Source organism: Ochotona curzoniae, unplaced genomic scaffold (assembly GCF_017591425.1).
Source record: "Ochotona curzoniae isolate NIBS_2020 unplaced genomic scaffold, NIBS_Ocur_1.0 scaffold_3835, whole genome shotgun sequence".
Lineage (NCBI taxonomy): Eukaryota > Metazoa > Chordata > Mammalia > Lagomorpha > Ochotonidae > Ochotona > Ochotona curzoniae.
In genome coordinates, this window is record NW_024467114.1 from 36,915,261 (window position 1) to 36,987,349 (window position 72,089).

Genomic DNA, 72,089 nt, shown 5'->3' on the forward strand with positions numbered 1-72,089 from the left:
CAATTTCCCAAAAGTAGCTACATTAGATGAGCGTATTGTTATCCTACCATAAGGATCCTAGTGTCAGGAAGGAGATAGGTGAGGCACAAGCATCCAGAATCACTCCTATCACCCTGTTGTAGATCCTGTTTCTGCATGTGAAAATGTCTCTACAGTGCAGTGTGAATGTGTCCATGGAGCCCGTATGGGAGGTACCATCATGGAAAACTAAAATCTGGTAGCAGATGGACATAAAAAATTTATACAGAGAAGTGTGGGACATGGTGTGCTCAGGGTGGTGGCAATGCTGGGCAGCTCCTCAGCTTTGGTTTCCCCAGCCTCGGCTGAACTCTGCCAGAATGCTCAAGACCTTTCTGGAGGCCTCCAAGCTGCTGCTCACCTATGCTGATAACATGCTCACTGCAGCACAACCCCAGGGGGGATCTGACACTGTTGCACTCATGCTCAAACCCTCACCTGTGCCCTCACTCTTACCCATACCTGTGCCCAAAACCCTCATCCTTACCCACACCCTAACCCTCACCCACATCATGGGCATCCAGACCCAAACCCACTCACCCTAAACCCAAGGCAGTCAGCTTCCCAGTTGCTCAAGTTGCTGCAACTGGACACAGAGACATGCTATGTGAAATTAGTGCCATTGGCAATGTGCAGCAGCTACAGAGGGTACCTGGGGACATTCATCTCCTGGGACTTGTTGAAAATGGAGAAGGAGAAGGAGGAGGAGCCCTGAGAAAGAAAAAGTGATACTTCAAAATAATTTTTTGGAGTTCTGATTTCTTAAAGAATCACCAAGATCTGCATGCTCTGTGGGCTCCAAGAATCCTTCCTAAGTGTCTTGAGGACTCTCTGGAGGATTGTCCAGGCAGTGCTGCTCTGTGGGTGGACCTGGTTTGTGAGAGAGCTCCTTAAGCAGTGGAGGAGCCTTTTGGGGCTATGAGGTAGACTCTGTCCAGGTCCTGATGTAGTTGGGTAGAGCTGTGTGATTTGGGCTTTGTGACTGATCAGTCCACTACCACATACCACTGTTGAGGGTTTTCATGGTGTGTGAAATAGTTGCACATTTCAACTACAACTTCCTTATATTAAAACTGGATCTACCTGCTTAGGGCAGACACCATTGAATGGGGAGTCTTAATAGGAGGCAGGTTGTATCATGAACTGCTCCAATCAGCAGTCAGAAGCTGATGGGGACTCAGCAGCTTCATCTGCTGATTCATCAAAGCCACATGAAAACACCCACGTCTCCTCAGTTGTCCCTCTCAACTGCTCAGTACAGGGTCGGCGAGTTCAAAAGACCACACACATTCATTGTATGCCATGTTTTGAGGTGATATGGAGAGGCTACATGGGCGGCAGTTGTCCACCTGCCACCTGTCGTCTCAACTGGGATAAATGAGAATGTGAAGATTCAGGATAGGGCTGGGGGATGGACGACAGATGTCTCTGGTCTTGCAACAAAACTTCTTTTCAGAGACCTGCAACAAAACTTCTTTTCCGAAACCTGCAACCAATTACTTCAGACTGGAGGCTGTGCCAGAGATGCACACTTCTCTTAGTTTAGCCATAATCTACCTGTAGGACATCTCTATCCCTGCTACAACTTTGGAGTAGAAATATTTCTGAAATGGACTGAGGGAAGCTCTTAGATCAGGAGTCTGGGGCATGATCCAGAGGACTCAGGTGTTCAGAGATCTCTGTTCACAGTGCACAACCACATCACCCAATTGGGATCCATCACCCCTTAGTGTATGACTGAGCAAATACCTAACCCTTCACATTTCAGTGCCCTTGACTCAAGGCTGTCAACCTGCTCTGCTCAGTTCCCATGGAAATGTGGAAATCCTAAGAGGGGCAAACAGATGAGGATTCATGCAAAGACAGAAAGTCCCTTCCCATCCTGTGTGATTCCCCAAGTGCCCTCTGGAGCAGCCAGCACACTTGTCTGGCTTACTCTTACACTATGTATATAGTCAGTGCAGTGACTTCAGGAAGCTCCAGTTACTTTCCTTCAAGGTCTGTGTCCTTGTTTGTATGGAAGCTGCCTAACACATATTGATATTTTCCCCTTATCCCACAGGAGGGATAAAGACAGAAGAGAAAGAAGAGGAACTTAGTTCACTTTCACAAATCAAATTGTTTCCATGTCAGACTGAGAGATTCCTCAGCCCTGTTATCTAGCTGCCTTTCTGTGTGGGCAGTCTGAATAGAGCAATCAACCTGTCAGCAACATGTGTTAGGATTCCCTCTGTACAACCCACCACCCAGCTGGGTCCCCTCTGTGCACCCCACCACCCAGCCAGCTGCCCTCTGTGCACCCCACCACCCAGCTGGATCCCCTCTGTATACCCCACCGCCCAGCTAACAGTGACTCAAGAACAGAAGAAGCAGGACCTGAGATAACATTACAGACACCTCTAGTTGTTCTTCTGACAACAACATGCCAAGAGTTGCTTTTGTTTTAAAAACAATGTATTTTCCAGGATCATGATTCACGGATAGGAAAAGAAATAGGCACAAGGAAAGTGATCAGCTCAAGGAAACTTAGTGCCAGTGTTTAGTAGGGCACTTCCATCAGTAGACCCCAGGAAGAGCCACAGATAGCACCCTGCTTGCACTGCCACACAAGACTCTGTGATCATAGAAACTGCAGATTTTTTAGCAGGAGATGCAGTTGGCATACAAGGGCCCGGGAGTTGGGGGTAGAAGGCATGAGCAGAAAGGCGCACACTTCTAGTTGAGGTAGCCACATCCATTTTTTAGTCAAGATGTCATTTAGTTGTTCAAATTCCTAATCAGTGAGACTCTGAGGGCTTATGGACACCACTGAACCATGCAAGCACCGGCTCCATAGGCCACTGTCATCCAGCTCTGATCAGTTGAAGCTGAAGCCTCTTCTGAGCTCAACTGTCACAGAGGCAGTTGGTTTGGAATGTCCTGGGTTGTGACCGTTGGGAGTTGAGCCATAAACTAGTCCCTTGTAATGGTCTCCTGATCACAATTAAGTCAGTGGATTGTGCCCTGGGGAGATGGACACTGATGTGGCCCTACAACATTTCTGGTGGGGATAGAGAGTGCATTTTACATCAGAGATTGAAAAGTACATGCGAGAACTTAGTCAGCATTTGGAGCCAGGTACCCCTTCAAAGTACATTAGTGGTGTCTGTAAGGCCACTTTATCTTTGGGGAGGAGGTTATTGTATGTTGGAAATTTGTAGAAGAGTCCTCCATTCCTTCATACAATCTAGTGGTCTTGGTTGTTCTGGAGTCTGCATGGCCGGGGATCCAACCATAGTCCAACTCTGACATTCATTACTCATCAGTGATGTGACTGGCAAACCAGTGATCTCAGTGTCTTGAAATCATAACACAGAGACATTGCTCCTACTGTTTTTACCGTGAATCTCTGGAATCTTTGACTGCTCTGAGCATTCAAGTATAGCTCCCATGCCATTAAGGAAGAGGAGGCCCTTAGATCCATTACCTTCTGAGGACCCTCTGTTCAACTAAGCAGTGTTTATGAAATTTTTTTTTCTCCAGGCTTTGATTCCTGAGTTTTAATTAGCAGGTCCTGTTGCCATGTCCACAGCACAGGGCAGGGCATTCCCAAGTACACATGACTTTGATGTCAGTGTGTCAGCAAGCAGCAGCAATGACCTCATTCAGTGTGCTATGCTAGCTTCATGTAGCGGTCATCTTCAGGCAATCAGATAGCTGGGGTGCAACACACGTGCACTCAATGGACAGAGATTTCCAGTTCCTACAACTCACTTGGGTCTACCTGGCAGCTGGCAGCAAAGAGACCAAAATTTGACCATGGTTTAGTCATTATTTTTGCCAAGGAGATGCCAATAGCCATCTTCAGTGAACAAATTTCTCAGAACCTGCCACAGGGATACCAACATTTAGCTGTCCCTCTGTACGCTGAGGGCCTTGGCCCAGGACCCAGCTGATATGGTCTAACAGGTACAAGTCTGGAAGCTGCACTCCCAGTCTCCCTCACCTCCCCACAGCCTTGTAGAATTTTTCATCCACCCATGTGTCGGTTAGTGCATACCCATCATTACCTGGGACTTGGCGGGGGTGGGGCTGTGCTGTTACTGGCCACTCCCGTCTCAGGCCCTAGAAAAGCTGAGGAGCAGGAGCTAAGCTTTTGGCGCTTTGGGGCATTGCTTTGATACTTGCTCTTAGTCTCTTCATTTCCCCAATCCCCAAACTCTCTGGCTTCCTTCAGGAAGACTCTAAGAACACAAGGTAGCGATCTCTCTCCCTTAAGAACAAAAGGTAGCAATTTCTCTCTCCCTTACCCCTTTTCTTTCTGACTCACTCACCAATTTAGTTTGAATTCCTCACCCTCTGAATACACTTTATTACTTGTTTAAGCTGTGTTGGTGCCTGTGCTTAAAATGCTTTTTAATTAAAAGGCAAGAACCTAGGCAGTAAGTATTTGGCTCAAAACATAGACCATAGCACAATCCTTTGCCATAGATAATAAAGCTCTACATCTGCTCAATTCTCTTATATAAGTAAAACCGGCTTCTTTACAAACCTCCTCTATATACCTTACATTATCTCTGCACTATGATGATTCTTAATGTAGCATATGTGCAACGAAAAACCTGCTGGACTATATTGTATAGGAAACAGTGGCCAGAAAAAAAAAAAATCTGCACGGGTTCACTATTTTTTTCTGAATATTCTCCATCTCAGATTGTTACTATCAGATGGAGAACTCCTAGAAGTGGTTGATTCAACCAAATAAACCTGCTCAGGCAAGGATCTTAAGAAAGGAAAGTGAGTTCCCTGACCCACAGTCACTCGTACAGAGTGGGCTCTGGCTAAAGACCAAGGTTAACCCTCCAACATCCTCCCACACAATCTACTCCATGGACGTGACTGTGGGAACTGAGTTATTAGAGTAATTGGGGAATGATTGTGATTTATTCAGAGCTCCATAGCAAAAGGCAAGTTATAAATGTATCTTCTTATCCCTCCACTTTATTTTTGCTGACATGCAGTTCTTATCTTATGGATTCAAGTTTTACAGTGTACAACTCAAACATTTTTAGTGTTTTCAGGTTGTCCAATGTGATCTCAGTATACTTTTCATCAGCTCAGCATGAAATCCCGTATTTCTTACCGTGAACCTTCTCTCCACCTGCCATGCCTTGGTACCCTGAGGTCTGGTCTGCTTTCAGTCTCCGTGAACTGTTTCGTTTTTCTGGACATTTTATAGAAATAGAGCCACAAGCTATTTCATTTTTTGTGTTGGACTTCTTTCAGGAAACTATATGTGGAGCTCATCCATATTGTAGCATGTATCCACTCTGTATCTTGATTTAGATTTATTTTTATTCTGAAGGCAGAATTATAGAGAAACAGAGAGGAGCCTTCCCTCTGCGAGTTCACTCACCAAATGACCTCACTAGCTGGAGCTGAAATCTATCCAAAGCCAGGAGCTAGCAGCTTCTTCCGGGTCTCCTGGTCTCCCATGTCAGTGCCGGGGCCAGAGGACTTGAGCCATCCTCTGTTGCTTTCCCAATCCATGGGCAGGGAGATGGATGGCAAGCAAAGTGACTGGGATACAAATCAGTGCCTACATCAAATACTGTCATCACAGGAAAAGGCTTAGCCTGTTATGCCATGATTCCTATGTCGCACATTTTTTTTGTTGTTGTTTTTAGGATTTATTGTACTTGAGAGATGAAAGGAGAAGGGAGATGGATGCTTCTATGCACTGGTCCATTATCCAGTTGATGGCAATGTCCAGGGCTGAGCCAGCTTGAAGCTAGAATGAACTTTGGTCGGAGCCAGGTGCTTCATTCAGTTTTCCCACGTGGGTGTCAGGGACCCACACATTCATACCACCCTGTCCTGCTTTTCCTATGCCATCATCAGGGAGTTGGATCAGCAGAGGAACATCAGGGCCTCACAATGGCACCCATATGCGATGCCAGTAAGAAAGTTTCACTCATTACGCCACGGTACCAGCTCCAAAGCTTTGCCCATTTATGGCGGAATAATATCCAGTGAGCGTGTGAATATAACATACTATTTTTCCCACCCCTATACACACATGCTCCGGTATCTGTATGAATGAATGATTTCTATTTCTTCTAAGTATATACCAAAAAGCAAAACTGCTGCACCACACAGTATCTCTTTTTACCTTTTTGCAAAAGGAGAAAATTCTGTCTGATCAGATTTGTACAAGTGGTGTGTGACATTTTCAATTTCTCAACATAACGGTACACAGATATGTTTTTGTTATATCCAGGATCCAGGAGCCTCCTCTGGTCTCCCATCACGTGCAGGGACCCAAGGCTTTGGGCTGTCCTCGATTGCTTTCCCAGGCCACAAGCAGGGAGCTGGATGGGGAGTGGGGCTGCTGGCATTAGAACTGGGACTGATATGTGATCCAGCTTCATGCAAGGTGAGGACTTTGGCCTGTAGGCTAATGCACTTGGCCCTTTCTTGCATTTTTAAAATAAAAATGTACTCATTTTAAAGGAAGAGTTACAGAAGGAGGCAGAAACAGAGAGAAAGAACTTCTATCTGTTGGTTGAATCCCCAAATAACTGCACTGGACGAGTCTGAGATATGCCAAAATGAGGAACTTTTAACCCCATTGAGTAAGCATACTCTGCTTTTCCAGGCACCTTGTCATGAGACTGGACAGGAAGTGGAACAGTCTTGATTCAAACAAAATGCTTACATGGGTGCTGGTCTTGCAAGCAGTGGTTTAAGCAGCTGTGTCACGTGTGGGTCCAAACTTCTTACAGTTTTAAACATTGAGTGATACAAGGCAGCATGAAAGAGAGCTCCTATCTGCTGGTTTTCTTACATGCCAAGCCAGAAAAATCAATTGAGATTTCCAATTTGGGTGGCAGGATCCCAATTGCCTGAGCCACCACTGTTGCTTTCATGGGTGCAATTAGCAGGAACCAACAACAAGTAATCAGAGAAGTGAATCAGACATCCCAATTTGGGACATGGATGTCCTAGCCAGCAGGCTGATGGCTCAGCAAACACCCATCCTTGAATTTCATGTGTAACATGTTAAAAAAAAATTGGGGAGAGTTTTTGGAATTCATGTATTCTTGTCTTCCCTCTCCCTCTCTGAAAATTATGGAGATCCTTTACAAATATGTGATATGCCTCATATTGTCCCACTGGCCTCTGAGTCTGCTCTTTTACTTACTAATCATCAGATTATTAATCCTAATTGACCAGTAGGCAAGTGTTCTGTTTGTTTCTTGTCTACTCCAACCCCATACTCAGCAGCCCTCTTATGTTCTAGCCTCAGCCGTCAGTACCTGTATGTGACTTGATTTAGAAATAGGGTTTTTGGGCCCGGCGCGGTGGCGCAGTGGTTAAGATCCTCGCCTTGCACGCCCGGGATCGCATATGAGCGCCAGTTCTAATCCCGGCAGCCCCGCTTCCCTTCCAGCTCCCTGCCTGTGGCCTGGGAAAGCAGTTGAGGACGGCTCAAAGCTTTGGGACCCTGCACCCGCGTGGGAGACCCGGAAGAGGCTCCTGGCTTCGGATTGGCATAGTATCGGCCTTTGCCCTCACTTGGGGAGTGAATCATCGGACGGAAGATCTTCCTCTCTGTCTCTCTTCTCTGTATATCCGCCTTTCCAATGAAAAAATAAAATAAATCTTTAAAAAAAAAAGAAATAGGGTTTTACAGACAGTCGAAGAAGATCATCACACACCAGGATGGGCGGGTCCCATTCCACTTGCTTTCACTTTTTTACTGGTAAGTGTTCACACAAAATAAGGCTCTGGATGGACAGAGGCAGAGATTGGAGCAAAGTGGCTGCAACATGAGGAACCCGAGGACTTCCTTGAGCCGCCAGAAGCTGGCAAGTGGCTAAGTGAGTCTTTCAGATGGAGCAGGAGCAGCTGGCACTTGATGTCAGACTGTGCCTTCCAGAGCTGTGAGGAAAGCCCCCAGGTGCTTTGCTTTAGAAGCCTTTCAGACTGTGTAGTACTTACAGGATCCTTTGGAACCGACTAGTTTGTTCAGTGGGTTTCCAGTTGTTCTCTTTTTAAAAATTCCAGAAGCTGTTACTAGGTTCTATTTTTTTTTTTAAAGATTGATTTATTTTTATTGCAAAGTCAGCTATATAGAGAGGAGGAGAGACAGAAAGATTCTCATTCCGATGATTTACTCCCCAAGTGACCGCAATGGCTGGAGCTGAGCTGATCCAAAGCCAGGAGCTAGGAGCTCTTCCAGGTCTCCCACGTTTGGGAAGTGTCCCCAGGCTTTGAGCCATCCCTGAATGCCTTCCCAGGCCACAAACAAGGAGCTGGATGGGCAGTAGGGCTGCTGGGACAAGAACCGGTGCCCCCATGGGATTTGGGCATGTTCAACGTGAGGACTTTAGCTGCTAGGCCACCATGCATATAATTCGTTTCATTTCTGTTGTTTTCTATTTGGCTGAACATAATTTTTATGCTTCCAATTCTTTAAATGTAGCTTCCTAATTTGCATATATTTTTAAAACCTAAGGTCTTCACCTGGTCTGGAATTCCTCAGGGACATTTACCTGGCTGCTACTCTCTGTGTGAATCAGCCTGGGAGGGAACACCTGAAGAGCATCTTCAGGGCTAGTGATTTGGCTTTGGAGAACTCACTGGCCAGCAAGCTGTGACCACAGGTGTGAAATGTCTGCCAGAAGCTCCCTCAGTTTGATTGTCTAAGGTTTTCAGTAGGGAATGGGCATTGGGTGTTGTCTTCTAGTCCATGTGTATACACTACTATCCCATAAATAATCACGGTTGGTATGAGTAATTGTGTTTCTGAGAACAGCTTAGGCACCAGGAACCTTTCTTATCAGAAAGGTACATTTTCTAGATACCAAGAGATATGTCAGAGCTTTCCAAAGCTCCTATAGACACTTCAGGACCCGGATATCCATGCATGTTTTTGTTGCTTGACTAGGGGATGTTATCAACAACTTCAAGTGTCCACGAAGTTGAACAGTTGCCTGTGACTATTTTTGACCCTTGTACAAGGGACAGTTGTAATTTCTGCCTTGGACAAGCTCAAGGTCAGGCCAGATATAGCCAAGCAAGATACAGCCCTAAGGAGAACCAGCAGACACTTGGAAGATGATGCTCCTCTGGGAATAAGGTTTTGGGGGAGTTTGAGCTGATTTGCCTCCTTGGCTGACAAATTGCTGGTTTTCTCCATGAACTTGTGTTTCAATTGTCTGTGTTCCTGTGGAGCCACAGAGCATCAGGTTGGACAAAGCAGAGCGGAACTCACCCCACGCATTCTTTCCTGAGACTCAACTTTTCCTTCTTTCTCTCTTTTCCCTTTTCTTTTTTTCTTTTCTTTTCTTTTTTCTTCTCTTTTCTCTTTTCTTTTCTTTTCTCTTCCCTTTTTCTTTCCTTTTTTCTCTTTCTTTCTTTTGTATTCTTGGAAATATCCTAGAGCCATGATTGAATGTGTTCAGAAGTTTGTGATAGCCACAATTCAATATAAATAGCATGATTGTAAGTTGTAAGTTCTCTGTTTATATTGTGAACTCATATATGTAATTCAGCCTTAGGATGGAAGAAATTTTTTTTAACAGAATTTTCTTGTTTGCAGAAATTTATTTTTATTAGATCTCCGCACAGGAGGAGAGTCAAGAGAAAGATCTTCTGTGCACTGGTTCACTCCCTAAGTGGCTGCAATGGCTGCAGCTGAGCTGTTCTGAAGCCAAGAGCCTGATGCTTCCTCTGGGTCTCCTATGAGGGTGTAGGTCCCGAGGTCTGGGGCCATCCTACACTGCTTTTCCAGACCACAAGCAGGGAGCTAGAAGGAAAGTGGAGCAGCTGGGACACAAACTAGCACCCATATGGGATCAGGGTGCATGCCAGGTGGCGACATCAGCCTTTAACTGTCACATTGCATCTTTTATTTATTTTTAAAGATTTATTTTTATTGCAAAGTCATATATACAGAGAGGAAGATCTTTTGTCCTTTGATTCACTCCCCAAGCAGCTGCAATGGCTGCAGCTGAGCTAGTCCGAAGCCAGGAGCCCGAAGCTTCTTCCAGGTCTCCCACAAGGATGCAGGAACTCAAGGTTTTGGGGTATCCTCTACTGCTTTGCTAGGGCACAAGCAGGGAGCTGGATGGGAAGTGGGGCTATCAGCACTGGGAACTGGGAAAACAGTACACGAGGATTCAAATATTGTGTCACTGAAAAATCCACGTGGGAGAGCAAGCTAGAATTCTTAGCTCCTGGGTTAAACCTTACTCACCCTTGTCTGCTGCAGCTATTTTGGGAGTACATGACTAAACAAAAACATCCCTCCCCATCTCTCTCTAGTTTAAAAAGATAACTGAAGGGGTGGATATTGGCACAGCAGCTAATTTAGCTTGAGGCTTTGGACATGGGCACACTTCTCAGAAACCCAAATGCTAATCAGCTCCATTTCTGACCAACTTTCTAGCATACATCATGGGAAACAGCAGGTGAGAGTGTGAGGAATTGCATCCCTGTTACCTCAGGGCGGGGGAGCCAGCTTGAGTCCCTGGCTCCTGACTACCCTGACCTACTGCTGCCACCTGACACTAGCCTGGCCTACCCCTGACTTTTGATTCTAGTCTGTCCTACCCCGACTCCCGACTCCTACCTGGCCTACTCATGACTCCTGATTCCTGCCTTTTGATTTGCCCTGCCTACCCCATATTCCTGACTCTAGCCTGGCTTACACCTGGCCCCTGGCTCTTGACACTAGCCTGGCTAATCCCTACCTCCTGATTCTAGCTGGCCTATCCCTGCCTAGAGTTTCTACCCTGGCCTATCCTATATTCCTGACTCTAGGCTGACCTGCCCTTGGCTCCTGACCCTCGCCTGGCCTATACCTGGTCCCTGGTTCCTGACACTAGCCTGGCCAAACGCCACCTCCTGACTCTAGCCTGACCTACCGCTGACTCCTGGCTGCTGACTCTAGCTGGCCTACCTCTGGCTTTTGCACACATTTGTGGGTTGGATCAACAAATGGGAAATCTCTGTCTATTACACGTTAGGTACAATATATAAATTGAATTTTGTAAGATTTATTAAAGATTATTAAAAGCCATAGAGTCCTCTATGATGTTACATTATGATTTTTAATTTCTTACGCATTGTCTATGTTTGGTGAAAGGAATGGCAGAAGCAGTGCATATTGTTGGAGAAGGATTCTCTGTTAGAGATTTACAGTTATTTTCTTTGCTTAAACCTTGACTCCTATCCTTGAATGATCTCCAAGCGATCGCATTTCAGATGAGTGTTATCCTCACTGAGCATCCAGATGCCTTGAACCTCTGCTGCCATGGCCTTGCTGCCTGCCTGGGCCACTTCTGCATTGTCGAAGTCATCGTTCTGACTATACTTTCCATTAGGAAAAAAAAAATTATGATATATTTAAGAGAAAGCCTCAGTATTGCAACTTCCTTTCTTAAGACTTCATGGAAAGATCTGTCAATGCCTGTAGCTAGTTGGGGCACAACATGTTTGGCACTCAGTGAGTATAACATTTGCTTCACTGTAATTTCCAAGTCAGAATCGGGCAAGCTAAGTAGGATTCATATGTCCATGGTGTTGGCTCTTGTTTTTGTTGTAAATCTCCAGTCTTCCTCCATGACAGAATAAATACATTTTTTTCTCTCTCCCTCTTTTAAAAGGTTTATTTATTTATTTTTGGAAAGGCAGATTTACAGGGAGAACGGAGAAGTGTGACTGCTGGAATAACAAGAACATTTTGCTCTGATCATCCTGGGAAAATGACGAGGTTAGCGGAGGTGAAGTTCTTGCAAGTGTGTGGGTTACAGGAGAACGCTCTTGCTTAGGGGGCACTTGGCACAGTGGTCAATTTCTGATTGAAATGCCCACCTCCCTACCAGAGTGCCTGCTTAGAATCCCAGTTCCTCTACTTGCCATCCCACTTTCTGTTGTGACACACCTTGGTGGCTGCAGGTGCTGACTCAAGAACAAGTCCCTACTGGCCACATAGAGGATGTAAACTGAATCCTAAGCTCCACTCTTCATCTCTGGTTAAACTTTGCTGCTACAGGATCGGGGGAATGGACCAGAGGAAGGAAATTCTTCTTTTATTCTTATGTCTCTCTTCCACTGCAGTCTGTCTCTCTCTCTCTCATGTAAAATGAAAATTAAAAAATTAAAAATTGCGAGCTCATAAATAAAACAGCGGCAACAACAAAATAGGGCCTGGCACTGTGGCCTAGCAGCTAAAATCCTCACTTTGAATACTCCAGGATCCCATAAGGCCTCCGGTTCTAATCCCGGCAGTGGCTAAAGTGGCTAAAGTGGCTAAAGTGGCTAGTGGCTAAAGTCCTCACCGTGCATGCGTCGGGATCCCACGTGGGCACTTTTTCATGTCACAGCTGCTCCAGTGTCCATCCAGCTCTCTGCTTGTGGCCTGGGAAGACAGTCAAGCATGGCACAAAGCTTTGGGACCCTGCACCCTTATGGGAGACCAACAAAAAGCTCCTGGCTCTTGCCTTTGGATCGGCTCAGCTCTGGCTACTGTGGCCACTTGGGAAGTGAACCAGTGGATGGAAGATCTTTCTGTTTGTCTTTCCTTTTCTCTCTAAATCTGTCTTCCCAATGAAAATAAAGAAACCTTAAAAAAAAAGAATTATTGATGTCTTTTTGATTTTGCCTCCTCCCTTGTCATAAGTTTGGCTAACCACCATGTTTTATGTACATTGGTTCACAAACTGGAAATTAATGTCATTTATTTTTTTAAAAGATTTATTTATTTTTATTACAAAGTCAGATGTATAGAGAGGCAGAGAGACAGAGAGGAAGATCTTCTGTCCAATGATTCACTCCCCAAGTGAGCGCAACGGCTGGAGCTGAGCTGATCTGAAGCCAGGAGCCAGGATCTTTCTCCAGGTCTCCCACATGGGTGCAGGGTCCCAAAACTTTGGGCCATTCTCGACTGCTTTCCCAGGCCACAAGCAGGGAGCTGGATGGGAAGTAGAACTGCTGAGACTAGAACTGGTGCCCATATGGGATCCCAGTGTGTTCAAGAGGAGGACTTAGTCCGCTAGGCCACAGTGCTGGACCCAGTGTCATTTATTTTTATAATGGTAAATCTACCTACAAATATTACCTATAATTAATCTTACCAATAATTTTCCTGAAAAAATGGAGATGTACTCCCGAGAATATGTGAGGAAGACGTGAAATATAACCTACCAGGATCATAACTGCTAACTCATAAACAACAGACTCGAATCAGCATTAGACAATAGTTAAATTACAAAGACACACAGGGGGAATCAAGAGCGATCCTGACAACCTCTTAACAGGGGGCCATATGCACAGAGCAGGGGGGAACCCCAGAGTGGAGCAGGCAGACAGGAGGAGGCTTGTAACCTAACCCTGGAGACTCCCGGATCCCCACCAAGGACTATCAGTACGAGCACCCAGGTCTACATCCCAACTGGCAAGGAGACCACAGGGAATTGGAGTTCCTTCAGAGGCTGAGAACTCTGAGGTCACCCAGCCCCATTTGGATCTACCACATGGGATGGAAGAAGTCCAAATCCTTCCATGCAGGATCCAAGGTCATCAGAACAACAGCCAGGAGCCCTGAGCCGTCTGCAGAAACAGAAGAACAGTAAACTTCCTTTGGGATTAGGGAGAGAGCTTTCTCTGGTCCTTGCTTGGCTCCAACTTTGGGTCCCCAACCTCTCTGGCAATGACCATCAGGATCGCTCTGGAAACCCCTCAAAACAAACAAATAAAGAAGCAAGCAAACTAACAAGCAAAAATCTAGAATAGATAGAGAACAACAAGGAAAGCTTAGAATCAAACAGGAAACAGTCAGTGGGGATGCACTTATAACTCACTGGGTGGGACACAAAGATTAGTTACTCCTCATTAGGGTATTGAAGATTTCTCTGCACACCCCTCCTAAAACCGTTCACCTAAACTGTTGACATATGTCTTGTTAGAGTTAGACTACCAGAAAAACAGCCAGGTTCTGAAAAACCATGCTTCAATGCTATAAACTGCTAAATACTAAAATTAAAATAGACATGAGACAGCTGAATAATAATCTATAGCCATTTTAAGGTGTATAGAACCCAGTTGTATATAAACTACTAATTGTAATGTCAATGTAGAAGTCACAGGATGTGGTTCAGAACTTACACTCTTTTTTTTTTCTCTCTCTCTCTTTTAACATACTGGTTACACAATACCATCTTAACTAATTCCATTACGTTATAAATTGTTACTGATGTAATGTTGGGGCTTTTAATTATTGGGATGATATTCTGTCGGCTCTACCTTCAGACCAGATATGGTTTCCCCAAGAAACTGTTGAACTTATCTGGACAATAAGATGCTGGATTCTATGCTTTCTAGATGCTTGCAACGAAAGAATCTCAACTGAATTTGAATTGTGGTAATGCAACAAGAATCCACCACGGGGGGGCGGGTTTTGGGGAGGGTGGGGGGAATCCCAGTACCTATAAAACTGTGTCACATAATACAATGTAATTAATAAAAAAAATGGAGATGTATTCTGGAGGTCTGTTCCTTTTGCCAAGTAGTGCACACTGTGGTGTAAAGCTGGAACCCTGTGTTTCATGCATCCCACATGAGTGCCCTTCAAAACCCAGCTGCTCCACTCCTGATCCAGCTCCCTGTTGAAGAGCCTTGGAAAGCAGCACAAGATGGCGCAAACACTTGGGTCCCTGCACATATGTGGGGAACCCAGAAGTTCCTGTCTTCTGGCTTCAGCCTAGCCCAGCCCTGGCCATTGTGGTCATATGGGGAGTGAGGGGGCCACAGTAAATTACAATCCAAAGAAGTGAGGGCACAATCATGAATTAGTTCTGAGTGGTAGTGCAAGGTAGGAAAGCAGATAGATGAATACTCAGTGGAACTAGCCAGGCGGCCCGAGAGGAGAGGTGAAGAGGCAAGGGGGAGGATTTTTTTGGCATCACTCCTTGCACATGCATTTTGCCTGCTCCTCTCCGCTCTCTGCCTGGTTGTTGCTGCGCACTAGATTTATACCTGACACTAGGGCAGAGCCCACAGCACTCAGCAGCTTGCGGAGAAATCTACTGGTAGCTGTGGATACGAGGGGCTTGCACCCCAGAGACTAAGATGCTTTCGATACTCAGTGACCTTATGCCTGCCCAGATGTGCCCCTGGTGTCTCTGTTAGCTGCTGTAAGGGATGGTGCCAACACATTGCTGGGTTTGCTTTCTGAGCTACAGGATGTCTTCATCGGTTTGTTGTGATTGCAAGGCCTACAGGTGGATGTTAATACAGTCAGGTTGGAATGCATGACCATGCTTTGGTAGAGATTTCTCTGGTCTTGGGAAAAGTCTTGGGGTACTTCCAGGATGGCCTGCCTATAGTTTAGAATTGTGGGTAGGTGCCAAGGCTAGATACCAGAGGAACCCTGTAGGCATCTGGGCTCTTTTGACTGGTCTTCATCCCATCCCTACAGATAGGATAAGTAGTGAGGGGAAAAAGTTTGCCCAAGGAACTGGTATAAAAGCAACAGGATCAAGCGCAATGCTTCTAGAGACAGCCAAGATGGGAGCCATTAGTAAACTTTGGAAATGAGCTTGGCCAAAGGCAAGTCATACATGGAGCAGAGGGGACTGTGCTGCAAACATGCTCATGAGCGCACACTCAGGACCCGTGCTAAGATCAAGATCAAGTCAAAGGCTGCTGGAAGCAGAGGCACACGCACAAATGGAACTGAGGGAGCCTTGCTTCTTTCTGTTCTGCTGACAGTGCTTACTTTCAGCTGAGGGTGCTTAATTTTAGCATGACACGTTTCTTACCATACAATGGGTCCTTTTCTTCTTTGCCAGGGCTCAGAGCTGTCAGGGACCTATACAGGGCCTCGTTCCTGCTCAGAAACTGGGGAACTGCTGGGGAGTAGGGCTCCTGGCTGGACTTTGGGATCATCTGTGTGTCCTCCCCCCCTCACCCCTGTGCTGGAATCCCTGTGTTGAGAAGTGCCGGTAGCTCTCTGAGCCTGCTGGATCGGCCACTGAGGTGAGGCGTGCACTGAGGGCTCAGCAGCATTTGCCCTTATTCCATTCCTCCCGGGGCGATCTTACTGGCACTCCTTCTAGAACTTGTTAGGACTCTTGTGGCTGCTCTCTTTGTGTCTCCGAGGTCCTGAGGGCATCCAGTTTTTTCTTGTGGGGGGGGGGTTGTTTTTGTTTTCTAGCTTTTCTGGGATTTATTTTATAGATCTCTATCCTTGCAAGCCTATTTAGAGTTTTTTTCAGTCCGATATTTTCATTATCATAAAAGTAATCAATTAATTAAGAAGGTCTTTTTAAATTTTTATGTTTCATGACACAATTTCATAGGCTCAGGGACTTCCCCTTCCTCCCTCCCCATCATCCCTCTCCCCTACTGCTTTCCCCTATAGTATAACAATAGTACAGTCCTTCAGCTACAGTCACAAGTCCATTATTCTGTTTAAGTGTATCATGACATTGTAGGTATAGGTAACTGTAGAAAGTCCGGCATCCTATTATCAAGATATATTTAACAATTTAAGTAGGAATCCATCTTTTATTTAGGAGTAGAGAGGCATAGGGCAATGTATCTTCACTTTTCGATGTGATAGCCTCTGTGACGCAACTCCTCTAGATGAATATACGTATATAAATGTTTACATGTATATCTATTAACCTTGCATTTTGTATCAGGTCACCTTATAGCAAGAAAGAATGTATGGCATTTGTCCTTTCACTAAGTATGATGTTCATACATGGCTACATGTCCTGATATGTCACCCTGAACATCAGAGACACTTCTAATTACTATGTGTGCATTGAAAGAAAAGCATTGTATCTGAAATAAAATTTACATCTCCAGTAAAAGTAACTAAATTTGTGTTAGCACTTTTTTCAAAGTTGCATTAAAAAAATAGAAGCTCTGTATGATGAGAGCAAAATAAAAACGTAAATAAATTTAAAAAACACGTTTGGCCCCTCTGTAGCATTATACTGGAGATACTAGCCAATGGGACTACACATGAGATTCAGGGAAGAATAGGGCAGGAGGACAAGGCGAAGAGTTACTAAGTAGCCTGTCTCCCTTCCCTGGTGTTCCAGGTCCCAGTTCTCCCTGCTTCCAGCTCCCTCAGTCTTGTCGCTTTTGTAGATACCCAGCTCCAAATTAGTGCCACACTCCCTTAGCCCAGATGACCCAAGAACCAGTTCTGTTTCAGGGCTCGTTGGAGGTGCTGAAAGTTTTATAGAAAGTGTAGGTACGGATGCAAAATGAGTCAGGAGCCGGAAGCAGCAGGAACAGCAGCAGCAGCAGCATGAGCAAATGTGGGAAAGCTACCGACGTCCCCAGGCACATCCAGGACTGGTTCAGCTGCAGCATCTGGCAGGATTGGAGAACTCAGGGGCCGTGCTGTAGGGCAGGGAAAGAGAGGGCTGGGACCAGGGTAGGGAGAGTGCACAGGCAGAACAGATAGATTAGACAAGGAAGGGAGACCCAGTAAGTTTCAGAAGATGAGATAGAGTGCAAGCAGTGGGAGACAGAGGTAAATGGAGATAGGCTTAATCCCTGCAGACCTCATTGCCTGGGTAACTGGCAGCTGGGAGCAGAGACACCAATTCAGGATATGGATCTTTGGCAGAGGAACTGGGTACAAAAGTGCTTTCGGGGAACGTGTTCACAAGGAACCCAGCTCTCTACAGCTATGGAACAAGAGGAAAAAGCATGAACATGAGGTCAGGTGCCAAGTGGCAAGACCAAGTTGAACCTGGTCTTAGAACATCTCCCAGGTTCCACAGCAAGTGTGGGCTGGGAGCATGTGAGGAAGCATGCGAGGATCAGAGGCTCAGAAACAGGAACTCTGGCTCTTCCCTCCTCCTCCACACCCCCAGCCTGGCAGGAGTTCAAGTGTTGCTCGGGGTTTGTCTGCAGACCTGGCTTCTAGGAACAGGAACAAAGAATCCAGCCTTGCAGGGCTTACCTGGGGGTCGGATTCTGGAGATAAAAGCTCCCAGTTGGAAGAGCACACTTGGATGGTGGCCCAGTGTAAAGATTAATGGTCAGCAGAGGGAGGGAGGGAAGGAGGCTTCAGGTGCAACGCTAGAAGTAGTTGTGCACATATAGGGCCAAAGGCAGGGACTGTACGTGGTGTTGTCTTTCAAACCCATCTTGCTCTGAGCATGAACAGTATTCCCAGGGCTCAATGCTCCCATCTGGAAAGTGGGATCCTGGGTGAGAGCTTCAAAGGGGGAGCAGAGGTGGAGTGCATAGAATGGGGAGCACAAAATGGGGAGAAGAATAAAAAGGGGACTGCTGCTACTCTAAGGCACTTTTCATGTGCCCATTCTATACCCTATGCATAGGACTGCAGAGCAAGATCTACCGTGTGTGGGGACCTCTCCATAAAGTCCTCAGCCCTGATTCTACTGGATGAAGCACATCTATGCTGTCAGATGCTTTCTAGGAAGTTTATTGTATGCAGGGTATTCTGCAACGTGCAGGCTGTATGCTGAGTGTTCTCCTAACACGCGCCTCCTGTATACTGAGAACTATTCATAAAGTGTGCCCTCTCTATGTTACCTTCCAGGCACGTTGGATAAAGCCCATCTACTCCTGACCAAGGTAGGATTTCCTGGATACCACTGACTCCATGGACTCCCTGTGGAAATACTATGTGCCTGGGATGGATAGACAGTCTTAATCAGGAAGATTGACCTCCATCAACAGCCTTAGTTCATCTTCTGCCGCTAGTAACTCAATTGCATAGACTTGGTGAGTTATAAATAAAGGAGGCTTATTTGGGCTGGTGATAATGATCTAAGGTTGAAAGGCTCACATCTGGCGATGGTCCTCTTACTACGAGACTATAGGAGAGACAGAGAATGACATGGGAAGAAGAGAGAGTATGTGGGCAATGGTTCTGATCTCGCTTTGCTTAAAAATCATCAGGTTTCTCTGACTTGATGACCTCTTCCACTGCTACTCACTTCCCAAAGTCTGCATCTTCAAATACCATTTCATTCCTTCTAGTACCTCGTCAGAGGAAACTTTGGATAGAGACAGGCATACTATAGTTACAACATATCATTGGATCTATTTCTAGTTCTTTGTATCAAGCATTTTTTTCTTGTTTTGGATGAGCCATCAGGCCAGAAGAATCCTAAAGTAATTGTCCTAGAGTCAGAGAGCAGGTAGAGGCAGATATGAACCCAGAGAACCAGTCTCATGTTTGTGTGTTTTATCAGGCAGTCGGACTTATTCTCACCTCTAGGTTGGTTTTACAGGACCACTGCCTCTGTAATTATGAAGCGATGCATATAAGACGCAGTGTGTGGAGTGAGGGCATGGTTATGTCATTGCGGGACTTCCTCGCACATCATTATGAGCCCCCTTTTGCAGAAGAATACCTGAACCCTTGGAAGAGAGAAGCACCATGTTTCAACCTCTGATCAGCCCTGATTAGGTCAATTTGATAGAATGGATGACAGGAAACACTATCAGGAATAAAGAGAAGCTTGCAGTTATGGGCTGCAAGCCTCAGTTATTCAAAGTGCAATGCACAAACCTGCTCATTGCTATCAACAGAGACTTGAAGGACCAGAAATTCTCTATCTGGAATCCTATATGCAGGCCACAAGGAATGTGTATATATCCATCTGAGTTAGAGAACCTTGCTTTAACATTCCAAAACCCAGGCTCCCATGGATGCTAGAGAGACTTCTGGCTTTTACAGTTCTTTTCCAGTCATTAAAAAGGAGAAATCTCCACATCTCCCAGGACTGCCACACCACCACACATTTACTGAGCATGTCTTTCTGTGTGCTGGCCACTTCCCTAGGGCTAGGAATGCAGCAATAAACATGGCACTTTCACTGAGCTCACACCTCCTGGAGAGACAAGTACTGATCATCTCTCAAAAAAGTAAGTGGTATGTGATGAAATCAGCAATAGGTGATGTTCCCGAGTTAAGATGCTAACTTCCGGGAGCGATGAGGGAGGTCTCCATGAGAACATTACCCTTAAGAGGAGGCATGGATGAAGGGAGAGTGCTTTGAAGGGTTGAGATACTGAGTTGAGATACTGAGGACCCACAAAAGGACAAGTGCTTTGAAGGGTTGAGATACTGAGTTGAGATACATGAGTTGAGATACTGAGGACAAGTGCTTGGTCGTTAGTTCTCGTGCAGGACTATGCAATGGAGAGGGGTGGGGGTGCTAATGTGGGATACCAGAGCCAGAGCTGAAGATAGTTAGTGACTTGACACACAGTGTCACAATGCCAGCCCCAGAGTGACCTTGGGTTTTCATACTAAGCCACTACTTATTTAATCACTTTAAGAAAATTTTAAAAGACGATTTTTGGCACAGTGGGGACACGTGGTTGTTGCACACAACTGGCTGGAGTTTTACTTTTCAACTCCTCAGCCACTAAGAAGGAACAAGTTGTGAATTCAGCAGAACTAAGTTCAAGATGTGTTTTGTAGCTATGGGCAAGTGGCTTGCCCTCTCTGTGCTCCTCGTCTTCCTCAGGAAAGGGACAGGTGGATTTATGCCTTTCAGGTAGTTCGTCACTCTCAGCAACAATTGTTCTTGAGCACCGCTTTGCTCCAGTCATAGTGTCAAGACGAGGAACAGGCAAGGTCCCTGCTTTCATGACACTCATGTCTGATGGGGACAACAGATCAGGAAGCCAAGTCAAATGGAAGCAATCAGGAAAGAAATTATGAATGAGACATGTTGGAAAGTGACCAAGAATGTGACCAGAGAGGGGCTTCCTGAATGTGACCTCAGGCCAGAATATGTCACAGGACTTGGGGAGTGAGCTGTGCATTGGAGCCCTGTAAGTTCAGTACTGGGTAGGTGTTAAGGGAAGATAGTATTGTTCTTTTCTGCAGATGTTTGAGATCAACAATGTTGAATACATTCTGGGTCATGGCAGGGCTGCTGCAGTGAGAATGGAGTTCAGTAGAATGGAGCCCTCAAAAGGCAACATGGATGAAGGCCCAAGTGTGAGCTGGCTGTGAACTCTCCATGACCTTGAACTTCACCACCAAAGCTCCTCAATCTGCACAGCTCCCACGGAGTCTGATTTCCAAACATCATTTCATTTTTTCTAAATTTTTCTATTTCAAATACAGACTTATTTAAGAGATTATATTTTCCACTTCAGATATACTGCTTATAGAGTGCAATGTTATTTCCTTTGTACACAAGTATTGAGAATGCCCAGTGATTTACTGTAGCAGTAAGCGTTAAAACTACCAGAATTTGGTACAAATGTGGGTCCTTCCATCTTTTATTGTGTGCAACAATGCTGCCTCTACACCGGGGTTGGCTTAATTCACCTCTTCAATGGTGGGCCCTGAGGAAGCAACATGGATGGAGGCGCTACTCTACCAGTAGCATCCCTCCTGGCATGCCCCCTGCACTCAGCTGCAGCTTGGTGATGATGGGCTTGCAAACTTTATCCTGTTCCTTCTGCTTATGTTCAAATTCCTCCTTTTCTGCAGTCTGGTTCTTGTCCAGCCAACTGATGAGTTCATTGTGCTTGTCAAATGTCTTCTGTTTATCTTCATTATTGATCTTGCCCTGAAGCTTTTCATTTTTGACAGTTGCTTTCATATTAAATGCGTAAGATTCAAGTGAATTCTTGGAAGACACCTTGTCCCTCTGCTTCTCATCTTCAGCTTTCTGCTTCTCAGAATGGTGTCCTGGCCCATTCGCTCAGTATCTTCCTTGCTGAAACAGCCCTTGCCATTGGTAATGGTCATCTTGTTTCCTTTTCTGGTGCTCTTATCTGCAGCAGAGACATTAAGGATGCCACTGGCATCAATAGCAACAGTGACTTCAAATGAAAAGCCACCACGCAAAATCAACAACAGGAAGAAAAATGGAATTTTACAACACCATGAAGTTAAATAACATGCTACCAGATATGATAGTCTCTATTACACAGTTACTATACATTTAAAGGGTTAAATTAAAAGCCACAGAACAAAACAATAGGAAGAAAAAAGAAATTAACAACACCATGAAGATGTATAGCGTCTATGTAATGGAGACTATCATATCTAGATGTGAGGATATACTGCAGTATGCGCCTTTACTTCCAGACAAAGATGGACTCCCAATGAAACTGTTTCTTATAGTTTGACAATAGGATGTCGGACTCTCTGCCATTGTCCATGGCCACAGTGATGGACGTATGACCATGTATGAAGAGCTGTACAATAGTAATGATATAGGAGAACTCAGTGAGGGAGGAAAGGATTGGGGAGAGGTTAAGGGAAATCCCACGATCTATGGAACTGTATTATAAAATGATAACAATTAAAAAATAGTAAAAAAAATAATGCTAAGGGAAATGAGCGAATCCCAAAAGGTTAGATACCACATGTTTGCCTTGATTTAACCTGTAATTTTTTGTTTGGTTGTTTGTTATTTTTTGAACCTGTCATTGATACTGTCTCAACCCAGATGTTTCGAAGAATGGAACTTGCATTATTTTTAACATATTGTTTACCCAATACTATGTCAATTAATTCCATAATGTTGTATATTGATACTGAGGTTTTGTTGGGGCTTTTAACTGACCGGATCTTTACTCTGTTAGCCCTACCTTCAGACCAGAGAAGGTCTCCCCAAGAGGCCACTGAACTTATCTGGACAATAAGACGCTGAACTTTATGCTAGGCATGTGTTTGCAAGGAATGAATCTCAACTGAATTTGAACTATGGTTATGCAACAAGGTGGAGGAATCCACCATGGGGGGAGGGATATGGGAGGGGTGGGGGGAATCCCTAGCGCCTATAAAACTGTACCACATAATACAATGTAAACAACAATAAAAAAAATAGAAAATTCAAAAAAAAATGATTTCAGTCTGAGGAACACCACGGGGAGCAGGTGGTATGCGTGTGAGTATACAGGTTGTTATCCTTGGTCACAGCACGCTCACCTTCATAAACCTGAACGAGCACACCAGCTGGTTGCTGGAGTAGGTATGGAAAGTCTGCATCTGCTTGGCGGGAATGATGGTGTTGCGCCTAATGAGGACTGCCGTGACTCCACCAGCAGTCTCAATGACAAGGGTAAGAGGAGTGACATCCAACAGCAACAGATCCTGAACGTTCTGACTTGTCTCTAGACAGAATGGTTGTTGCCTGGACAGCTGCAGCACAGGCAACAGCCTCATCAGGGTTCAGTTCTTTTCCACTGAGAAGTCTTGAAGCAGCTTCTGGATCTTGGAGATTCTAGTGGAACCAACCACCAGCCCAGGATCATGAATTTGTTATTTACCTAACTTAGCATCTCCAAGGGCTTTCTTGATGGAGTCCAGGGTGCCACGGAAAATATCAGCATTCAACTCTTCAAATCTAGCGTGGGTTTAGAAGTTGATTTCTTCATACAGAGTGTTTTCCAGCTTGGGTGCTGGAAGAGCTCACAGGCAGTACGCAGGCACCTGACAGTTCTGTTGTTTTCCCTGATGTCCTACTCAACCTGTTGTGTGTATATGTTTTTTTTTTTTTTTTTTCCTGAGCAGAGCCAGGCCTCTGCACAAGCAGTCATGTCTAAGAGACCTACAGTTGGCATTAACCTTGGCACCACCTCTTCTTGCATGGGTGTCTTTCAGTACTGGAGAGTGGAAATAATTGCTAATGATCAGGGCAACCAAACCACCACAAGCTATGTTGCCTTTAGTGATGTGGAATGACTGATCAGTGATGCCACACAAGTTCAAGTTGCAATGGAGCCCACCAACATGTTTTTGATGCCAAATGACACTGATTGGACATATTGGACACAGACTCAATGATACCGACCCGAAGCACTAGCCCTCCATGGTGGCGAATGATGCTGGCAGGCCCAAGGACCAAGTAGAATACAAGGGTGAGACAAAAAGTTTCTACTCAGGGAAGGTATCCTCCATGGTTCTGACCAAGATGAAGGAAATTGCACAAGTGCAGCTTGGTAAGACTGTGGTCACAGTGCCAGCGTACTTCAATGACTCAAGCAACGAAAAAAGCTGGATCCATCGCTGGCCCAAAGAGTCCTTAGGATTGTCAATGAGCCGGCTACTGCTGCTCTTGTTTATGACCTGGACAAAAAAGGTTGGGTCAAAAAGAAATGTGCTGATATTTGACCTGGGAGGTGGCACTTTTGATGTGTCTATCCTCACAGTTGAAGATGGGCCTCTGAGGTCAAGTCCAAGGCTGGAGGCACCCATTTAGGTGGAGAAGACTTTGACAGCCAGATGGTCAACCATTTTATCACCGAGTTCAAGCGCAAGCATAAACATTATTTCTGATAGGGCAGCCAACATGCAGGCACACCAACTCCTGTGAGGAGTCAGTACAAAACACACAAACCTGTGCCGTGATTAGATACTGTACGTTTAATAAACAGCTATTCAGTAGCGGCGGCAAAACTGAGAGGAACCGTGTGAGAAAAGACACATCAAAACTGAAGTCAAGATGGTGGAAAGGCAGTGTTACAATGGGTTTAGCTCCATGACCCAGGGGCCCAAATTTACTTGCCTCTAAACTTATCCCATGGCTCTGTTGTCTGTGGAATAAGATCTGTGGTTGGGCCTCAGAATCACCCACCTTCTGTGGGGAGACCCCCTGCCCAGTCAGGCCATCAGGGTCTGTGTTAACTGACACCAGCCCTTCCTGGACTACCGATATCGCGCCGTGGGTTCCCACAGTCACCCAGCAACACCCGTTGACTCTATTCCAGGATCGGGCACAGATGGGAATCAGCAAAAGAGCTTAGCTGGGTCCCAGTCAGGCCACTGTGGGTCACTTTAGTGTTGGGCTCATGCTTAAGGGCTCCACCCGAAGCCATAGGCCACCCTCAGCGCGCAGGATCAGTTCCGGCTTTCTGCGGGGTTCGGCACCGCTGTCAGGCAGGATTCGGAAGCGCAGTAGGGTGAGAGCCAGCACCACTTTCATCTCTGCCATGGCGAAAGCTTGTCCGATGCAGTTCCTGCGGGCAGGGTGACACTGGGATTGGACTGCACCAGGTGACTGGGTCCTGGTCCCCTTTTGCCCTGGGAAGGGACCTTGTTGGGGCTCACATGTGTGCTTACACATTCCTAGAATCTGACCCAAACTTCAGATTCAGGGCAGACATGAAGATTCAGAAGTGACTCCCACCCATTTCCCTGGAATCTTGCTCATATCACCAACTGCTGTTCAGCTGCTTGCACTGCCTTCACCACCTGCGTCCCATCAGCATCTCAGATGCCCATCTCTCTTACCTGGGGCCTGCCGAGAAGGGTATAAAAGCCAGGGGTGACCTCTTCTGAGGATTTTCTGGGTCAAAGCGGAAGGGATTGTAGACCTAGGGCAGAGGAAGGCAGGACTGTTGGATGTGGTCTCCTGGCACACCCAGCCAACCCAGAAGTTTCTTGTGGGTTCAGCGGAAGGCAGAGCCTGAGTCCTTGGGCCAGACTCCCCACTGCTTCAGCAGATTCCAAAGTTGGGCAATGGGGCAAGGGCAGCACCTCGGGATCTGGCCAGACTGCGGGGTTGTGATGAATCCCGAAGATACTGATGACACAGCTGTTTCCTGTCAGGGAAGAGGGGACAGTCAGGAAGCAGTCCTTGCTGCTTCCTGCACCCCTCCCTTCCCCGACTCCCCTCCCCGTCCTGGCTTTGAGCACCTTTGGGGATGACGCGTCCGTCATGAAGTGTCACATCCTGAGCACAGCAGCGGGAGATGATCGTGACTGGAGGATACAGTCGCAGGCTTTCCTTGAGGCACATGGTGAGGAAGGTCATCTGGGCCAAGTCGTCCCTAAGGAAGCTCTTGAACCGTCATCCAAGGGGCACAAGCAAAGACTGCTACCCCACCTGCTGCAGCCCGCGGAGACCCCTGCTGACTTCCACCCGTGTAACAGAACAGTGTGGAGAAAGACCCAATAGTGAAGCACTACAAAATCCAAGTTGCAAAAAGTACTGGAAGAAAATGTGGCCTGACATTTTCAGCGGCATTCCTCAGTAAAACAAAGACAGAGGATATCTTTAAAAGTGTAACATATTTGCTTGAAACAAAGTGTGAAATTTGGGTCTGACGCAGTAGCCTAGCAGCTAAAGTCCTTACCTTGAATACTTCAGGATCCCATATGGGTACCAGTTCTATTCCCAGCAGCCCTGCTTCCCATCCAGCTCCCTGTTTGTGGCCTGGGTCAGAAGTCAAGGACAGCCCAAAGCTTTGGGACCCTGCACCCACTTTGGAGACCCAGAAGAGGTTCCGGGCTCCTGGCTTCAGATCATCTTAGCTCCAGCCATTGCAACCACTTGGGGAGTGAATCAACAGACGGCAGATCTTCCTCTCTGTCTCTCCTTCTCTCTCTATACGTCACTTCACAATTTAAAAAAATCTTTAAAAAATAAAGAACATGGCATAAGACTCGTGGTCACAACTTGGTGATAAGAATTCTTAAAACTCAAAATTGCTGACAGGAATACTGAAAAAAACCCAACAAAATAACATAAATGAGCATATAAATTAGATGCTTCTGGGTATTACCAAACACTTCGATCCAAATAATCACACGAGCTACTAAAGGGCATCTACAATGATTATGCTATGATCTAGAGGAGTATCTTGACTATACAAGGAGTTTCTGCAAATCAAGAGACAGATAACACAGGTCACAATAGCAAAGGATATTATCTAGGTTTTCACCGAGGTTCCAGCAGAAGAGATTTTTAAAAATCTGAAAATGTTATCAGAAAAATAAAGCTATCTAGCAATGCCCCTTGATATCTATCCAGGCACTCCTAACAAAGTGGGTGATGCTAAGGGTTGTGCAAGATGTGGGAGACGGAAAAGCCTAAAAGGCATCTCATGGGGATGTGTGCAAGTGAGATGCTGCAAGACAAAGGCCAGCTGCACGTGGTCCAAGAAAAATGACATCTCCCTGGAACTCCGCAAACTTACTCCCAAGTGTTGATACTGATCTGTTAGAGATTCTCAGGATTAAAAACCTAAGTGGTGTGAGTTCCATTGTGGTGGACATGAGGAAACAGCCTGATATCCAGCACTGAAGGATTCAAGAGGGCCAGACTCCATGGGCATTGCATGCAGCACATTAAGAAACTAGAACATGGGTGGATCATAAAAGCATGGTACACTTCAGGCAGTGCTAAGAGACTTCAAGCCTGTGTTGTAAACAGTGCATTCTGGAAACTAAAACTAGCAGTTCAACTCCGAATAGGCTCAGCCTGCGTAGGACAAGGTTGTGTGTGCTGCAAAGGAGATTGAGATAAATGGGCATAGATAAGCATAGCTTGGGGAGATGATGCCCAGTAGCCACGCATTTAGGAGTGTGTTTAACTCATCTTTGGCACTCAAGGTCCAGCGTTAAAGCTTCCAAGAGCACTTTTCAAACTAGCTAACCTGATCTTAGAGCTCAGATGGAATAGTAAGAATGCAAACAAAAAAGTCTGTGAAAGTAAAATAGCGAAAAGAGACCATTTTTTTTTTTTTTTCAAAAGTAAATTAGGCCCACAATCTGTGCTTTGCTTTCAGTCCCTGGTTCATGTCCTCATATTTGTCTCTGTAGCCACAGAAAAAAAATATTTCTAAAATTCAGGTCCTGAAGCACCCTTCCATAGCTCCCCATTTCCCTCCCGTGTCAGTCACTGATCTCCCTTCAAGGAGTTCATTGCTGGAGCAGACACTTGACAGGGAGAGGTGATTCGAGTAACACAGGAGTGCCTGGGCTTAACTGTAGGCTCTGCCTCCTGGCTCTAGCTTCCTGTTGACGCCGCTGGCAGGTGACTGTCTTAGTAATTTAGTCATGCAACGTGTGTGGGAGATCTGGATTGAGTTCCCACATCTGGATGTTCAGCTCTGGCTATTGAGGACATCTTTGAAGTGACCCAGTGGGTGGGAGAGGTTTCCTCAACTTCCTCAGCTCAATCTCTCTCTCTCTCTTCTCCCCTCCCCAACATGCACACCCCTCAATCCAACAAAACAAATAACTAGCTGTCAAGCCACAAGGAGTCAAGTTAGTTGTCAGTCTCCTGCTGTTAGCCACAACTGCTGCTGCGACACTCCAACATGGTTTCCAGAGCAACAGAGATGCCCTGCACTAGTTCCATCCGCGTGGAGACCCTCTGTGTCCTCCTGACACTGCATTTCACCAAGATTTGGACTCAGTTACTCTCCCTTACCATGCAATCACACCAGGCTATCTCATGCCTGCCTTCATGTTGACATTTACCCAGCTGTCTTAATCACAAACACAGATGCCCACTGGCAAGGTGGTCAGTTTGTGGGCACTGTCTCACCATTTGTCCTTGTCTCCCTTTATGGAAGCCCACATTTTACCTATGGAGGATTGAAATGGAACTGGACAGTGAGAGGGGTGGGCTCGGAAGACAATGGATGACTTCTATGCACTCAGACCTTTGTGAATCCTGGAATCAGCACAACGTGGGCATTAAAGAAAGGGGCAGTTTGGGATGTGGGGGGAGGTGGAACTCTGGACAGGACAGCAGGGTGTGTGGTACCTGTCCATTTACTGAATCTGCACTATCTGGCACCTGTTCTACACATGTTGTCCTGGATTCTCCAAGCAATTTTGCACAGTAGCAGCTTCCCCAGTTTACAGAAAGGAAATGTAACTTGGGAAGGGGATTTTATCTTATGGATATCACCCAGAAAGTCAGTGGGGACATTCAAATGTAGACTTCCAGATTTATCTGTCCCCAAACCTGCTCATCATTGCTGATCAGGCTTGGTGTCAAGCCCTGCTCCTGGAATGCACTTGTATTCCAATATGCACTTGTATTGCAATAATTGGCAGAATCAACTGAAAGAGGTCCCCTCTTCCCCACCTAGGGAGCGAGGGCAATCCCTGGAGGTCAGGAATGGGCCAGGGATACCAGCACTTACCACTCAATCTCCTCAGGATCCCGGTCCCTCAGGAGTTCTCGCACCTCCTGCCGGCAGCGTTCCTGGTATTCTGGGTGCCTGGCAAGGTTGTACAGGGCCCAGGAGAGACCACTGGCTGTGGTGTCATGACCTGAGGGACAGCCAGGCACATCTGAGGTTCTAGGCACCAGAGATTGGACTGGGTGGATGCGTTGAGACCCTTAAGAAGGATGGAGACTAGGAGAGGGAGTAGCGTGGTCCAGGCTTCACCCATCATGTTGCTGGAACACAGAGTCCTTCCCTCACTACAGTTCATACTTGTTCTCACCTGCAAACATGAAGGTGTCAGCCTCTGCCCTTATATCATCATCTGACAACTGCTTTCCATCTTCACCCTGGAGATGAAGTCAGACACCCACATCACAGAAACTGTCAGTGCCTGTCTGTACTCTGGGTCAGTCCCTTAAGATCTGTCACTTCAGCAAGATTTCTACAATATCATCTCTGCACCTTTCTCCACCCATGTTGTCCTGGTCTCCTGCCTCTTCTTTGGAAGTCCCAGGCAGCCTTCCACAGTCTGAAAACTGATCTCCAACGCATCCCCACTTGCTCAGTGCCCCAGGGGATACTGGCTCCCCAGTATCCTCTCAACCAGGACTAGTCAAGCTTTAATGATCACCAGATTCAAAGATCTACGTTGACTCTTCAGTATGAATCCGAGAGATGGCCTACCTTGCTCAGCAAAAGAATATCAATGAAGTCCAATGTCTTGGCCTTCGTCTTGGCCTTGAGGAAATTATCAACACCCTGACTAGCGAGGGTGTGACGTCGTTCTTGGATGACAGCATCTGTGAAGCTGTGCACCAGGTCGCAGGACTTGCGGAAGCGCTGCCCATCAGGAGTGAGGTAGTACAAGAAGTCCATGTGCATTAAGATCTGCTGGTCTCGCTTCATAACAAGAGCACTGAGTTCCAAGATGGTCGATATATATTCACTGGGTTTCCTATAGAGCCAGCCAGAGACAGGAAGCAAGGAGCTGATGCATGGGAACCCCCCAATGCACTTCCGAGCCAGAATCCCGGGGTCACGCTGCATCCAGAAAGGGCAGCTTCCAAGCACAGTTCTCTTCTTTCCCTCCCTCCATGAGCTGCCTCATGTCCAAGCACTTGAGGATACCACTTGGCATCAAGCCTATCTTTTGTCTGATCCTGAACATCTGGTCCTTCCCATAGTTTTTCTCAAATCTGATCTCTTTTCTGCACCAAGTTCAGCACTCCTCCTCTCCTTTGTATCCCATGTCACCAGCTCATCCCTGAGCAGGACTTTTGCCTGCCAAAAACATCTCCCACACCTTCTGAAACTATCAGGACAAAGGATCACACTCTTTCGCCTCGCTTTCCATTGTTGCTAGGGTTAAGCCACTGCATATCTCTCTAAATTCAGTTCTAGGGTGTCTCCTTGTTGTTTGTTGGCACATTGCTCACTGGATGACAGCGTCTGTGAAACTGTTCACCAGAAAGGACCACATGTCCCCTCATCTGTGTCCTATGAATTAGTGACCACATCTGACACAACTGCTTTAGGAAAGCTCTTTACTGACAGTTTGCTTCCCTCCATCTACCCCCTTGGATCCGCAGCCCAAGTTCCCAGACCCTGGGCAAGGACTCACTCCTGACAATTGCTGTCGAAGCTGAAGACACATTTCTGAATACTGTCCAAGGTCATAAGGCTGATGTGCTCAAACATGTCCAGACAGGCGCTGCCCTCTGAGGCCAGTTTCTTCCACTTAGCCTGGCCAGAGAAGAAGACAGAGCCAGGGGTGTGTTCTGGATTCCCTGGTCCCTCCTAACTACACCAAAATGGATTCCCACATGCTTAGACTGATGCATATCTTTCTAGTCATTCAAACCGAATGAGGGCTAGATTTGGGCAAAAGTAGAAGGTGCCTCTTTTGAGAAGAGAGTACCCAAGCCTGGAAACAGGAAACAAATGACCAGTTCTGCCTTCTATGCTCCTTTGGTCAGCTCATTGCCTTGCCCCTGGGTTCCAGCTGTTAAGTCGTCACTAATATGTTGACCCACTTGTGTGTTAAATATACCAGGTCACAACATCTGTTCCACCATTCCTGGCTTTGTGAATGTGGACAAGTGTCCTCATAGCTCTGGCCTTCAGTTCCACCATCTACAATGGTACAAAAATTACTTTTATCTCACAATGTTGTGAAAATTGCATGAGGCAGCATACATGGAATTGCATATAATTTCTGCTTTATACTAAGTGCTCAGTGTTAGCCGTAAGAATTCAGTTCATCATCACTAATTCTCCCGGTGTTCTCAGACTTTGCAGCTCTATGTGGAGATTGCTTCTGTCTGTTGAATGTGAACTAGACTTGCATTTTGCTTTGATCATTGTGACATGGTGAAATTGATGCTGTGCTCATTCTGAAACTAAGAATGAAGAAGTACTGGGTTGTTCTGTTCACTGCTTGGAATCCAGTGTCTGTCATGCTGACCAAACCCATATTAGCCTCCAGCAGGGTGAAGAACTGTATTGGGGGCCTCAAAGGCCATTGAGCTGAAAGTGGTGTGTGGTTTGGAAGGACTTATCAGTGTTCACCAATGTAAAGTTTAAAAGGATTCTGTAGGAGAAACTAATAGCTAACACCTGAGTGTGCTTGCGATATGACCCTATGACATCATCTTTACCACCCTTTAAGTTGGGAGTTGCTTTTCTTACTTCAAACAAAGACATCAAGGCTCAGAGAGCAAAATCCATGGCTCTGGAGCTACTTTGCAAACCCAGAAGCCCTGATCAGATCTCTGAAGGCCACTACCCTTTTCTCACACCCTGGACCATGGACCCAAGAGACTCACATGCATAATGTTTGTGCTCTTGTTGAATATTTTCATATACGGCTTCAGGATTTCAAAGTGGAAGGCAGGTGTCAGCATGCGACGGTGGCTGTTCCACTTGTCCCCTGTGCTCAGCAACAGCCCATCTCCTAGGGCAGCCAGAGGAAGTGGGAAAAGGGTAACACCTTCCCCTGGCCCACATATGTGTCTCCAGCCCCACTCACCTGCAGTTACTCACCCAGCCACAGCTTTAAGAATCCATAGAATTCCATATCCTTAGGTACAACTACAGCTGGAGTGAAAAAGGGCCAACAGGTACCATGAGAGGGGAGGAGCTCAGGGTGGAGACAGACTCAAGTCAGGGGTCTGCACTTCCCCTCGCCAAGCTGATTGCAGAAGCACCAGGCAGGGACAGAGTGATGAGAGAATAGCTGAATAGGTAACAGCAGCACAGTAGAGCAAAGGCCTATCCTGATGTAGCATAACACTCTAGACTAAAAGGGAACCTGACAGCCAGATAGAATGGAGACCATTCAGGAATCACTTTTAATCTTGGTGACAAAGCCCATGTCGGACATTGTGTGGTGTCCTGTCCAGTTTGTATAGGGGTGCAAGAGGACGGAGGTCGTGACAAAATGTCAGTCTGGCATGAAATTTTCTAGGAGAGATTTCCAAAAGAAGACAATGAATACATGATGGAAAACCATCAGAAAAAAAGCAAGAATTGTTTCACCAGAGGTGGATGTCACAAAAAGATCTGCCCAGGTCTTCCAGTAGCCACAGCTCTCCCCATTGCTCTGGGTCCAGCATAAGGCAGGGTTGATGCCATCACAAGCTATGGAAACCCACTGCACCCACCTGCACTGAAACACTTTTTTTTTTCCATTATAGCAGATATGTATCCTGCAGCATCTCTGAGAGCTTCCAATTTACCTGAAATGGACAGCACTTCTCTAAGCTGTCACAACCTACCCACCTCTGGCCCAGTCCTGCACACACCAGATCTTGGCCTTTCTCCTGATGCATCCCCAGCCACACTGGGCTTCCTCCTGAAACAAGCCTAGATTTGGGCTTTAGGAACTCCAGAAGCTAGGTCAGGATAAGGGCAGACGACAGAGGAAGTAGGAGACTGTGAGTGGGAGGTTAGTGAATGCGTGAAAGAAGCAGGCAGATGGCTCAGAGAAAAGAGGGAAATGTGGCCAGAGACTAGCACGGGATGCACAGCAGCTCGGGTGACGTTCCACCTAGTACCTGGAGCATTCAGGACAGACCGGACAACGTCAGGGTGCCACAGAAAGATGACAGGGTCGATGGGGCCCATCCAGCTCAGGAAGGCTTGGGGGAAGATGGTCACCATCCGAGTCACTTCTCTCAAGCCCTGCTCCGTGGGCGTGATCTGCAAGTTACACATTGGCTGTCACCTCCTGGGATAAGTGAGCTCAGGGATTCTAGAATCAACCAGGTCATGCTAAGTGATGGCCAGAGAGCTGGCAAGACGTAACTTTCACAGTCTGTGAGGCTGCTCCCAGAAGAGATGAACATGCCATGCCGAAGGTGGTCATTCAGGCACTGAGGAACCAAGTGGAACAGCAAGGTAGCCTAAGAGCGAATTCGCTCTCTGTTCTGGGAATGGGACGTCAGGATCCCAATTTCTTGAGCCTTCTGGATCTGTGAGATACACCAGCTTAGCTTTTGGGCACAGACTGAATTACAGAACTGGATTCACAGGTCACCAGCCTGCACAATTCATGCAACTCTCAGCCCTCACTTTTCAATATATAGATACAGAAATGGAGGTAGGTGTGTGATAGATAGTATATGGTATATGGAAGTGTATGGGTATATAAATATAAATACAGATGATGACAGAAGGATCTGTGGATGATGTTTGTTCTGTGCATCAGAGATTCAACCCATTGTTTATCAAAAGCATTTGAAAAACAAACTACAATCTGTGCTGGACTTGTACACTCTTTCTTTCTTTTCATAATTCCATTATGCCTACAGCAGAACTACTTGCATATCTCATATTCTGTATTGCATGGTGTAGTCATCTAGATATTTAGAGTTTATTTATGTACACTATTTGTAAGCATTGCACTAGTTTATTGGAGCTACTCAAGCATCCATGGATTTGGGGAAGTTTGGGGTGGATTATGGATTGATGCCTAACATATAGATATTGTGTGGGTATTCATCTGTGTATGCTATTAACTTTCTATGGAGGGCCCTAAAGCACCTGTAATAGAAGCTACAGCAGAACCCTGGCAGGCTACAGAGGCAACACATTCTCTGGACACAATAGGCACATCTTTATTGTGTGTGAATGGAGGGAGTCTGCTTCTTCTCCTTCTATGGTTATAAAGACCATCTAAAAGGCATAAGAGCACATCCCTGGGCTAGGGGATAGCCCTTCTGCGTGCCACAGTGGCCCATTTTTGCTCAGAAGTGGACTTTCTCATCCTCAGAGTGTCCAACCCTAGGGGCACCCAGAAGGGCATCTTCATAGAAAGGGTGGTGGGGAGAGCAATGTGGTCTCAGGTGTTTTCCCTATGGCTCATTTCACATGTTGTCTTTCCCACAGAAAAGACCCACACACTGGGAAGCCGAGATGACCCCTGCCTGACCATCAGGACTGCGCCTCCCACTTGTAGGCACGTTCTGCACGCTCTGTGATGATTGCATCCCACGACTCTTCCCTTTAAGCCTCTGCAAGTGTCCATCCATGAAGCCACTTGCAAAAGAAGCAACTGCATCCATATGCTCCAAAAGGGAGAGCAGGTTTAAATCAGAGCAGGGCTGGGATGTCTCTTTAGCGAGAGGAATGCGGTCTGCTTTCATGCAAGTCAAACAACAAGGGTCCCTGGTACATGTAACGGATGCAAGTAAGATCAGAGGAAGGTGTCCAGAGAGGGGACGTGGGGGGAGTCACCCATACCTCTCTCATGTTTGTGGGTATCAGGGCAGGGCTGGAGGGAGAGAGCAATCACAGACCATCTTTGTGGGAACGTAGCAGACAGCAGCAGTCACATTAAATGGGCCAGTGAGGGAGTAGGGCCTAAACGCTCCTCAGGAAGACCTCAGTCCCCCAGCGAAGAAGGCTGGGGGTCTTAGTATCTGCAATCCAGCTGGGAGTCCCCTAGAAGCACATTAAAAAGAAAAGCAGACACACAGGAGAGGGAGACAGGGAAGATGAGGGTGGGAAGGCAAAGAGGGAAGTTGTTAAGCCTCCTGTCTCACTTCTCTGCTGTCTTGCTCCCCAGCTCTCCCTGATTCAGCTCTCTGAACCCCATTCCTGGCCCCTGATGGAGCCCATTCACCCAGATGCCTCATGCTCACCTGACCCAGGTGACCCAAGAACCAGTTCCTTTTTGGGGGTTGTGGGAAACACTGGAGGCGTTGAGAGTTTTTATGGAAAGCGTAGGCCCAGATGAGAACACGGGTCAGGAGCCAGGAGATAGCCATCAGCAGCAGGAGCAGCCATGGAGAGGGTGCCCCTAGCCAGGACAGGCCCAGCTGCATCCTTCTTCAGGGCAGGTGATTTCCTGAGACCTGGAAAACAGGCAAGAAATCTCACAGTCCGTGAACAGCAATGAGCAAGGAGATTGCTAGGGGCAGGGTAAGGGAGCAGAGATCCAGGGTCATCTGAGGAAAAATGATGATGAGAGAAAGAGAGAGCCCAGACAGAACAAACAGGCAACTGACCTCCAGTAAGCTGACACCCTCCCATATCTTGGGTCAGCTGCTCCCTGGAGCTACCCCAGCTTTGGGCTACAGCCCTCCCCATGCAGGTCCATTCCCCCAACAGTCCCACCACTCCTCAATTTCACACCTCTGTTGAGAGCAGTAAGTTAACAAAAATTCCTTCTCCTCAGTTCTCAGAGTGTCTTTGTCTAGCCCCCTAAACTAGGAACGGCTGTGGGGCAGGGCTGGGCTGAGCTGGGCTGGGCTGGACTGGGCTGGACTGGGTTGGACTGAGCTGGCCTGGGGCAGCCAATCGCCACTGGTTTTGCTGCTTCCTCCCATACCGGGCATCTAGCCAAGATGTGGGGGCAGAGACAGAAATGGTTGTAGAGGAGCCAACTCAAGGGACACGCTGCCCAGCACCATATCCTCAAGGCCTGTTTGGAGTGAAGATCGTGCTGAGCCACAGTTTGACAGGCACCCTCGGCCTTCTGTAACGAAAGCACAACAGGAAAAGGCATGAAGGTAAGGGCAGCTGCCAAGTGGTAGGACCAGGAGGAGCCTGGTCTCAGAACATCTCCCAGGTTGCTCAGCAACTGGGGGCCAGGAGGACGTCAGGCAGCTTGCATCAGAACACACTTAAAAGGCTCAGAAGCCCCAGCCCTTCCTGTCCCTTTTCCCTCTCTCCCTTCTCTTCCCCATTCAGTCTGGCCAGAGTTCAAGTGTAGTTTCCAGGCAGTACAGAGCACAGCTGGAGAAATAAAACATTCAGCTCTGCAAAGCTTATCTTGGTCACGTTCTGGAGATAAGGGCTCCTGTTGGCAAAGCACAGCTGCAGGCTGACTCAGCAGAGGTCAAAGGTCAGAGGGGGAGGGCTGTGCACATGCAGGGTCCAGGCAGGGGCTGTATGCAGTGTTGTCATTCAAGCCCATCTTGCTCTGATCATGGGCAGTATTCCCAAGGCTCAGCGTTCCCATCTATAAAATGGGATGCTGGATGAGGCCTTCAAATGGAGACAGGGGTGGAATGTTTGGAGTGGAAACCACAAAAGGGGGAGAGGGAAGAGAGAGGGGCTGCCACTCTTCTTTTTTTGATTTGTTTTCATGTTAATATTAATTTTTGATGATGTTTACATAGTGGAGAGGGATGTATGCCCATGGGAATCACCTATTACAATGGGAAAGGGCAAGGAATGGAGAGAGTAGATGAGAAAACTGCTTCCAATCTTCCTTTCTGTTCTTCCTGTTTCTGGGGGAAGAGGAGGGTGAAAGGAGGAGGGCCACTGCCAGCAGCCTAACCACACTAGTACCCGAGGGTGTAGGGTGACTACTCAGTGTCATTCTACAGTTCCCCATGTAGCTCATGTTTGCAGGTACTGCTTAAGTGGTTTGGATAATTCTAAGGTGTTGTTCATTTCATTGCCCCAAGGTTGAGGAAATCCCTCTGAAGTCCACTTGGCTGACACAGTCCACTCAGACTCTGAACTCGCCCAGACACCTGCTCTCAAACCTCACCCAGGAGTGTTGTTCATTTTGTTCTGCCCTCCACAGTTTCAGATGTCCTCTGCAGGCCGCAATGATCATGTCCTCCTTGTGCATCTTGGCATGACATCCATTACACAGGTTTCAGAAACCTAGGAAACCCAGTTCTGAAAGATGCATTCCATAGTCAGACCACAGATTCTGTGAGTTTTCCAGTGGTCAGAGTTTTGAGTCCAGTGGTCTGGTTCAGGGAGTCCCAAAGAAATTTCACCTGAGGTGACCCCTAACCTGACACCTGTGTGTGCCAGCCAGTTTGGGATCCAGCTCAGTTCATCACCCGCATCAGCCTACAGACACACTGGTGGTTGCAGTCACCCAATCAGTTCTGTCCCCAGCCCCATCTCATACACAAACCAATGGATGCTGTGGCTCAGCCTGGTGCTGCCCACCACATACTCAGCTGTAATACACACCACGGGAACTGCTTCCCAGTTGAAGCGACCCCAAATAACCTCCACCAGGCTCACCCCCAGTCCTCTGCCTGCACATGCCAGTATGTACAGCAGACTGATTCAGCCCATCTCGCATCCCACTTGACTCTCGTGCACATCAATGAGTGCTGCTCAGCCAGACCAACTCCACTGTCCAGCTTATACTTACATTGGCAGCTGCTATTGCCTGTCCAGCCATGCCCACCCCAGCTCTGGCTCTCAAGCTCACCATGGGAGCTTCAGCCCATTAGAAAAGTGCCTGTAGTCTCTTTACTAGGCCAACTCCCGGCCCTTAGATCTTGCACTTTCCAGGTGGTACTGTGACCCAGCTTGACAGATCTGTGCACAGTCCTGGCACTTGCCAGCAGATGCTGCAGCAAAGCCCAACCAACTTGTACCTACTCTGGCACAAGCATACACTAGTGGATATAGTCATTTAGCCCAGCCAGGCTTTCTTCCTAACCCAGCTCACATGCAGGCCAATGGGTGTTGAAGTTCTACCCAGCCCAGATTGTCCCAGGTTCCAGACTTCATGCTCACAAAGGGAAGTAGACAGAGGTCTAGCAGCGGTACCCCAGCAGTCCCCCTCATTTTCCCCCCAAGTATAGGGCCTTGCATGTGCTGTTGGGTGCTGCAGACTGACATGGCCTTTCTCACCTTGGCATTTGTTGGAGTGTACTGCAGCCTGGCCCAGCCCAAATTGCCCCCAGTTTTAGCTCATGCTGGCAGGTGCTGCAGTCTAGTCCAGCCCAGCCCAGCCAGCCCCCAGTCCAAGCACTAATGTGAACTGGCTGGTGATGCCACCTAACCCAGCCTGTCCCACACCCCATCCTGGTTCTCAAATCTGCCACTGGGTGCTATGAACTGGCCCAGCCTGGCCCTCTCCAAGACATGACCCACATGTATGTACACCAGTGGTTACTGTAACCTGACCTGATCTGACCTGCTCTCAGCCTTGGTTTTTGTGTTCACCAGCAAGGACTACATCCTGACGGGAGTTCCTCCAAGTTCCTCTATCAGGTCAACTCCCAGTGGCAGATCTAGTATATACCAGTGGGTTCTTGGTTCAACCTGACTTGGCCCACCTCTTGTTCTGGTAGGTACAGTGGCCCACACTCATTCCGACTCTTACTGTTGGGTTGCTGCAGCACAGCCCTGACTGGTCTACTCATTGACACAGCCCTTACGTGGTTCAGCGAATTTGGGGATCTAGCCCAGCCTGTCTGATACTCTTTCTGATGCTTGTGAATACCACCTGGGGCTGGAGTCTGGCATACTCCAGATCCAGTTCACACCCATTCCAAGGAATGCTGAAGCCACGTGCAGCCCAGTTTTTGCCCCATTCAGACGCTCATGCTCACCCGTGAGAACTGCAATCCAGCTGGGGCATCCCTTTAGCTCCCCGACCAGGTCCCTTCCCAGCCATAGATCTTGTGTGTGCTGGTGGGGGTTGCTCCAAACCGGCATGCATTGCCCAATCTCTGTTTTGGCCTTTGCCATCAGATGTTGCAGCTTGGAATGGCCCAGCCCACCCCTATTTCCAACTCTTGCTATTGGATGCTACAATCTAACCCTGTCCAGCCTGTCCATACTCCTGGCTTTCATGCATATTGGTAGGTGTAATACCTAGTTTAACTTGGCATGGTCTACACCCCATCCTAGCTTCTGTGCAAGCCAGTATGTTACACTTTGGTCTAGTTCTGCTCAGTTTGGCCACCTGGAGCCAACTCACACAGCTGCTGATAAGTGGAGCAGCCTACCCAGCCTGGCTCACACCCATCTCTGGTTCATATCCTCATCAGCAGGAGCTACAACCCACCAGGGCAGTTCCTCAAGTTCCGCCCACCATGCCCATTCCTAGACCTGGATCGCATGTGTGCCAGTGGATGCTAGGCCCGTACCAGGTCTAGTCCATCTCAGTCTCGGCTTTGTGCTGGTGGATATTGCAGCATGGCTTGTACCAAACCCAATTTTTGGTTGTGCCTGTGGCTGCTGAAGCCTGAACCAGCCCAACCTGTTCCCAACTCCAGTTTGCATGAGTGTCAATGATTTCCATGGTCATGCTTAGTTTGGACTGTCACCATCCCCAGCTCTTGGGCAAACCAGCAGATATTGCAGTCCCACAGGGGTGAGCACACATATCCTCCCACAGAACCTACTCCCAGACCTGATTCTTTCATGTGCTGGTCAGTGTCATGGCCCAGCCTAACTATACCCCTCCCTGTTCCAACATTCATTAGCAGATACTGTGGTCTAAGCCCTGCCAGTTAGACTCACAGCCCCAGCTTTTATGTAGGCCAATGGGTGGTGGTCAGAAGTGGTTGATGCTAACTAGCCCAGCTCAGGTCTTTTTTGTGGATGGGTACACTGGTCTGACCCAGGAAGGTCCAGCTTCTCTCCTCCAAGCCACTTGGTCTCAGCCACCTCACCTGCAAGTACAGTGGCCTTGTCAGTGGAAGTCTCTCAGAAGTCATTCCATACCTGCAACATATTCCCTGAGTGGACCTCTCTTCCATACATTGCCATATCCCCTTTCCTGTGCAATCCACAGTCCTCATGCCTGCGAGCACATGGATTTCCCAGCCTAGTCTTCTAGAGCTATGTCTTCTGGTGGGGTGGCCTGTAGCTCTGCCCATATACCAGGGACCTAAGCTCCTATGTGCATCCCCAGACCTGACCCTCTGGCATGCTTGGCTATGATCTTACCCCTCTTCCAGCACATGTGAAAGTCCCCAGACCCAGCACACCAGCACGCCACACCAACATGGGGTCTTTCCCTCTCCTCTCTCCACCCATCCAATGGACCAAAACACATGTGTAAGTCCCCTGGCTTGAGTCCTCAGGCTCTACAGCCTGCAGAAGAGAGCAAACCCACCAGTAGCTCTGGCTTTAGCTCCATGGGTTGAAATGATGCCACCATTTTAAGTTGCTCGCTGTGTGCCAGTTCTGTAAATCGTGTGTGCAAAGGGTCTACATACATTCTGTATCCTTACTACCTGATACTCTTCATGAAGTTTACCCATTGTGTGTTGGGTGTGCTCCATAGCGTGTACATACTGTGCACCGTATGCTGAGTACTCTTCAAAAAGCATACCTACTGTGTGCTTTCTACCAAGTGTGCCTTCTGCACAACACATGCTATTCATAAATGCCAGTGTGCTTACTGGTTCCCTCCATAAACTTTATCTACTGCATTTCAGAATTCTTAAAGTGTACTTTATATGTGCTTTACATAAATTTTGTCTGCTATGTACCATGTACTCTATAGTGCCTCATACTTAACATAAAGCATGTGAATTGTGTGGTGCCTATACCTTATCATGTGTGCCCACTATGTTCAACTTGCTGTGCATGCAGATTCCTACTGTGTACCAGATGTTCTCTATTAAAGGAGCTTGACTTATGATAAATGCTCACCTGTGTCTCAGTGCCCAAAGCTTCCTGTCCCACTTTGCTCTGCTTCCTGGATGGAAGGCATATCTGGGTTTCAGGTAGACATACCCAGATGATGCCAATCAGAAGACGAAGGGTGCCATTTGACACAACAGCAACCCGAGACTCAGTCCAAATTAAGTCTCTAGCTGGGGAAATGACTTTCAGAGGAACCCAGGACTGTCAGACACTAAAGTCCAAATCTCTGTCTGCCACACTGCAGGAACATTGATATTGATGGGAGCTCAGAACACATAAGAATATAAAGACTTATTGAGGCTCTGTATCACCACTTAAATCATCCTCTCAACCCAGGATGTTTTTAAGCTTATCAAGTGTGCTTCAATTCTTCCGGTTTCTCTGTAGTGGTGTCAGGTGAGGGATGGCTTTGAGGATGGTTCCTCTGGAAGGAAAACTGCTGATAGGGTGTGTGGGAAACAGTCCTCCTACAGAGGAAGGATGTCCCAGAGACCCCAAACCTCCTTTTACCCCTCTGTTATCATGTATTTCCTGGTTAACCATGACATGTGACAGCAGGTCTAATGTCCTCACACACAATACTAACAATCTTCTTCCACACTGCGGGGACAAAGTTGAACTGCTGCAAGTCCAGGATCCCACGGCCACACTTGGAATCCAGGTGCCCTAAACAGACGGAAGAAAAAGCCTACAATGGCTGAAGTAGCTGAGCTTCCTGTGATCCTACTGTGTGCCTGGCATGGGCAGACAGCCTCAAGCAGGGAGGCTAGTCATCCCAAGCGTTGCCCAGCTGTCATCGTCCAACTCTTGTGGGCTAATAACACAACAGTAAGGACATAGTAAGTAATGTCAAGATGATGCTTATTCGGTCTGATGGTCCCAAACCCAGGCTTAGGTCCTACCCTGGTGATGTTATTCCTACTGACAAAATGCGACAGAAGCACAGGGTGCCGTGTGGTGAGAGAGGGAGCATGGGTGTTGGCTATGACTCACCTCACTCAGCTGAACATGTCACCACATTTCATACCAAAGGGCTCTGTCCTGATGACCTCACCTAATCCTAGTTAACCTAATCTAACACTTGACCACCCCAAGGTCTCCTTGTGCGTACCTCATCAGGGCATCATTCAACAGAGAACATTCAACTAGTGATTCGATTGTCAGGCAGTAAAGGAGGAAATTCAGAGTGAGACACACCACAGAGTGAACAAGGGCAATTATTCAGACACAATGATAAAGGAAGGACTGTCACTCTAAGAGTGACCTTGGAGCAAAACCTGAGATGCATGAGGGAGAGGGGTAGGTCATGTTACTTCTCACCAGGCCTGAGAGTAACAGAAAAAAAAACAGCATCAGATGGGACAAAGGACAGTCTGGGAGAAAAGCATACCTCATCCTAATCCTCTCACCAGACATGTTGAGACAAAGGCAGAGGGGCCTTCACTCAGGGTCTTAGCTTTCTGAGCTGAAGTTCCATGTGTGATGAAACTTTCCTCTCTATTCAAGTTGGAAATGGTTTCTGTATGTCAGGGGTCAGCCATGTAACCATTTGAGCAAAGTCCCACCAGTGCTATGCCTACTAACCAGGGGAAGTGGTATCTTCACAGAGGATGGAGGTAAAAAGGTTTGAGGATAAAAGCTCCAAGAAAATATCCCCCAAAATCCAGAGGAGTCTAATTACTTTTTGTCAATCCTTGCTTATGAGATTTATTTAGTGTGATCATTTTGAATGATCAACCTGCTCACCTCCTAGATCCCTGTTCCAAACGAGGACTTGGGACAGGGTCCTCTGAGCATGACCCTTTGGGAGGACAAAGCAGGTTTATCATGCAAAGTCAAGGGATTGGATTCCAGGAAAATACCATTCAAGAGGACAGGAAGGCTCTACATAGGAAGAGAGAATTTTGCTTGTTGTTCAGAGGTGTTTTAACCAGAGGGCAAGGGTTCCTCCTACAGAGAAGGGCTGAGTATCATGGGAGTCAGCTCTGATCCAGAGTGAACAATAGTCGGGTTCTTTGAGCATCATCCAACCCATGCTCCAGTAAAATATCGAGGGGTCAAGCTTTGGGCCCAGTGGTTAAGCCAATATTTGGTAAGCAGGTATCACATAGTGGAGTGCGCAGGTTTGAGTCCTGGTTCTACTTCCAATTCTAGCTTCTGGCTAAAGCGTAACCTTTTAGGTGGCAGGAGATGGCTTAAGTATTTCAGTGCTCAAATGACCTGAACCAGCCTTAATTATTTTAAAGCTTTTACATTAAACCCAGGAGTGAGGTGGTTGTGTTAGATGGCAAATCTATTTCAGATCTCTGAGAACTCTACACACTCTCTTCCACCATGGCCATGCTAGCTCACATTCCCACCAATAATCTTTAAAAACTGAAATAAAAATTAATAATGAGGTCATAGATACCAGGAGGTGGTACCTGCATCACCTGGTGCAGGGAATGCTGGGTTTGGATGTTGTTTGCTGTTTCTGAAACATGAGGTAGAGTTGACTCGCCCTTGTAAATCATGAAAGGGTAGAAATCTACCTGATTGTGGTGTCCACAGATACTTCTGGGAGGTGACTAGAGTTAGAAAAGATCTCATGATTATGTCCTCATGGTTTTGTAAGACAGGAGAGACCAGAGGACATAAGCTCACGTGTCTTCTGCGGCTTATTTTGTGCATCTGTCATCTTAGCATCACTATAATTGCTGAAGATAAGATCATTAGAAAGGAAACATAGCACCATTTTTATAACAGTCAATGAGACCAAAGCATTCCAATACAGGGGCTGAGTGAAGAGAGGATTCCATGGCTGCAAAGAAGCAGAGAGGCCTAGCCCAGCTCAGTTTTCATAACCAAAGCTTCTAGCACGAAGTATCTGTTGAAACCAGGCCCAAAACAATCCATGGACAGGTCCCTTTTCTTAAAAACCATAAGTACATCTAGCATCCACCTCATAGTACTACAAGTATGTGACTTTGGAATGTATATACCTTCATGAATCCAACTCCAAGTCTGTTCAGATCACAACATCATGTGGTGCCTTTCTTCCACTGAGGACTCTGCCAATAAGAAAGTCCTCATTAGCAGCCCGGCGTGATAGCCTAGTGGCTAAAGTCCTCACCTGTATGTGCTGGGATCCCATATGGGCTCCGGTTTGAATCCTGTCACCCCCACTTCCCATCCAGCTCCCTGCTTGTGTCCTGGGAAAGCAGTCAATGATGGCCCAAAGCCTTGGGACCCTGCACTTGCGTGGGAGACCTGGAAGAGGTTGTGGGCTCCTGGCTTTGGATCGGCCCAGCTCTGGCCATTGCGGCGGCTTGGGGAGTGAATTAAGTGACAGAAGATCCTCCTCTCTGTCTTTCCTTTTCTCTATATGTCTGAATTTCCAATAAAAAGAGAAATCTTTAAAAAAAAACAAAAAGAAACTCAACTGTAAGAGTTCAGAGTCAAATGATCCTCTTTATAACTTACCCTGTCTATGCTATTGGGCTATCAGCAACAGACAGTGAGTTAAGACAAAGGCTGGCATCTGTCCTCTGTGCTTCCTCTCTCAGGTACAGACACACCCTCTGATGTCCAGGGCCCTGTCACCTGAGGCTGGCAACCCCTCTTTGCTATTTCTGAGCTCCGACATGCTGCAATATCCCACATCAATGATAGCTTTCCTGGTCCAGATAATGCCCTTGGAAATGTCCCTTCTAAACTCCCGCATTTATCCCACCTGAGTTTCCTGCCAAGACACACAGGCCAATTTCCCACAGGGACAGGGCTTAACAAACCAGGTTTACAGTATCAATATTTGCAAAGGTACAGGGGACTCCGAGAAATTAAACTGAAAAATTGGAATGGAAAGAGAAATGAAAAAAACTCAAAAAGAACTATTCCTGTTTAAATATTTCTTTTGTTTTAAAATGTTAGTATAAAGTGAACACATTTCCCATATTTCACAATACAAATTTAGGGGGACAGTGACACACCTCACCCAACCCTTCTTTCTGCTTGAATTCCCCAGCTACATACCTATTTCTTTATTTTCCAAATTTTACAGTGGCATGCTTCATTACAGTTCTCAATCACAGGCTTAACATTCCATTAAAGATATTAAAAAAAAAAAAAAACACAAGCAGAACATTAGTTAAAAAGCATTCCACCTCCCACTAATTCCTCAGGGGTATAAACAAACCTATAAACAATAATCAAATTCCAGACTATAAATCTCACTAAGAAAGCCTTAAAATATCTGAAAATACATCTTCCTTATGACTCAGCCATCCCAGTCCTGGACATCTATTCAAACCAAAGGAAATCAGTACATGAAGTCACTTGTATCCCAGGTTGATGATAGCTCAATTCACAGTAGCTAAGACATGGAATCAATGCAGATGTTCATTAACTGATGATTGAATAAAAAATGGTATATGCACACACCATTGAATACTATTTGGTTAAGTAAAAAGAATACAATCTTGTCTTTTGCAACTAAGTGGATGCAACTGGAAATTAGTGAAATAAGCCAGTCCCCCCAAAAACAGTCTATGTTTTTCCTGATCTGACTTTTTTTTTTTTTCAATTATTTGAAAGACAAAGAGAAAGACAAATTAAGAGCCCCTCCACCCACTGGTTAAACATCCAATGCCAAATTACCCAGATTGGTTCAGGCTAAAGCCAGGTAAGTATATACCAGGTCTCTAAAGTGGATGGTAGGAACTGGTAACTTGAGCCGATATCACAGCATCTCATTTTTTTAAAGATTTATTATTATTATTATTATTATTATTATTATTATTATTATAAAGGCAGATATACAGAGAGGAAGATCTTCCATCCGATGGTTCACTTCCCAAGCAGCCACAACAGCTGGAGCTGAGCCAATCCGAAGCCAGGAACCAGGAGCTTTTCTGGGTCTCCCACGCGGGTGCAGGGTCCCAAAGCTTTGGGCCATCCTAGACGGCTTTCCCAGGCCACGAGCAGGGAGCTGGATGGGAAGCTGGGCCGCTGGGATTACAACCGGTGCCCATATGGGATCCCAGTGGCACGTTCAAGGCGAGGACTTTAACCACTACACTATTGCTCAGGGTCCCGCAGCAGCTCATCTTCAGCAGGAAGATGGAGTTGGGAACTCGAACTGAGGAAGGAACCCAGGCTTTCTCCTGTGGGATCCGAGCATCTTCAATGATGGCCTAAATGTCTTCTTGCAAGAAATTTTCTCCTAGATGTCTACCTTTACCAATTGTATCCTTTTCTTATATGAAGCTTATATGGCATTATGGCTGTGCATGTAAGTCAGATTCCACAAACGGGTATCTGACTTGTGAGAGGCGGGGAATATTGTGGCTGAAAACAAGGACGACAGATGCTGACCGCCTAACTCTCACAGGGCCTGCTTTTTTTCCTTTTTTTCTTTTTAGTGTCTCGGGCTCTGGACCTCTGCACTTTTGCTTAAAAATTTGTGTTAATACAAAAATGTGAAAACTGGAATGAACTAAAAGTCGATAAATTGTTTATACCAACAATCCGTGGTACAAGGTTAGCCCTAAACTTCTGTTCCCCATTTTTTAGGATTTATTTATTTATTGGAAAGTCAGATATACAGAGAGGGGGAGAGACAGAGAGGAAGATCTTCCGTCTGATGATTCACTCCCCAAGTGAGCGCAACGGCCAATGCTATGCCGATCCAAAGCCAGGAGCCAGGAACTTCTTCCGGGTATCCCACACAGGTGCAGGGTCCCAAGGCTTTGAGCCATCCTCGACTGCTTTCCCAGGCCACAAGCAGGGAGCTGGATGGGAAGTGGAGCTGCTGGGATTAGAACCAGCGCCCATAAGGGATCCCGGAGTGTTCAAAGCGAGGACTTTAGCCTGCTAGGCCACACCACCGGGCCCATGTTCCCATTTTTGTGCTTAATCAGGACATGAGCACCAGCCAAGAAGCTTGGATCTTCTGGCTTAGGAATCCTATCTGTTGGCTTAACACATGCCCCGCTCATTCCCATGACCATTAGTCAGCAGTAAACATCCAGCAGAGGAACAAATCCTTGCTTGTCGGATGGCTCACAGTGAAAACCAGCCTCTGCTACCCTCCAGCTTTGTGACCAGCAACAGGTGACTTGCTCTCTCTGAACTTCACATACTTTCTCAGTAAACCATTTCTGTAATAGGCCCGTGAGGGATGGAGAAGTCAGGCAACCCAGGTTTTAGTTTGGGATTCCCAGAAGTAGGACCTGCTGCAAGAATGCCAGGGCAAATACATTCTTCTGAGAGCTCTGCTTCTCTTTGGAGGTGACTCCAGGTTACGTGTGAAGGATTGTGGGGATCAGAGATGGAGAAGCGAGGGCAGCAGCTAAAAGGAAATGTGTCACTGAAGGCAATGCTGCCATGTTCTGCTGGAAACGCTGGGAGACAGCACACCACACAGCACTCTGACTCATCCCATCCAGAGAGGGACCAGGATGTACATCCACTACACTCAGCCTTGACTTAAGCCTCCTTCCAGAGACACTGTATTTTTAGAAATGCCTGCCTGCACTGCACTTTAGTGGTGAGGCCTATGGACAGGGTCAGAGACACAGGGTGGGCCGTTAGTCACTCAGAAACTACATATACACAGATAGGCACAGGCACACACACACACACCGAGACACCAACCCAGGGTCTGTGTACACAAACATGTTCACATAGAACACCGCCTGTGCACACAAAACTACATGCGCACATATATATTTCTCCCACAATCACAGAAGTCATACACAGATACATGCATGCACATGCCCTCACACATGTGGGTGTAAAGTCACACCAATGTAGACACATTTATTCTTCCATGGCCAGAAGCCCAGATGGTCCTCCCACTCTCCCTGTCTCTCTCACACACACATACACACACCACAGCTAATGAAGAATAGACTCCGTAGAGGATGTTATTCCCAAATATTCCGACACACTCGGGAAGTGGAAGAGACTCCATAGCAGCTAGGGAAAGGCCCAGAAGTGGAACTTTTGAGAATTACTCAGAAATACATCCAGCATCTTAACTACATCCAGCACCTCAACTGAGTCACTACCTGATGGAGGATGACCCCCAATGTCATCCCAGTTTTCTTGACGTGGAGCATGCGCTAATGATACTGCTCAAGTGGCAACTAGATTCAGAGAATTCTGAAATGCTGTTGATGTTGTTGCTCCAAGGAGGAGGAAACTCTTCCAAGGGCCATTGGCTGACACAGTCCACCTTGGAGTCTCCATTTGCTTGAATACTTGCTGTCAATTCTACTTTAAAAGTGGCTATTTAGTTCCCAGCGTGGTAGCCTAGCAGCTAATGTTCTCGCCTTGCATATGCACCAAGATCTCATATTGGCTCTGGTTCTATTTTTTTTTTTATGTGACACATATAAGCACTGGGATTCCCCCTTCCCCTCCCCAAACCCGCCACGCCCCCCCATGGGGGCTCTGATTCTAATCCCGGTGGCCCCACTTCCCATCCAGCTCCCTATTTATGACCTGAGAAAGTAGCTGAAGACAGTTCAAGGCCTTGTGACCCTGCCTACATGTGGGAGACCTGGAAGAGGCTCTGAGCCCCTGGCTTCAGATCAGCTTAGCTCCAGCTGTTGTGTGACTGCTTGGGGGAGTGAATCAGCAGACTGCAGATCTTCCTCGCTGTCTCTCCTCCTCTCTGTATATCTGACTTTGCAATAAAAATTAAATAAATCCTTTAAAATGGCTATTTAAAAACTACCATTTAAAAAATAGCTTGCCCTACCCACTGGTAAGAGCTGGGATTGGGGTAGACCAGGCTGGACAAGGCTGCAGCAACTATTGGTGCACGTGAGAGTCAGGTGGGATATGGCTGGGGCAGGTTAGGTTGCAGCAGTAGCTGGCATACGTCAAAACTGGGGCTGATGATCGGCTACTTGGGGTTATGGGGGTTGCCCTAACTAGGCTGCAGCACCTGCAGATGTCTGTGAGGGCTGGGCCTGTGGCAGGGTTGGGTTAGGTTATAGCACCCAAGTGTGTGTGTGAGAGACGGAGCTGGGAGTGTAACTGTCCAGGCAATTGCATGCACCTGTATGTGAGGAAGGTGGTGTGGGAGGCAGACTGAACTTGACCCTGGATTAGCTGGCATCCATGAATCAAGCTTAAGGACACTCCAGATAAGGTTTCTTGGGGGAACTACTAACTAGATTATTGGACTCAAGCCCAGCCTCAAGGAAAAATCACAGGATATACGCCCTGACCTTGGAATACAAGTGTTAGCACAGGCATCCTTAGCTGTTGATACCAGTTTAATAGAGAACATTCCCAGATGCGCACAAAAGATAAGACAGCCATCTCATCTAAACTGACAGAGGACAATGGAGTTCCTCATTCAAATATGGGGCACCTAACAGATTAAGCAATTATTCTGGCCAGGCTTTGCAGCAAACATCTAGGTCTATGGCTATACCAATGTACACCTTGTCAGTCAAGAGACCTTTAGAGATTTTCTCAGTCCTGCTCCCAGAAAACCAACAACATTCTAGAACTATCAGCACCACTGAGGCAACACCCTATAGGAACATTCTTGCCAGCATTGAGATCTGAAAGGTGACATCAAATGAGCCTGTGCATCACTGGGCACTGCTGCAGCTTGTCAGGAAGGAGTGGGTCTCCCTACCTCCCCATTGCAGACACAGGAAGCAGAAGAAAAAAAATTGAAGCATTTATCTTACCTTCTTCTACATCTCAACCCTTACCAGTCAGAAGACCATATGGGCATGCATCCCTGTTCAACTATGTAAACAATATTACAAATAAAATAAAATGAAATGCTATAAAAATAACTTGCTCTAAGTAAAACAACTTAAAGATCAGTCATCTGGGAGAAAAGACTTACAAATTAGAATATCTGACAAAGAAATCACATGGAGAATATGTAGGAATTCCTCAGAACTCAGCCAGAATAAAGCAAACGGGCCCAGGAAAGTAAATACACACATTTGAACAGATACTTTTCAAGAGATGGCAGATACACAGAACTAAGTGATTATAGAAAAATGTGCTCCATACCTTTAGTCTGTGGGAAATTCAGATTAAACCAGTGCCGGAGTCCAGCTCCTGCTGAGTTCGGAGCTCGGGAAGGGTGCGTGGAGTCGGCGATAAAGAAAGACACAGACACTTGGTGCATTCTTGCTGCCTCTCTGCTCAAGAAGAAGCTGTCTTTTTTATTTACTTAGACACATTACTAGTCTCTGCACAAACATTTGATTTTTTATCTTTAACTTTAGAACTAAGACAGCATGCACAGATGTTCAATTAATTTTTACTTCATGGTCAACCAGGTGCTCTTAAAGATAATTCTGTAAATTACTATAATCAATTTCTTTAAAGCAAGCCATTATTCATTCTTCAGAAGTAGCCATTAGGTGACAGCCAGAACTCCAAGGCCAAGGCACAGATGGTTACCTACTAATCAGTAAAACATTCCTACTACATTTTTATTTTCTCAACTTTATCTATCACTTAATGGGATAAGAGAAAAAAGAAAAGAGAAAAAACATAAGGATCTAAGACAAAAAGTTTCAAACATTAAATCCCCCTACAACTGCAGGCTCTATAACCTCATAAACAATCAAGCAATAATTAAAAGTATATCTCTATGATGTTAATAGAATCATCCCATATTTCCTCTAGTTAAAAAATTATGAAAGTGGCTAAAGCAGCTACATTTTCTATGTTCTAAAGAGTTGCAAGGACAGGCTAACCTTTAAGATCACAGTAACTATATTTTTGCCATAGCAGTTTCCACTCATACTCCCATCACTTTCATTAGTTTGTAAAATTCTTGTTAAGCCATTTCCCAGAAGGCATGCTATATGTCTGGGCAAGATTTTAGGGCAATGGTTAGACATACAATGAGGTGTACAGAAATGTCATGGGTTTAATTGTACTCCTGTGCGCAGTTAAAGGCCCACTCACCAAAGACATTATCAATAACATTAACTCTTAAGCTCACAGTAGTTGCCAAAGCCATCTCACAGGGGCAAACAAAGCCTCAATTGATTACAAGATTCTTAGTGGGGTACTAGAGTGTCCATGCAAACAGGGGTGAGACTGTGTCAAGGTGGTCAGAGAGAAATCCGCTGGGCCCTGCCAAACAGCTGGAAGCTCCCCAGGCCCTGCCAAGCAAGGAGCTGTTCTCTTCACACCTTCGTGTCATTCACACCTACTGCACGGATCCCAGCAGAACAGATCATTAAATATCTGTGGGTGAGGGAACAGGGATGCTACACATGTGGCACAGCTGGATTGCTATTACATCGTGGATAAAAATTAAAAATAAAGTGGGCACATTTTGAAAATATGTTAGTGAATTTTCTCACAAAGATAAGCACATACTTACACAATCTTACTCAAACCCACCATCCTACTCAAAGAACCATAAAATTCTAAGTAGATACAGAAGTTATCTGCAAATATTTCTAGCAGTTTTACTCAAAATATCCCCAAACTGATTGTCATCCTCATGTTTTTCAGCTGGTAAACTAAAGGTTCCCCAACCAGGTAACAAAAAACTACTCATCAATAAAGAGAAGCACAATCCTTCTAAATCTAGAACACTGACAAATCTCAAATGCAATGTGCCAAGTGAAAGAAGTCAAATTTCAAACATATTTCTACAATGCTACAAGAAACGTGTAAGAATGGAAAACAGATCAGCAGTTGCAAGAGATCAGGGATGGAAGTTTATCTCCAAGGGTGATTTTCAAAGTGGAAATTACACACACGCACGATATTTGTCAACATTCAGAACTATACAACAATTGCAGCTTCTTTCATTTAAAAATTTTGAATTGTAAGCAATGAATGATGACCTGAATGTTGGGGTCATACCACTCACAGGGGAGACCTGGATGAAGTGTCTGGCTCCTGACTTCAGCCTGCCCCAGCCCTGGCTGCAGCCATCTGGGGAGTAAATCAATGGGTGGAAAATGTCTCCCCTTCTCTCTTTTGCTCTGTAACTCTGCCTTACAAATAAATAAATAAAACCTTAAGTAAATTTAAATATACTTTGAGATAGAGGAAAATGATATATGTGTTATTTTCTTAAATATAGTAGTAAAAGTTTATGAAAAAAAGAAAAATTGATGCCCTAAATACAAAGGGATTAGACAAATGAATGGCTCATATAAACCAGGGTTTTTCATTATACTTTTCAATTTTCATGTCTGGGAGTGCATTTAATGTCCAAAAGACCAGGTGGCCTTGGATGATTTGATGTTAACGTTACTTTCTGTGCAAGTTAGGGTGTGATGGCTGAGTCCAGGTTGACTCAATTACCTGTCAGTCCAGCACTCATTAATGACGTGACCTTGAGCAAGGGCCCTTGTCTTTAGGATGCACAGGTCAACAGCAGGTGAGTGATGAATGTTTCCCTTCTCTTCTCCGTAATCTATATCTGATAATAGGACCAAAAGGCAGTGTCCCAGCACACCACAAATTTTATGAATATATGAAGATGGCTAAAGATTTAGGAAATATAGAATCATCAGATAAATTTAGGATCAGATCAGATAGGTTTAGGCGTGAGAGTTTGGCTTACTGGATAGAAGGTGGTTCCTTCATCCCAAATGGGAGTATAACGTTGTTATTTCTTTCTTCCTGCACCCTGGGGAGATAGACAGTGGATGGAGTAGTTAGGTTTCTGACACTCACATGGGAACACCTTTGTTCAGATTGCCTGGACCACATCAGGCATTTGAGGAGTGAGCCAGTAGTTGGGAACACTGTCATTGCTTGCCCTAAAATAATAAGTAAGTCAAAATAAACTAATAAAATAGATTTAAATAGTATAAGAATATAAATGTACATACATTTTAATATAATATTTACACATGTACCTTCATATGATGTATTTGTACCATTTATTTTATATTTGCATTTAATAACTGTTTTTATATTTGATATATTTATGTTACATATAACTTATATAAGTATATTTATTTACATATAAATACAAGTAATATAAATTTAAAAACAAATTTAAACAGTTTATTTTTTTCCATAAATGACAGCTTAAGCATTATTTTATTCCACAACAGCCTTCTAGTCTATGTGATGGTTATGTGGTCAGAACAAAGCTTTGGAACCTCCACTTGCAAAGAACATCTGCATGCTGTGTATTAAACAACAACACTTTCCTTGTGAATTTTTTTGATTTTTCAAAATACAGTTTCTTAGGCTCAGGGACTTTCTGTACCACCCTCATCCTTATGTGCTGTTTTTACCCAACTATATAACTATAATATATAAATATAATTAATATGTTAATATATATTATATAATATGTATTAATATATATTATATAATTAATGCATTAATTACATAATACAACTACACTATTGTCCTTCAGCAAAAGTCACTAGTCCATCAATCTTCTGTTTAAGTATGTCATGACATTGTAGGTGTAGACAATGGCGGAAAGTCCAGCATCCTATTGTCAAGATATATTTAACAAAATATATACATACCTGCATACACATATATGAAAATACATAAGAAACTCCAAAGTCCACATATAGCTTTTCATTTTACAAATTTCTATGAATTTTTGAAGATCCTTCATATGGTTAGCCCACTGCTATCAAAAATGAAATGGCAACTTCAAAACCAATTTGATGAATAGTTATCAAATTTGTGAATCATAACATATCCCAGGAAGAAAATTTTCCCAATATAAGACAAGATTTTTAAATCATTTTCTAACATACCACAACTTCATAAAATTATTATGATTACACTCTATACCACTTAACAAAGTTTTTAAAGACAGCAGAATGTTTCATAAGATGATTTGACATCACTGAAAAATGTTTATTACCTACTATAAATGTGAACGTCTAAGATTATTCTGCTGATATAAAATCCACACAACATAAAACTCATCTGGTTAACTATTTTAAAGTATCAAATTTTATAGTGCTTCATGTGAGTGGTTATCCAAAAAAATTATGCAAAATGCCCATTGTGAAAAATAATATTCATGTGTTGTGAATTTCCAGCACCAAAAGCAACATTTAATTCAATTTCTCTATGTACATTTTTAAGTACCTAGGCATGTGACATTTTACATTTCACGTTTCTGACCACTGTCTAGCTCCAAGACCTCCTTGTCAATCCATGAAGACATTCTGGGCTTTTTGCCAGTTACTTCCTTTACATTCCACGGCCTCTGAAAACCACTAACCCAATTTTGCTTTTTAAACTTGCCTGTCCTAAATAGTTCCCTGTATTTCATCAAATGCAAATAAGCTTATCATGAAAACGTGAGAAACTTTTGTTCAAACTTGTGTCTCAATCCCTTTGAGTTTGCATCTAGAGGTTTGATAAGTTTGGTAAGTCCTTGATACACTGTCCTTCCCAGGACTGCTGCTTGCCTCTGAGACCAAGGTTCACGCTCATACCTCACCTGGCTGTATATACCCCATTGGAATATCACCCCCTTCCTTCTGAGAACAGATGGAAGATGGCAGAGAGGTCTTTTTGCACGATGGGCTGATTCTGATGTACTGCCTTTGTTCTCTATGGGACAGACCAATCTCAGATGAGCTTCATGCATTTAGATGCAATATTATCTTTCTTTTTTCTCTTATGTATGGGTAATTATTTGACCCAATCATGTTGAATATTTCTTTGTGTGTGGTGGCCCAAAAGATGTGAATATGTGTCTATTACCTCCCTATTAAATGTTGCTCCTTTTTGTACACAATGTTAGTCTGTTTAGTTTTCACTTGAAGAGCGCTAGGGCGACAAGAACCTGGATTGGAAGTTCACATATACATTTTCCCATATCAATAAGGGAGTCTAAGAATCACTTTGAATAAATTGTCCAGTTGTTTAACATTTCCATCAGGAAGGCATAAGGGCTCCAATTGTCACTTGTCCTCACCAACACCTGATAATTCCTCTTTAACCTATGCTAGTGGGTGTGAAACACATTTCATCATGATTTTGATTTGCAATTTTCTCATGGCTGACACAACTGAGCATCTTGACATGTGTGCACTAACCAATATTACAGTATATTGGGGGCCCAACCCAGTGGCAAAATGGCTAAATTCATAGCTCATAAGCACCACGATTCCTTTTGGGCACCAGTTCGTGTCATGGCTGCTCTGTTTTCAACTCAGGTCCCTGCTTTTGCCCTGGGAAAGCAGTAGAGAATGGTTCAAAGCCTTATTATCCTGCACCCACAATGGAAACCCAGAAGAAGCTCCTGAATACTGACTCTGGATTGGCTCAGCTCTGGCCATTGCAGTCATTTGGGGAGTAAACCAGCAGATGTAAGATTTTTTCTCTCCTTTTCTCCATAAATTTGATCTACCTTTCCAATAAAAAATTTGAAAACTACTTTAAAAGAGAAAGAGGAGCCCAGCAGTTTGAAACAAATACTTTGATGTCATTCAATATATTTAGGTGTAAGTAAAAATTTTCAGTTGTAAAAGGATCACATATAAGATCCAAGAAGCTTGAATAGAAAAACATATCATTCTGTTTTTGACTGTGAGAAGATAACAGAAGAATAGGGAAGGTACTGAATTCCCTGGAGACATTTGGAGACAAATTTCCAATGGAAATTCTATAGAAAGAATAGAGAGACTGTGGAGCAGCTGAGATGATAGAATCACACAGTAGTGAGAGGATATTGTCAATTACTAATGGGGATACCATCTTCATGGAGTGAGGTGAGAAAAAACTGCAGCAACCAATACCGCTGATATGGCCTGATGGAGAATCTCATGGTCCCCAAGGACTTGGGGTCTGGTCCAGAGGTTGGGGGAGGAAAGGCAACCACATTCTTTTCACATCTTTGTGTCCTTGATTCCAACTGCACAGCTCACAGCAGCTGGCTTCAGAGACTCAGAGCTGTTCAAAGAGCAACAAGACCCTTTGCATGAGTGTGTGTTTCATTGTGAGTTCACCCTGGCAAGTTGGTTCACTTTGGGAGGCTAAGCTAGCACAAATATGTCATCACCACTACTGTTGAAAGAGATTTACCATACATGCTGTGGGTGTCACATTGGACTCTTGCCCCACACCTCAGCACTGAGCTTGGCTCTGCCCATCATATGCCTCTGGATATCTGCTCAAACAAACAAACCAACAAACAAACAAAAAACAAGCAAAAACCAGACATTCCACTAAGCCACAGAGGCATATTTCATGGGAAAAGCACTCAGAGGAAGAAAACCAACAAGTGTTTCTATAAATGTTTCTAATAAATAGCAAATGTACAAGAGGCATGAACAAAGGAGACCATGGAACCACTAAACAAAATACAAAAACGTTGCAATATCGGAGTGTAGAAACAGAGAGTCTGATGAAATACCCAAGAAGGAATTCAAATAAATATTATAAGATTATTCAAAAAGTACAGAGAATAAAATACAAGAGGCAAAGAAATATGTATATGACATGCATGAGTAAATCTCCAGAGAAAGAGATATTGCAGAAGAAATTAAAATATTAGAAATAAAGAATTTAAAAGTTGAAATAAAGAATTTAAAGTTGAAAACCTAAAGAACAGTCTTAGTGAGGGAGAAGAATAAAATATCTGAGTTACGAGACAAGTTTATGGAAATACCTCAGATAAAGCAAGAAGAAGAAGAAAAACCAGAAAAACTAAAAATAAGTTTTAGGGTTTCCAGAATACTATTGAATGACCAAAAATGGATATCTTAGAAGTTACTGAAGGTGTACAAAGAATGGAATCTATCCAGACAAATTATAGCTGAAATACCCCTAAGTTAGAGAAGAGTAGAAAGCCAAGTAGAGAAAATAAGTGAAACTTAAAATGATCATATGATCATGAATGAGCTTCAAGACAAGTTATAGTCAAACTTTTGAAACTGAAGCACAAAGATCCTGAAATGTGCTTGAGAGATATTCCAGTTACGTTAAAATCATATTACTTATCAGAAATTCTACAAGGTAGAAGAGAATGGAGATACATAGTTTGGTCCTAAAAGCAAACAAACAAAAAGTACAGTCACCACCAATCTAGAATACTGTTCCCAGAAAAAGTTGTCATTTATAAATGTAGATGATACAAAAACTTTTCAAAGCAAATAAAAATGCAAGTATTATTAAATTAATACCACTTTCTTTTCCAGCCTTACAAATGATACTTCAGGATGTGTTACACACAGAAGTATAAACCAAGTGGTCAACAAATTAAACAAAAATGAAATCATACCATGTATCATTTTTGATCCCAAAAGACTGAAACTTGAAATTAACAACTTAAGAAACTAATTTCTCTCTCTATATATATACATACATATATATATATCCATTCATATATATATGCATGAAAACTAGACAATATGTTAGTAAATGAACAAGGATCATAGAATAAATAAGGGGAAATAAAAAATCCCTAGAAATGAATAAACACAATAAATTGTATCAACATTTAGGGAAACAGCAAAAGCAATGAGAAACCAAAAATTACAGGAAATAGAGATACACCAAGAAATTAGAAAGGCATCAAAATGTAGTATTTGAGGATAAGTCTAACCAAGGATTTGAAAGGTCTGTGTAATGAAAATGGTAAGATATTAAGAAAAGAACAACCCAGAAAAATGGAGAAATATTCCATTGTAATGGATTGAAAGAATCAGTATCACCAAAATCTCCAACGTTCCCAAACCAATTTACAGTTTTAATGCAACATCAAAAATTACCAAAGGTACTGCTCCTGCATCTGGTGAAATGGCTCTAAAATTCATTTGGAATACTAATAGATCCCAAGTAGCAAAAGCAATACTACACAATAAAGCGGGAGCCATCACGGTCCTGATGTAAAGACATATTACAGGGCACAAGAATTAGACATATCAAGCAGGGGAACAGATACATAGCCAGGTCATCTTTGGCAAATGAGCTAAAATTACTCTTCGGTTAAAACACAATCTCTTCAACAAATGGTGTTTAAAAAATTAGATTTTTAAACAATTTTACTTCTTTTTATTATTATCATTTTATCATACAGTTCCATAGATTGTAGGATTTTCCTTATCCCCTTTCCAAATCCCTCCCTCCACACTGAGTCCCCCTATATCATTACTATAGTATAGTTCTCCATACGCAGTTATATGTCCATCATTGCGGGCATGGACAATGGCAGAAAGTCCAGCATCCTATTGTCAAGACATACTTAGCAATTTCATTGGGAGTCCATCTTTGTTGGGAAGTAGAGATGCATACTGCATTGTATCCTCACATCTGGATATGATATTCTCCATTACGCAGTCACTATGCATCCCATTAAATGAAAAGCCACAATACAAAAATCAACAACAGGAAGAAAAATAGAAATTTACAATGCCATAAAGGTAAATAACATGCTGCTAGTCATGACAGTCTCCATTACAGCTACTATTCATCCCCTTAAATGATAATCCACAAAGCAAAATCAACAACAGGAAGAAAAAAAAAAACAATTAAGAACACCATGAAGTTAAATAACATACTACTGAATGACTAATGTGTTGCTGAAGAAATGAAAACTGAAATCAAGAACCTTTTGAAGAATATGATGCTTCTGTATGATCTATGAGTCATTGGAGAATTAATGAGAAGAAAGTATTTTGAAGAGATGAAACTAACAAAAAAAAAATCCATGAGATACAGTTTCTGCTGATTTTTGTGGGTGAAATGAGTCACCTGTAGGCAACAAATAGATGGGTTTTGTTTTTTAATCCAGTCTACGAATCTATGACATTTGATTGATGAGTTTAAGTCATTTACATTCAGGGTTAATATGAATGGGTGGTAATTTGGTTCTGACATTTTAGCAATGGGTTGATTTAGTCTTCTGTTATTATTTTACTGGGATGTTCTTCACATTTGCCTTTGGTTTTGATGGGTGCCATTCCTCTTTTCTGTCAAAACAACATCTTTTTGTAGGGCAGGTTCATAAAAGGTATATTCTTTTAGCTTTTATCTTTTTTTTACTGTGAAAGAATTTTATTTGATTTTTAAAGACAAAGGAAAGCTTTGCTGGGTATGTTATCCTGGGCCAACCATTTTTGTCCTTTTAGAATCTGAAATATGTCACTCCGTTCTCTTGCCTGTAGAGTTTCCTGTGAGAGATCTCCTGTGACTTTGATTGGCATTCCTTTATATGTCAGTTGATTTTTTCATGTTCACATTTAAGGAAATTTCCTTTGTGTTTGATTGAAGAGAGCTTGACTATCATGTGTCTTGGTGAAAATTGCTTTTGATCAACCCTGTTGGGAGTTCTGTGCCCCTCCTAGATGTTGTTTCTCAATTCATTCCCTAGATTAGGGATATTTTCTTTTATTATTTCATTAAATACATTTGTAAACCCAGCTTCTCTTTCTGTATCTCTGTGACTCCCATAACTCTTATATTTGGACTTTTAATAATGTCTTTCAATTCTTGAATACTCTTTCTCCTCTGGTGACAGGAAATATCTTCTACTTTTGAGATTCTTTCTTCTGCTTGCTTCATTCCGTTTTGGAGACTCTCCACTGCACTTTTAATTTGTTCCACTGCATTCTTCATTGCTGATACATCAGCTTTCATTCGATTCATTTCCAGTGTGACATATTCCTTGAAATCCTTCAATGCCTGCTTTACATTCTTCTCATTGTTGATAAGAAGCTTTATAAGAAGTGTTTTCAATTCTGTATCCCCCATTTTCTCAATGTCTTCTTCAGTTAACTCTGAAGTTGACTAATTGTTTTGGTCCTTTGTAGGGGTCTTCAATAATAGCCATTTTGCCTTTGTATCTTCTTTTGCTTTTTGGTCATTGTGCTTCTTTCTGGTTATCAGATTCTTCTCTTTGGGGCAGGTCTCTAAGCTGTGTCACCCACAGGTATACAAATCTATTTTAGTTATTGCAGTTGATACATTGCTCTTTGTTTGCAGTCACTTTGTGCCACTTCCTGCAGTGAGTTCCAGGTCTGGCTTCTTATGCTAGAGTTTTACCATGGTCTGCATAGCCCCAGCTCCAGGCTCACCAGTCTCCACCTCTTGTGATATTGTGCTGAGACTGTACTGCTATCCGTACAATCTTTCTCCCACTTCTGGTTGGAGTAGGTCCCAGGATGTGGGAGACACCAGGTGTCCTATACAGCTAGGTTGTTGTTGGTGCTTATCTTGCAGAAATCTGTTGGCCATTACATCTTAGGGCCACGGGCCTATTTTGACCAATACAATGCCACAGTCAGTATTATTTTCCCTGTGGGACCAGTGCAATGCACTGGGCTTGGGAAGTTTGCTCCCAGTTCAGTTCATGCCCAGCTCACTGTTGCCCCTGCAGTCTTAAAGTTTTTGCCACACCATATAGAATGGCACCTGATGTGCCACTACTAGAGTTCTTGATCTGCTCGCAGTCAGGTCTGAGGACTACCCAGAACTGTCTTGAGTGGAACCTGTAGGATTCCAAGTTGTTGGCTTTCACAGAGTCAGAAATGAATTCACTCCCAGCTAAAAATCTGATTTTTGTCGTTGAGATGAATGAAATAAGAACTGTACCTTATAACCTATGCAAGAAATTTAATACCTGAAACCATCTAGTGATGAGAGGAAAATAGAAGAAACAGTGCAAGACATTGGCCTAGGAAAAGTTTTCTTGGATAAGGCTAGCACCACAGGAAAGAAAGGCAAAAATGGACAAACAGGATTGCATCAAGCTAAGAAGCTTCTATTAAGTAAAGGAAACACTCAGAAAGAGAGAGAGAGAACCAACAGAAAGAGAAAGAGAGAGAGAGAGAAAGAGAGAGAGAGAGAGAGAGAGAGAGAGAGAACCAACAGAATGGGAGAAAATATTGAAATTCACACACCTGATAAAAAATTAATATCCAGATCCCAGCATGGTGGCCTAGAAGTTAAAGTACTCCCCTTGAATGTGCTGGCATCCTATATGGGCACCAGTTCTAATCCTGGCAGCCCCACTTTATGTCTAGCTCCCTGCTTGTGGCCTCAGAAAGCAGCCAAGGATGGCTCAAAGCCTTGGGTCCTACATCAGCATGGGCAACCTGCAAGAAGCTCCTGGCTCCTGGTTTTGGATTGGCTTAGCTCTGGCTGCTGCAGATACTTGGGGAGTGAATCAGCGGGTGGAAGATCTTGCTCTTTGTCTCTCCTCTCTGTATATCTGACTTTGCAATAAAAATAAATAACTCTTTAACAAGAAAGAATTAATATCCAGAATACATAAGAAGTTCAATATTCTCAACAATAACAAAACAAGTAATGCATTTAAGTCATGTGTTAAGGATAGAGACAAACATTTAAAAAAATATATTTATTTTATCTTTATTGGAAAGTTGATATACATATAGAGAGAAGGAGACACACAAGAGGAAGATATTCCATGTGCTAATTCACTCCCCAAGTGGCTACAAGAGCCAGAGCTAAGAGGATCTAAAGCCAGGAGCCAGGAGTTTCTTCCAGTCTTCCATGTGGGTGCAGATTCCCAAGGCTTTGGGCCATACTCCACTGCTTTCCCAGGCCACAAGTAGGTAGCTAGATGGTAAGTGGAGCTGCAGGGACATGAACCAGCTCCCAAATGGGATCCCGTTGCTTGCAAGGCTACCTGCAGGTCCAGGATATGTACAAACATTTTTAATGGACAAAATGCAAATGGGAAATGTTAGAATGTGGTTAAAATGCTATTATTGGGAGTGTGAGGTTCCTTTGTGCAGAGAAAACTGCTACTTTACTAGGCCAGGAGGTGCCTGGACTTTGGGAGGATTCTGCTTTAGTGATAAATCTGTTCTTTGCTGTCCTGCAACTTTGTGAACCCAGGTGCAGGAGGGCAAGGGCACAATTCTTCTCCAGTGCCAGTAACAGGAGGAAGATAAAGGTGTGAGAATGGGATGAACCATAAAGATAAAAGGTACGGGACCAGAACAGACTGCCTGCTCCTGGAGGCCATAAAAAATTAACATGTCTAAAGTTGTTACTTTGATGTATTTCGTAGCCCAAAAGGGCCTATATAATCTTCTGTCTTGGGCTGTTCAGGGTCTGACCACCCTTCTTGGCTGGCCTGTGTGCCCCAAGCATGATCTGACCCCAGCATGCTGGCGCAATAAACTCTGTTTTCTGTTTTTATTACCAGCGAGACTCTTTGTGGCTCTCTGGGGGTTGACTAGCTCGCACCCTGACATCTGGGGTCTTTAGCCCAGACTCTAACAGAAACATAACATGAAACATGCTCAGTATCACTCACTAGTCAGAAAGAAAATGCAAACACAACCGATCATGAGGTTTCACCTCACCCTACTGGGAAAGTTAGTATCCAAAAAAGAAAAAAAAAAAAAAAAACCAAAAACACAAAAACAAACAAAAGCTCCAATATTTTGGTGTGGATATGAGGAAAAGAAACCTTAATACACTGTTGATGGGACTGTTCATTAGTATTATCATTATGAAAGATAGTCTGGAGAAGCCATAGAAACAGATCTGAAAACAGGTCTATTACATAATGTAGTATTTCTACTCATGGGAATTTACCAAAAGGCAATGAAATAGAATATGAAAGTTATCTCCCCTTGTCATATTTATAGTATCACAGTTCACAGTAGATGATATGGAAGCAACCAAGATGTTCCTCAACTGATGACTGAATAAAGAAATGAAGGGAAATATATCTATTCTATATCTGCCTCTCTCATCTCTCCCTATATCTCATATCTATATGATCTCTCTCTGTATCTGTATCTATCTATAGCTCATATCTCTATACATCTCATCTCTCCATCTCTACGTATCTTTTCCAGCCATTAAAAAAGAATGAAATACTGTATTTCCAACACAACAGTCTGCAAAACACAAATGAGAGCAAATCACATTTAAGAGACAATTGACAGTCATATTGCACATACCAACGTGACTCACTCAGTCTTTACTGCAGCCCATAAAGGGTGTCATTGGACATAAAGGTACCACAGTCTTCGGAGATACATGTTTTTTTTTCTTGCGCCACACAGCTGGTAAGTGGCAGACTGGAATTCTGATGTTGAAGTCAGGCTCCCAGTTGATGAGGTTTGTCTTAGTCCATGTGAGTTGCTGTAACAAAGTAATCTGGGCTAGATAATTTCTAATTGAAAACAGTCATTTCTCACAGATTTGGAGCCTGAAAAAAACAAGGTCAAAGAACTAGTAGACCTGGTGTCTCATGAGGGTCTGCTCTTACAGGTGGCACCTGCTACAGGGCCCCAGGTGGTCTATGGGTAAATGAGCTGCATCATGAGGCCATTATGATGTCACCAATCTCCTTAATGGGGTAAGAATGGCTAGTGTTAGAGTAAGGTTTAGGGTTAGAGTTAACCAGACTGTCGCTCACGGATTCCACATCTCCATATTACCACTTTAGGACTAGGTTTCGGTGTTTACTGCAGCTTTAAGTGGTTTTCAACAATGTGACGCTATCTCATAGTGTTCTAGTTTGTGTTGTCATTTGGAACTCAGCAATTATTCTAATTGTTTCTTTACTGGTAGTCTCTTTTCCTCTCTGAATTATGTTATTTGACATTCAAGGAGACAGCGTGAGGAGATTGCAAGAGTGATACTGAGATCAACAGAGAGAAGCACTCCCATTTGCTGGTTCAGTCCCAAGTGTCCAAACCAGGAACCCATCGGTCCAGGCCTCTCATGAAAGGGTGGAGATCCAGCTACCTGGACATCAGTTGTTGCCTCCCAGGGTGTGCATCAACAGGAAGCCGCTGCAGGACACCTGCCTCTAAATTAGATGGGTTTCAGTTGTATCTTGGCTCTGGATTTTAGCTTCCTGCTAATCCACATCCAGGGATTAGACTGTGTGACTCAAGAGTCTGAGGCAGAAGGCCGGAGCACTCATCAGTATCTGGTATGTGATCCCAAGTTCAAGACTGGAATTCTGATTTCCAAGGGCAGGACAAGGGCATGGCAGCTCCAGAGGAGCTGCTCTTTGTTTTTGAGTTTTGGTGCTAGGAGGTCTCTCAGCCTTGGGATGGTCCCTGCCCGTACTGAGGGTAAACCTTTAGTTTCCACATCTCTTCTGGAATCTCCCTGGGAAACATACCTGACAATCCCTTAGTCAAGTCAAGTTCATTTCGAACATTAATCACCACAGATCTGAACCTACTGCTGTTTGACAACTAGTCCTCAAGACTTCTAGGTAGACACTTCATAGCTTCAAGGTAGATCGTTTTCTTAAAAAAAAAAAATGACCTTTTGTCACACAGACTCAGTGAAGATGGCATTCTCTACAGATCTGAGAACTTGATCCAAGTCTCGTACTAGTGTTGACCTCGGTTTATCTTTCTCAAAAGGAAAGCTGTTTGTCACAGGAATTAACAGATGATTTCGTGGTTGACAACTCACTAAATCAGTTCTTCCCAGAATTTTCAGCCCGGGGCAATTCTCATAGCTTCCCTTTTGCTTTCCAATTCAGGCATGTACTAACATGTGTTTTTCTTTCTGTACCTGCTTCTTCTTCTGCTTCTCCGTAGGACAGTTCAACAGGATATCACACTCTGCCAATATTGTTGGAAGAGGAAGTGTCTGTGTACCCCTCACCTTCCTGTATCCGCAATTTGCCCCTAACATTTCACGGGAATTCCTCTTGCTAAGGTCACCAGTGACATCATAATTCCTGAACGACTGCTCCTGATGCATTTTCTCAGTCTGCAGCCTTTGAAACCATTGTCCCCTCTCTCCATGAGTCACTCTTCTCTTACATTATCTCAGTGCTCCACAGGCAAGACAAACACACACACACACACACACACACACACATACACGCACACACACACACACACACACATACACACACAGGTTATTTGCCACTAACAGCTTGGAAGATGTTATTGTCACCCATGTCTTTCAACCTACAAAAATGCACTAAAAATTTTACCAAGTCAATTCATTTTTCCTATTCTGTCCAAAGCCATATTGAACAAATCTTCCAATATCACTCTTTTGTACTTTAACAAACTTTTGCCTCTCCAGTTTACTCTGCCATCAATCCATTTTTTAAAGTGTGCCAGCCTATATTAAGGATTGCATGTTGCTTGAGAACCTACCCATTGCTGATTTCATTGCATGTTTGTTTACAGTCAGGTTGTCTGATTAGAATTATGAGTGAATCAACACCAAGGTGCCATGTTCAGTGGCAGCCTTTCTGCAGGGTAGAGGTGAGGTCAATTTGTTGGAAGTTGTTGTTGGAAAGACTGGGTTAGAAAGTCTGGAAGTTGTAAATGTATGAGGAGTAGACATTTGGTGTACTCACAAACTCCCCACTTGTGATATCACATGTCATATTGAGGGGTCTAGTTTTAGTTCCAGTTCCACTACTAACCCAGCTTATTACCGATGCATACATTGACTGTAGACAACAGGTGAGGGCTGAAGTGTTTAGGCTGAATTGTATTCTAGGCTCTTGACGTTGACCTGACCCAGCCCTAACTGGTGCAAACATTTTGGAGAGATAATAACAGAAAGAAGGTCACTCTCTCTGACTTTTTTTTTTAAAAAAAAGATTTACTTATTTTTATTGCAAAGTCAGATATACAGAGAGGAGGAGAGAGAGAGATCTTCTCTCCAATGATTCACTCCCCAAGTGACCACAATGGCTGATGCTACACTGATCCGAAGCCAGGAGCCTGGAACCTCCTCTGGGTCTTCCACGTGGGTGCAGGAACCCAAGTCCTTGGGGCGTCCTTGACTGCTTTCCCAGGGCACAAGCAGGGAGCTGGATGGGAAGTGGAGCTGCCAGGACTAGAAGTGGTTCCCATATGGGATCCCGGCGAGTTCAAGGCAAGGACTTTAGCTGCTTGGCCACTGTGCTGGGCCCCTCTCTGATTTTTGGATTGATATATGCATATATTTATATTTTAAGAATTAATATTTATGTATTAGATAATTATATAATTCCAGGGAAGAACAAAATGATGTAACAGTTGTTCTCTTCAGCATTTGCCTCCTCTCTCTCCAAGTAAGAAGGGAGAGAAATGTTAGTTTCTGGAATAGCTAGTAATTTGGAGTCATTTTCTCTCCTGCTCATCTCTATATGTGTCATAGAATTAATATTGACTCTGTATCGCTGTGTCACAAATCAGGCAATTCTAATGAAATGAGTCTATTGTGTACACATCGATGCTTTGTATCAGGTATTGTGTTAATACTTGTGTTTCAGGTCTGCCTCAGGTAAAGGGGACCTAGGAAGTGAACAGCAGCATATGTGCTCTGGGGTGACCCAGGGAGTAAATACCAGCACATGTGCTCCCGGAACGGAGAAGGACCGTCTCAGGATCCCCATCTTCCCATCTTCCTCTCTGGGGAGCTGGATGGTGACGTAGGCATGTAGATTTCCAGGTGTTCTTCCCATTTTCTCACGTTCTGCTGTGTAAATGTTGAGTAACAGGTGAGAGAGTCAACTCAAACAGGTCTATGATGCCTTCATTGCTTTCGATGGGACAGGGCAGAGAGCTGCTGAACAGGAAAACAGCACAGCTGCCTCCATGCAGACAGAGGGTAGGGGCCAACTTGGATCAAACTGAGCAAGAGGAAGACCACTGCTTTTCAGATCAAAGTGATGATTCACAGAATTCTTTCATATCATATACAGAATGTCTCTTCGGCATTTCTCAAGGTCTCTCAAGGGAGCATTAAATTGCTTTCCCATGTGGCTAATAGGCCACATTCAGGACATGCCTTTGGTTGCTGCTGGGTGCTGAATGAGGCTCTCATGAAAAAGCAGAAGTTCAGCCCACAGTCAGCTTAGTCCTTGCCATCTGTCAGTCAATGCAGGAATCATTTTTTTGCTTAAGCATTTCTTCAAATATCAAGAAGTCACGGCAACATTTTAAGCCCTGACTCTCCAGAGACAAATCATTTCATTATTTCAATATCTCTTGTGGTCTTACATATTATATCGTTTATCACCAGTGAATCTTTAGGATGAATAAGGCATCTTATTATAGTGCATGAGGCAGCGTGATCAATTACCCTCCAAACCCTGCAAAGTTAGTGTCACTTTTTAACTCCACTGAAAGGTTGCAGACACTGGATCACAGTGTAGGACCTGGCCAGTCCTACAGCAAACAGGTGGCTAAGCCAGGGTCTGAATGGCGTCTGCTTGACCTATTCAAAGAACTGTGACCATGCAGCTGTACAGAGAATACTGGAGTTAAAGTTTAAAAACACATCCTTAGATTTCTAAGAACAGAGCTATGAATATTACTAAGTAAAACCCCTGTTTCTGAACAGACTGCATTAGATTGCCATCCCATTGGTGAAAAATGGTACTTTGACCCTATCCTTACAGCTTGCTTCTAAAGAGATATGTCCAGGCAAGATTCAGGAACTGGAAATATTTCCTTCTCCCTTATGGGAGATGACTGCATTGCCTTATTTACTTATTTCCAGGAGAAAATTCAAAGATGATTTGACACAAAAATGATTCTAGTCATTCGTCATCTTTGAAAGTCATCCTCGGTGCAATGTGATGTTGGAATACCCTCAAGAGACAATGGGATGAGCCACCAAGACAGAAGGAGCTCTGTTCCTCACTCCACAGCGTGACATTTGGGATTTTGTAGAGCTACCAATGGTTTTGGATTACACAATCAGGTTCTTCCAAGTGGCTTAGAAACATAAATGGATATGAGAAGGGAAAACTTGTATCTTGTCTTCAAATATGAAAGTTTCAATGGCTGCTTCCTTTTCTATTCATGCATCTAAGTACATACACGAACAGGTCCCTCAGTTTCTACAGTGATCCCCACAAAGGTATCATCCATCTATCCACCCATCTCTCATTATTCCACTAACATATCTACAGGCACACTCATAATAACATATGCAACACATAATAAACATGTAACAAAGCACTGAGGTTTTTTGTTGTTGTTGTTTAAGTCATTGTCTTTTTGAAACACTAACCCTCAAGCAACTTGAGACACACACATCCCAAACTGAAACTTCCTGCAATTTTAAATCATGCTAAGAATATGGAATTCTGGAATGTCCCTCGACAGATGTTGCAACAAGAATACAAACATCTTCCTCCCAATAATCTCCCCCCACACATTATTTATAACAACAGCGAGAATGTGTAATAAGGAACAACGTTGATGCAACTTGATTAATCCTAAAAAAGCACGGATGACAGATGTTATCCCAGGAAATAGGACAAATTAGAACATGATGTCACTACATGCTGCGTGCATTCCTTATGAGAAATGCATTGAGAGGAAATGAAGAGTTTCATCTGGAATTTGGTGTTTAAATATATGACCCACAGAAAAATGATGCATGATACTCGGCCTGCCCCAGTTAGGAGGAAAGTATGGTTCTTGGTTCAGGAAGAAACTGCTGAAATCTAGGCCCCCCAAATTTCCTTTTGTCTAACTTTCCCTTATTTTACTTACAGTTTGACATGACATGACACGTAGAATGTTCAAACACAGAAAATGTTTCCATCAAGGGCTTGGTTGACATCCTGAAGATAAGAAAGTGTATGTCCCATCTATGTATTATGTACACCTCTTTTAGCTCTGTTCCTATCCCCTTAACTCCCAAACAGACAAAGTCATTTATTTTAAAAGCATCCATCTTGTATCTGGGCTATCTTGTGCCCTTTGTGTCTTCCAGTATTACTCTATGGCATTTTCCTCTATGGTTTCAAGGTCTGGGTGACTGGCCTTCTTCCCTCCCAGATTCCTAGGGTCTCATCCAGCCTCTGTCCTCCATCCCTGCCACCATGATTTCTTTTCATTCCTGTCACAGGCTAAACCTGTTTGTGTGTGGATCCTTTGTCAATCTGAAATGCTCTTTTTATTCCTGATCCTCTTCATGTTTCTTATCTCACTTTCTTGCTTTTCCTCAGCGAGGTTATTCTTGACCATCTGCTTTGAAGTGCCTCGCTTTACTTTTCTGTCAGATTGTCTGTTCTCTTCTTTCACAACACCTGTCATAACTGGGAAGCTGCAGTTAACCCCCTTTCATTAAAAAAATTGGGGACAGTGTCTGTTTTATCGTGCATTTTATATTCACATTGTTTAATCATGACGTGTGTATACAGGTGCAACAACCTAACTTCATTAGTTGTCCAACTTCCTTTCAAATAAAATGTCCTCCATTTTCACTTGACTATTGCTTCCAATTAGATGCCAAAGAAACTTTGGCATTACGCTGAGTTTTACAATGAAATGATACTCCCAACCCATCTCCAGCTATACCTAATTAACTAAGGAGATCTCTCCACCCATGAAGCTTTCCCCACAATTTCAATTTGGAGTTTTGGTCAATCGTATCATGTTCATTATTTATGATGTTGTGAGTATGACCAGCCCAGATTAAAGACTCATACATTCTAAGACCATATTGACCATGGTAACTGCCATCTAGCTTGATGCCTCAGTTCGTCCTGGTAATAGGAAAGTAGAAAATAAAGCCAGCTACATAGCAGAAGGAATAGGGACCAATATCTCCATTACTGTACACGTAGTTTTGGTGTCATACTGAAAAATGGCCATTCTCAAAGTGTCATATTTCAGAATGAAGCTCTGATTTAACAAGACCCTAGGAAGAATAGCTGTCACTTAACACAGCCGTGGGCACTTCTAGAGACTGCTTCCATGATTTTCCTGAAAACCCCAAATCAGGGCACTGATTTTCACTTGCCATATTGATTTATAGACAAAAAAAATTAGATTTCTCACTGTGTTGCAAATGTAGTTGAGTGAGGTTTTGGGAAGTGAAAAGTAACTCTAGATGAACTGCAGATCCTGTCCCAGAGTGTAATCTTTACCTGTAGTCTTGCTGTCTAGTCTTCAGTAAGTGGCCTGTGCCATTGTGAGTAGCTTACAGGCTTTGTTATCTTCTTAAGCCAAGTCTAATTTCCAGACTGAGATCCAAATATAAAAGCAAGAAAGAAACTAATGCTTCATTGTGACAAATGTGTAGGGTAAATGGATTCAGTAGTGTACAACGTTTAGAGATATTTACGCTCAATATTAAGGTTGGCGAGATTTGCAACATAACTTGTAAAGCTATCATTATTGGCAGAAAAAAAAATCAATGTTCATTTTTTTTTTCATTAGATGATTCAGAAAAACTTCCAAATCACTGTTTAAATCTGCATTTCAAACATAAAATGTCCAGAGATTTAAATTTTTAGATAGGTAAACAAAACAATATATATGATTTAGAAGAAGCAGGCAAGGAAACAGAACATTAATCAATGGTCAGTATGCTGGGCCCATAAAGGAACCAGCTCACAGTTTATCAGGATAAAACATGATAAAATTGCTTGATGGTGGGGTACACTAAACCTGTAAGGAAAAAAAAAATGTTTCCATTGAATCTTGCAATCCTGCTTAGGACAATATGCTTTTTATATGCCATTTAAAAAAAAAAAAAGATTTGTTTTTATTGGAAAGGCAATTACAGAGAGAAACAGATATAGAAAGAATGAACTTCATCTGCTGGTTCACTCCCCAAGTAGCCCCAATAGCTGGAGCTGAGCCTGTCCAATGCCAAGAGCCAGGAACTTCTTCCAGGTCGCCCACGTGAGTGCAGGGCCCCAGGCTTCAAGCCATTGCTGCTGCTTTCCTAGATCACAAGCAGGGAGCTGGGTAGGAAGTGGAACCGCTGGGACAGGAATTGCCTCCATATGGGATCCCCTGACATAAAAGGTGAGGATTTAGTCACTGAGGAATGGGGTATGTTTTTTTGTTTTGTTTTTGAATCTAAATATGTAAGAAACACATGCTGGCTTTTTGAATTTTTGTAAACTGGTAAGAAAAAAATGACTTTATTCATTTTAGATGCTTTTGTGAGATGTGTGTTTTAGACGAAAACCAAGTGAGGAAATACCTCCATGAAAAATTTCTGTTTTAGTTTGACTGCCTAAAGGATTTTTAAGATTTAGTTCATTTCCTAAAGTATGTGAGCCTATTTTATATTGAAAAGCAGAATAGATTCTGCATCAACTCGCTTCCCTGGGTAGAAAAGTTAATTCAAATTTAAAGTTTACAAGAAATCAAGATAGTGGAATAGGGTGAGGACACGTTTAAATAGACAGAGAAACATTAACCAGTGTGAAGCAGAGACAGGACGTTCCAGGAAATAGAAGAGGACAGAACAATAGCAGAGGGGCACCTGGAGACTGACAGACACAGGAAAGCCGTGAACACAACAGTGTGGTGTTGCAGTGACTGATACCCCAGTGATATTCAGAGAGTGGCGATTTGAATTGCCCAGGCAACTGGAACTCCACCTGCAACAAGGTGGGAAAGGACGTTCACCCAAAACTTCAGGAGGTGAACCCAGACAAAGAACTGCTCGACCAGCTGGTCTGTTTGACTTAACCAGAAACAGAGACAAAGCAACAGGTTCCAAACAAATGATGCAGGAATGGGGTAGATTTCACAGCCCAGTCTGTTCCCAAGAGCCAAATCAGGTGCCATTTTCTGTATGGGGAGAAGGACTATGGGAGAGGATTGGGTATGTACTGAGCAGGGAGTGAACTCATATCTGGCTCGGTGAGCTGCAAGAACATGGCATCCTATAGTTTCCACCCATGACAGGTATGGATAGTCCTCAAATGTAGCGGCCAACAGATTCCTGCAAGATCAGCACCAACAACAACCTAGCTGTATAGGACACCTGGTGTCTCCCTCGTCCTGAAACTTACTCCAACCAAAAATGGAAGAAAGCTTGTACAGACAATGGTGCAGTCTCAGCACAATATCACAGCAGTTGGAGACTGATGAGCCTGGAGCTGGGGCTGTGGAGACCATGGCAAAAATCTAGCATAAGAAGCCAGACCTGGAACTCACTGCAGGAAGTGGCACAAAGTGACTGCAAACAAAGAGCAATGTATCAACTGCAATAACTAAAATAGATTTGTATACCTGTGGGTGACACAGCTTAGAGACCTGCCCCAAAGAGAAGAATCTGATAACCAGAAAGAAGTACAATGTTCTAAAGCAAAAGAAGATACAAAGACAAAATGACTATTATTGAAGACCCTTGCAAAGGACCAAAACTATTAGTCAACTTCAGAGTTAACTGAAGAAGACATTGAGAAAATGGAGGATACAGAATTGAAAACACTTCTTATAAAGCTTCTTATCAACAATGAGAAAAATGTAAAGCAGGCATTGAAGGATTTCAAGGAAAATGTCACACTGGAAATGAATCGAATGAAAGCTGATGTATCAGCAACATATAGTGGAACAAATAAGTACAATGAGTACAGTGAAGAGTCTCCAAAATAGAAT

At 44.3% G+C, this 72,089-nt stretch overlaps 1 protein-coding gene and 1 pseudogene across 2 annotated transcripts; both read right to left on the bottom strand.

Moving 5' to 3' along the window:
• Positions 1-21,349: 21,349 nt before the first annotated feature.
• LOC121145788 lies at positions 21,350-23,634 on the bottom strand (annotated as a pseudogene).
• Positions 23,635-24,193: 559 nt separating this feature from the next.
• LOC121145662 (cytochrome P450 4F2-like) lies at positions 24,194-35,670 on the bottom strand. 2 transcript variants are annotated; one of them, XM_040964678.1, is made up of 13 exons: positions 35,590-35,670; positions 35,097-35,309; positions 33,009-33,153; positions 31,996-32,049; positions 31,779-31,906; positions 30,575-30,696; positions 29,638-29,908; positions 29,234-29,300; positions 28,927-29,056; positions 25,682-25,815; positions 25,523-25,587; positions 25,277-25,359; positions 24,194-25,002 (listed from the first exon to the last, which is right to left on the bottom strand). In XM_040964678.1, the coding sequence occupies exons 2-13, from the start codon at positions 35,277-35,279 to the stop codon at positions 24,816-24,818; spliced, it is 1,569 nt and encodes a 522-aa protein (XP_040820612.1). In that variant the 5' UTR covers positions 35,280-35,309; positions 35,590-35,670; the 3' UTR covers positions 24,194-24,815. The 2 variants fall into 2 exon arrangements, with proteins under 2 accessions (XP_040820612.1, XP_040820613.1); XM_040964679.1 differs by lacking the exon at positions 35,590-35,670 and having other exon boundaries at positions 35,097-35,361.
• Between the last annotated feature and the right edge of the window lie 36,419 nt (positions 35,671-72,089).

Bases quoted from the DNA above. Each gene is read 5' to 3' on its own strand.
- LOC121145662 (XM_040964678.1), bottom strand. From the start codon at position 35,279: ATGCAGCTGGGCCTGTCCTGGCTAGGGGCACCCTCTCCATGGCTGCTC. The intron at 29,057-29,233 runs GTGAGAACAAGT...GCTGTCCCTCAG, and splicing joins TGACACCTTCATGTTTGCAG to GTCATGACACCACAGCCAGT. The intron at 25,003-25,276 runs GTAAGAGAGATG...CCCTGCCCGCAG, and splicing joins CCCTTCTCGGCAGGCCCCAG to GAACTGCATCGGACAAGCTT.